General features: G+C 36.2%; 3 protein-coding genes and 1 long non-coding RNA gene across 4 annotated transcripts; 2 read left to right on the top strand and 2 right to left on the bottom strand.

Moving 5' to 3' along the window:
• The first annotated feature begins 25,280 nt into the window (after nt 1-25,280).
• Nucleotides 25,281-32,108, top strand: LOC136802900 (uncharacterized). Its single transcript, XM_067059656.1, has 4 exons — nt 25,281-25,322; nt 28,399-28,577; nt 29,073-29,223; nt 29,484-32,108. Exons 2-4 carry the CDS (start codon nt 28,425-28,427, stop codon nt 31,964-31,966), a joined length of 2,787 nt encoding a protein of 928 aa, XP_066915757.1. The 5' UTR covers nt 25,281-25,322; nt 28,399-28,424; the 3' UTR covers nt 31,967-32,108.
• Nucleotides 32,109-40,323: 8,215 nt separating this feature from the next.
• Nucleotides 40,324-41,382, bottom strand: LOC136802898 (uncharacterized). Its single transcript, XM_067059655.1, has 2 exons — nt 41,289-41,382; nt 40,324-41,103 (listed from the first exon to the last, which is right to left on the bottom strand). Exons 1-2 carry the CDS (start codon nt 41,319-41,321, stop codon nt 40,444-40,446), a joined length of 693 nt encoding a protein of 230 aa, XP_066915756.1. The 5' UTR covers nt 41,322-41,382; the 3' UTR covers nt 40,324-40,443.
• Nucleotides 41,383-42,493: 1,111 nt separating this feature from the next.
• On the top strand, nt 42,494-43,610 carry LOC136802899 (uncharacterized). Its single transcript, XR_010846078.1, has 2 exons — nt 42,494-42,593; nt 42,744-43,610. It is a non-coding gene; the product is annotated as an uncharacterized lncRNA (long non-coding RNA).
• Nucleotides 43,611-44,626: 1,016 nt separating this feature from the next.
• Nucleotides 44,627-66,122, bottom strand: LOC136802897 (eukaryotic translation initiation factor 3 subunit A-like). Its single transcript, XM_067059654.1, has 17 exons — nt 65,882-66,122; nt 63,976-64,129; nt 53,612-53,936; nt 52,726-52,889; nt 52,283-52,482; nt 51,813-52,021; nt 50,285-50,645; nt 49,712-49,921; nt 49,301-49,531; nt 48,971-49,180; nt 48,629-48,847; nt 48,388-48,510; nt 48,111-48,264; nt 47,796-47,984; nt 45,641-45,775; nt 45,058-45,459; nt 44,627-44,804 (listed from the first exon to the last, which is right to left on the bottom strand). The coding sequence occupies exons 2-17, from the start codon at nt 64,022-64,024 to the stop codon at nt 44,695-44,697; spliced, it is 3,291 nt and encodes a 1,096-aa protein (XP_066915755.1). The 5' UTR covers nt 64,025-64,129; nt 65,882-66,122; the 3' UTR covers nt 44,627-44,694.
• Nucleotides 66,123-72,089: the final 5,967 nt, after the last annotated feature.

Here is a 72,089-nt window from a genome sequence, read left to right as displayed (position 1 = left end):
CACCTACGTTTTTGGGGCCCCAAACCTCCGTTTTGACAACCAGGGGTATACTGTAAAAATTTTATCAAATAAATTTATGCCCAAAACCCTCTAGATTATATTTCCAAACTATAGTCAAAATTTTGTATTCATATCTTAAAGATATCTCGAGAAATCGCTAAAATTTCAAACCTCCGTTTTGGGGGTCATTAGAAAAAAAGCTACCTATCTTTAAGCGATTAAAAATATTGTTGAAATTGAAAATTTCAAATAACTTCCAGGAAATAAAGTAGAGATGTTAAAGGTTTTCATGCAGCAAAAATGTTTGTAAAATCTCTTTTCCTCTAGATTTGAGAGAAATTTCAAATTTGATCGACGTTTTGGGGGCCACATACTGTAAAGCTGCTCTGTCAAAATCTTAAGGAAAGAGGTTTATATTTCTTTTAGCATAGTATTTTATGTTTGTGTAGTTAGTAAATGCATCGAATAAAGTGATAGGAATCTTACAATTAAAGAGTTGCTCTTGAACATCACTACACACAACAAAAATAAATACAGACAAGTATGATTTTTACAGGTAGAAATATTTGTTGATACATAGTCCGTATAAAAAACACTGGTCTGGAAGCTTATTGTTTTAACTTTTTGTTAGCTTTTTCCTTTGTTATTATCAAAGGACGAAAATCGATTTGCTCGGTTTTTGATCACGTTACCAAGTACTTCTCTTGGGATTGGTTAAAGATTTAATCACATGATCAAAAAGTGAGCAAAACAAACTAATTTCTCAACGCAAGTTCAAGTAAGAAATAACGGAAATAAACAAAAGGCTTCCAGACCATGGTTTTTTATAAGGAGGTTGATATTTGATATCAAGTTGTGTTGTAAGACAGATTATCTTTATCAAGTGTTTCACAGAGGAATTTATGGCAGGGGGTGTCAATCTATAAGTGCGCGAAGTTATATATCTGTTCTATGGTGATGCGTCATTTTTAGACTCTCCCACTCGGTACAATTGATAACTATATCCAATCGATGAATAATCGGAAAATATCGGAAAGAGTCACTTTTCACCTTGTCCTTGTAAGGGTAACTTATTCTCTGTTAGGACCAGTATTTTTCTCAGGTCCGATCTACTGAAATTCTCCATCTATCAATAATACACTCCTGTTTCACAGCCCCCTGGTGGAACTTTCTTCCTCAGTGGGGATAAACATTTCTATTGAAATTCTAATGGGGATAGAAATTCTATTGTTCTAAGGTCAAAAAATCCAGTGGGGATGGTTTTGGAGTGCCATTTTTAAACATTGAATTTCATTGAATGAAATCAAAGTAAAATTCCCAATGGGGCTGAAATTCCAGGATATTTTCCCACCGGGGACGAAATTTTTGCCAAATTTTCAAGTGAGGCTGGGGTCCCAGCGGGTCTGTGAAAGAGGGGTGTAATAATCGAACACTATGCAAAACTCAAATCGTGTTAGTGTTTTTCTAATAGTGAAAATTTGAGTTTTTCAGCTTTGGAATTTTAGAAAATAATTTCGGTCCTATGTTCCAAATAGATTGAAATAACAAAAGAGTATTAGGATTTTTCTTTGGATTGACTTTAAATCGTTAAATCTTAAATGTTGTGAAAATATTGAGAGAAAATGCGATTTTTTCAGTTATCTGTGAATTGAGGATGAACAACTGGATTAGAAATTAAATTCTGAGGCGCTTCTAAAGTTGGATTTTTTCGGAATCTTACAAAAAAGGGATAACGTCGATAGCTAAATGCAATGGGTAATTTTAGCTCCGTTGAAAATAGTACGAAAGAGACAGCCTATTGATTATAATTCGTTCTTACGACACTGAAATTCAGATGTACTCATTCCAGCCACGGCTTCCTTAAGGCCAGGGCAAACCGATCCAACATTTCATCCAACATGCCTTTTTTCTGATGTTGGATGAAATGTTGGACCAGTTTGCGTCAATTCAAATTTTTGGAAAAAGATGAAAATTCAAAAAAAGAAGAAAAAAATCGTGTTGGACGGTGTTGGATGAAGTTTGATCGCCATCAAACATTTCATCCAACATTTGCGGCGAGATCAAAGAAGCTCTCTCATTGAATTGTGTAATTTTTCGTGTTGGATTGGTTTGGTGGTACTTTTTTCTTTATTTTTTTCGAATTTTCATTTTTTTCAAAGTCATGTCGGATGAAAGTTGGATCGGTTTGCCCCGGCCTTGATTTTTGCTTCATCCAACGCAAGTTTTTCCATCAAACATTTCATCCAACATTGGAAAATCATGTTGGATGAAATGTTGGACTGGTTTGCCCTGGCCCTTATCCTATAGTGAGTCCCCCCCCCAAAAAAAAAAAAAGAAAAAAGCGGACAAATTTTGATATTAAGTAGAATACGTTTTGGAGAAAGATTAAGTATACAAATCATAAAATTTCGCAAAAAAACCATGACGATTTTACTTTATTTAAAAGTGTCCACTTTTTGGGACACACTATATATTGAGACGTATTACTGAAAGAAGAAGTATGGGTTATAGGTTGTGACTCCATTTGCTCATAATCTATCAATCATTCACACATTGTCCCTAAAAAGGATAACACACTTTTTTAATCGACTGCAGGGTTTTTTTCTGATTCTAGGACCCACAATGCGGCTCTGTGCCTAATAGTAGCTGTTTATTATTTACTTCTATTAAAGTTAGCGCCTTTTGAAAGCTATTTATGATTGTAAGAATTTAAAAAAAATTGGCGATTAGTAAAATTCGGAGGAAATACAAAATACTTACAAATTGTCAGTTATTCCTCCAGGGGCTCAGTTATTTTATCAATTGCTGATGAATTTATGAAAAAAACTATATATTATAAGGAACGCCAAAATGAAAAGAAAACTTTCAGCCTATACATAGTTTTTCTCATTAAGAATTTCATAACTCATCCACCCTCAAAATTCAATTCGCAACTATTCATGACGACTACTATGAACTATATATACTACTCTTTAAATCGTTTGAAACTGGTGATTTGGTCATTAGGGAATTGACTTATGATTCATTGGACATGGTGAAGACGATGATGTTTGTTTTATATTCTCATTGTACTCTTAAATTGCATGCCTTTTTGATAGAAAGGAATGGGAGTACCATTCTTTTGTGGAGTACTCCTTTGAAAAGTCTGTAGCGAAGTGAATAAAAAACGAATCAATCGTAACCGGCATAACAGGTTTCGTTCTCCCAAAGGAGAATTAAAAACGGCACATTACATTTAATGCGTGAGTAACTTTTTAAGCTATAAAAGTTTAATACCAGGCGACTGTATTCGAAAAACTTAATGTCAAAATGACTTATGGAATGAATTTGGCATAAATTTGCATCGAATTTAGATGGACTATATTTGGCAGTCAGACAAATCGTTGCATTTGCACGGGGTGTGCATTTGCAACGGGTTTTCCCCCGGGGAGGATACTAGGGTTGCGAGTTGAAATTTGACCCTCGGACCCTTAACGGGACTAAAAAGGATAAAACAAAGGAAAACTTTGTGAAATTTACGACCCTTATTGGGACAAATTTGACCAATTTTGACCAAAGTTCGATCTTTCCAGGGCTTAAAAGTTAAAATTGTCCTATTTCCCTGACCCTTAAATGGGACTGAAATTTGATTTTCTGATTTTCCGACCCTTTGCAGGACTTTATCAAAAAAGGTACCCTTAAGGGCGGCACATACCGTACCCTCTATTTGCCTAAGTACTCCCCGGGGGTTTTCCCGACCCTGTGTAAATGAACTAGAACGCGTCAGGCAAATACGCCAATTTCAACTTTAAAGTGAAAACGGGAGAAAATGAAGATGAACGGGGCTTTCATTTTTTCTTTACAAGATTCTTCATTCTTTAAATACACCCCTGTCTCAGTGACCCGGTGGCTTTTAAAATTTCACCGGGGATAAAAAATTTTCTTTGGAAATCCAGTGGGGATTTTTCAAAGACAGAAAATACCAGTGGGGACACAGAATTAGAATAAAAATTTCAGTGGGGATTTCGAAATTTTCTTTTTTTCCAAGTTTGTTGAAACAGTACAGTAAGTGTGATCAACGACCTAATAAAATAGATAGACCAGTATCCTATTGAAATGATCCGCGTAAGAATGATAAAAAATTTAATGATTTTTTGCATCATTAAAATGCCATTCCACTTGCAAAAGTATTTTTTTAAGATTAGCTATTGGTTGATATTGATCACATGACCTAAATTTTGTGAATATGTTCTTAATTTCATGTCAAACTTTTAGGCTTAAAAATTAGTAAACATTGTTAAAATTATAACATTTGTATTTGGATAGTGTTTGTGTTTTCTATCTTAAGAACGCACCATGAACGCACGTTTATTTTCTAAGAAATGTTTATGTTCTTAAAGAAAATGTGCTGAAAAGCGCAACAGTGTTGTCGAAAAATATTGAAAAATATCTTGTGAGAAAGATGATTAAAAATGCGATCTGACGTAAGCAAAAAAAATCGAAAATTATGTTTATGGTCAGTAGAACTTCGATATAATTGATTTCACACCATTTAGAGATGCTTGTAAAAAGTCTAATTTCTTTGTAATGACTTACGCGGACGGCGGAAAGACGGCAAAATGAAAGAATACAAAATGAATAGAAAACAAAAGATTTCTAAGAGCCATTGCATGAAGTTCTTGGTCCATCTATTTTATTAAGTCATTTGTGTGATAAGCAAGCAATTTTATTTTAATCTTTATGTAATTATATGGATATGCATAATGCATAATAACATTTTTCTTTCCTCCCACCCAGTCTTGATTGGGTCAATGAGGCTCATTAAGTTGAATTACTTATATATCATTTCCTCCCTAAGTTCATTTGGCAAAAATTTCCAAACATAAACCTTTCATCGTGAACGGGCAGAATAGCAACTATTTGCTAACATGACAGCTATAACAAGAAATAGACAAGCTGTATTGGAGTGGCTACTTTCCTAGGACAGTTGCCATATATTTGATGAGATCAACGTCCTCATGATCTCGGACATAAATTTTGTATACCATGATCCTAATGAGCAGCCTAGCTCAATGGTACAAGATCGAGCAATCGACTGTCAATTAAATATTACCCCACTTTTTTCAGATTCGATTGTATTTGATTACGTTTTACAGGGGGGTTTAGGGTTTAAAAAGAGTGGTGTATCTCTGGTATTATGACGTAACGGCTACATAAGTGTCTAAGGAGGCCGTGGTTGGGGCCGACGGGTCAGAAAATCTTTGAAAATAGGACCCTCTAGATCGGCTAAATATGGCCTCAAATTTCAAATTTTTGACATTAAAAAAGCAGTTTTTTGGTCGTAATATAGCAAGATTTCAGGGTCTTTTCAGAGTGGAAAAGGAAAATAATGGGTTTCCTAGTAGTTTAAAAATTTTTCATGCTCAGGCCTAGAGTTCCTAAGCCAAGTTGCTTTTAGGCCATTTTGAGGCCTGAGCCCTTTAGCACTGCGTTGCTTATAAAATTAAAAACCGTATAGCTAAAAAAGTTATGATAGAAAAAGAAAAGATCTCACAATTTCTTTTAAAATCCATTCACTTTTTGAATAAATAGGTATCTCAACAATAATAATGTACACATTTTCTATTAAACAGCATGGAAATATCACAAGCCTCGCAAAGGGAGAGAGCCATAAAAATATACAAAAGAGATGAACAAGAAAATTGTTAGAAATTTTGTGTATAATCTATTATATCAAAACCTCTGTGAGAGAAAAAAAAAGTTATATGTTGAAGCTTTTTTGAGTCAAAGTAGCCTGGATATCCAAGCTCAAAATTTTAGAAAAAACAAAATTTACCTCAACATACAAAGTTCTAAAATTATAGAGCTTGGTCTCCCTAGAGAAAGAAAGTGCAAACCCATGTTTCCTAGTCAACCCAGGGCAGCAAAACAGAAATTAAGAAAAAGCAGTCTTACAAGATCTAAAACTATTTAAAACATCCTAAGATTACACCAAAGTCCATAAAAAAGTTTGCATGCATTATCATGACCAACCATGTTTTCTTGGAAAATGAACTTGCCTCTGTTTTCTTCTTTTTCATGTTTTCATGTAACAGAAAGCCCTATGTTCACTAGCAACTGGAGGACTATCCTATTTTTGCTTTAGAATTGCTCAATACCGTGTAGATTGGCCCTTGCGGTTTTAGCGAAGTGAGCGCAAGCAAGCGGACTGCATTCTCTTAAAGAGAATGCAAATCGCTCTAGGGAGACCAGGCTGTAAACCAGAACATAAAATATCAAAAACTAGACTGTGAAATAGTTTACAGCCTGCATATCCAGGCTAGAGTCAAAGTTGTTCATTTGTTTTGAAAAATAAAAATCTATTATCAAGCTTTAATGAAGCTTATGGACATTTTTCAACAAAATTAAATATGAAATAAAATGTAAAAACTAGAAAAACAGTAATATATAATGCCTCTACATTCATTTCTCCTTATGTCACTTTCATTAAAATTCCAAGAGACACCAGCCAAAACATAAAATAATTCACAATAATCCCCAAAAAAATGAAAAACATTTCTCAGTCAAGCAAATGAATTCTTGGTACTTATTTAAATCATAGCTTGGGTTTCTTTACTTTGTGTATATGCATGTCAGGATGATAGCAGAACAGGAATATAATCCATCAAAAATGAATTTAAAACATATTCCCAAGTTAGTTCAAGAAATGTCGTTCGATGTTTGAGCTCTGAGTTTGGGAAGAAGCACGTCAAATTATCAATATCATTGACCGATTCATAATTTTGATAGTTTCCATTCCTCAATGCTCTTTATTTGTTTGTACTTGGCCTTCACATCCCTATCTCATCAAATGGAAATTTAAGGTAGTTAAAAGGCAAACCGTACCGAAATTCTCACGTCCTTTTTAAGTAAAAATTACATCGAATGGAAAAACATCGAAACATTATAAAGGTATTTTTTGGAGCTTGAACTCAAAGGAAAATCGAACTAAACTCGCTAAAAGGTGGAAAGTTTCACCCCTTGTCCCGGTGGTAATACCACTCTTCCCGTATTCATGAAAGCTCTTTAACAGACATACGGGACATGTGAGACAGGGGTGTGTTTCTTTTTGTAAAATTACCAAAAACCATGTCATCGTATAGGCGAATAAAAGCCATGAATAAAAATCTCACCTGTCGTTCATAATGGACATAATTCTGTAACTTTTTTGTTACANGTGGGATATGACGAAATTGGAGATATCTTAGCAACCAAAATTAAGGAGTTGAAGCTTCACATTCACGTTCGCAACGAACAATACCAAATTTATACCACACTTAAGGAAACGATGCCTGGAAATGCCATTCTCCTTCATGTTGACTACGCTGAATCGTACGAGAATAAACAACAAGATGAATGTCAATCAGCCTACTTTGGGCACACAAATTTCAGTATATTCACTGCAGTTGTTTATTTCAGACGCAACGGTGAACTTTTGCATGAAAACATCGTTATCGTATCAGAAACCACCGACCATTTGCGAATTGCTGCACACAGCTGCATTCTTAAAGTTATCGATATAATGATGGAAAGGCATCCACACTTCAGCCAATTTCATTCGATCGATCTCCATATATGGAGTGATGGTTGCGCCAGCCAATTTCGCTCGAAGTACGTCTTTGCGCTTACACAATTTTTTCCGCAACCGTTCATTGTAACCAGATATTACAATGAACGGCATCATGGCAAAGGGCCGATGGATGGCTTAGGTGGTTGTGTAAAGAATTTGGTGTATCGGGCGGTTATGAGCAAGAAAGAAGTAATCACAACCCCTGAGCAGTTTGCACAATGTGCTCAGAAGTTGTCAAAAAACGTTGTATGTGTATACATGCCGTCCAAGGAAGTCATGCGTGAACCTGGGTCTATTGAGAAGGCACCTTACAATGCCGACATGCAGATACTCCAGGTTCACATGGCAAAAATAGAGAACACACGAGCTGGATTTCATTGTATGAAGCTATACCAGATTGCCTCAGATCCAAAACCGTTCTACACTCAATGGTACAACAAGGCTGATGGAACTGTACCATGTGGACATTTTGACACTGTTGATATGGATGAAATTATCACTACATGTGCCAAATGTCTCTTGGGTGAAACTGGTGACGGGTGGCTTCAATGTCCCAGATGTAGCCAATGGTATCACGATGAATGCTTCTATGAATCTTAAACTTTTGAAAGTTATCATTTTTGAGTTGTTTGAAACTATTTCATTCTCTTGTTGTATAATGATTAGTTTTTATGTCGGACAGACATTTTATAACGTTTTACTTCTTATATCTAGCTATATTTTGAAAAGAAAATTGATTAAAATCAATTCTTATTCATATTCCATGTCCCTGTGTCTTATTTTCAACTTAAAAAAGGTTTTACCCAAAATATTGGTAACTTTTGTAAAGTCGATAATTTTATGTCGGACGGACATCATCTTTTGAACTAAAATTAACAAACATTGGCTATATTTCGAAAGCCTAATTTTGGAAGACTGATTTTGGTACTGAAGTGGTCAATTTAGAACTTGAAAAATGATCTTCACGTAATATAGATTTTTTGTCGCAAAATGTCCGTCCGACATGTCCGTCCGACACAAAAAATCCAAAGGTCTGTCTACCCAAATTTCTGAAACAGAGGTAAAGCTTTGAAATCAAAAATTGTTCAATTTTATTGACAATGTACAAGTCTCGAGAAATCCAAAAAATTGAGACGATACATCTATTTTTGAGATAGCGATGCACTGTTTTCTAAAAAGGTTGAATTTTCGGGTTTCTATCGTGTCCGTCCGACACAAAAAATAGTTGGAGCAAAATAAAAATTTCAGTTCCAGAACTTCCAGTCACTTATCAATTTTCTTAAAATATAGCTTATGGCGAAACTTTTCCCTGCTTTATATGTTTTAGAATCAAGAGAGTCAATTTTCACAGGGGTCCAAAGTATCGATTTGTCCGTCCGACATAAAAACCTATTTTGTAATAGACCCAGCGCTCTGACCATAGTGAATTTTTCATAGTTATCGTGTATAAAATGTATTTTTCTGACTGATGTAATGAACAAAACTATGGCATGTTATACTTTTTCTGTTGGGTCAACTATTCCTGAATCTGAGAATTCAAAAATTGCATTGAAAAAACTTAACGAAGAAGAAAATTAAGACACTTTGCGAAGACAAGTATTTTAACTTTGAGGACCTTATTTTCGGCGAAGAAAAGACATTTTGAAAAAAATCTAGCACTAGATGGTGTATCTTTAACTAAACTAAAAATAGATTTTCGGGGAATTTTTGTAAAACCTTCTTTGTGTCAAAATCTTGAAAATAGTGGCTTTTTCATCTCAATTTTTCTTACAAAAAGAGTTATAACTCTTGATACACCAATTTAGAACATTTTTCTGAAAAATCTTTAGATAGTTCAATCTTTTGCAGATAATTAAAAAAAAATTGAAGGTTAATTACCCATCGAAACTAAGCACTTTTTTAGGGTAATATAACGCTTTATTTATTTTATTTATTTATCTTTTTCAGGTTCATAATATCTTTTTGGTCAGCCTAAGCTGAGCATTCAAATAGGTAAAATTTTCCAGTTCCATCATCATCATAAGACGGCAAAAAAAAAATCCGATTTTCCGATCTCACTTTGATTTCTAAACTTTCTTCCGATCGGGTTAACTTTTTGGGTACTTTTAGCGTACGTTGTTTTTACAGATCATAATGTGCTCACTTTGATTTCTCAACTTTCTTCCGATCGGGTTAACTTTTTGCGTACTTTTAGCGTACGTTGTTTTAACAGATCATAATGTGGTGTTTCAAGATGGCGGCTCAAGCGATAGTCAGATGTGATAAAAGTCAGTGTTTTGTACCAAGTATTTCAGTATAAATCTGTTGCAAGCTTCAATTTCTGTCATTTATTTTTGAACTCGGCAAATCAAACACATGATTTTCATCAAGGGGACTCTTTTTCTATATCTTTTGAAGCTTTAAAGCCGTTTGCTCAAGTTTTTGTTTATGTTGAATTTTCTGATACTTTTTATTGCCGTTTTTGCAATAAAAACATATTTTTCTTGTTTGCCTCTAGGTGGGATTGATGGTGTTATAATGTTATTGGAATTTGATAAAGTTTACAAAAGTACAGCTACTGTCTAAATTTGATAAAGACTGGATGCAATTGTGCTTTTTTGGACTAAAAGGCGAATCGCAAAAAATTGTTTGGTTCCCGTCATTTCTACTTTAAAAAGTGGGGGTCGTTCGGTCATTCGGTTGAAAATATTTTTCTTTTAAGAAGCAGCTACATCTTGTTGAAAGGGAATCCGTCGTGTGGACTGATCCGAATTAAGAAATTGAGAAACCGTGGATAAACTGGTTTCCGGTTTACTCTCCATTAGCATGTGGCTCGCTACTTCGATTTGAAAACTTGTAAACTCTACCTGCTGACCGTAAATCAGGGTTGGTCAGATGACGGGAACCAAATGATGACATCACATCTCCTATTATTGGACTTGCAAAATTATGACAAATGGTCTTTGGAATTTGATCAATTATATTAATATTAATATATACAGTTCTTGTTGAAATTGATCAAACTATTTTTCATGCAGTTCCGGACGCAGATTGTGTTTTTCTAACCTTTCCTAACTTTGGCGCACGTTTTGACCGAATAATGGAATGGAATGAATGGCGATAACAGTTTATACATATCTCTTATCAGACTTGCAGAAAGCGGACTGCAGAAAGTTATGAAAAATGGTTTCTAGAATTTAATGAATTATATCGCCAAGTTACACAACAACAGATCCATCTGGTCTTCATTTAACATTGTTTTAAAGTTTAAAAAACACTGCCAGTGCTTGGCACAGAAGAGAGGACTCCCAGTTGAAATTAATTGCTACTTCGCTGCCTTGTTGAATTTATTTATTATGGTCGTGTGTTTATTCCGCTAAGGCGGTAAGGCGATCGCCCAAATTCATAGACCAATCAAAAGGGAGTTTAAAGCAAAATGGGGGAAAAATGAGCTTCCCCGCATAGTTATGAATTTTAAGTTTTGCTTTCGATTATCATTTGCGACTAAACTACAAAATTTATTTTCGCAGACTGGATGCAAATTATGTTTTTCTGACCTTGCCAAATTTTGGCTTTGACTGAATAGCAGTCAGTATTTACGTACCTCATTGCCCTTGCAGACAACTGATAAACGGTTTCTGTAATTTGACCAAGTCTACCAAAATACAGTTCCTGTTGAAATGTTATAAATATGAACTACGTTTTGTAGAGTTTTTGATGCAAATTGTGTTTTTCTGGAGTTTGCGCTTTGTGACTTAAAGTTTGTAGCTTGTTAGTTTAAAGTGAAATTGGAGTTTTATCAAGTAAAACAAAAAGTACAGTTTCTGACGTTTTGGCAATTTTCTTATTTATTTCTAGTATATAACACTTTGGTCAGATATGGATATTGTCTACATCGAACAGAAAAATGTATCATAACTGACTGGAATGAAATAACAAAAAGTTTAATTACACTATGTTTCTCTTTTATTTTATAGTAATGAACTATAGCTTAATTGTTTTGATGTCATAAAAACAGTGCTACAATGCTAAAAGAGAAGTATACTTTGAGTTTCTCGTGGGGGGGGGGGGAGGTGTGTGAAGGGCTCTCAGGCTTGTTATCAAATGTTTCACATTTTGTACTTACACGCTTTTTTTATAAGAATAGTGTACTTTGGTTGAGGGTAAGCATTATTCTTATTTTTCTATTGTTCTAAACAATAGGCCTATTGTTTTAAACCCGAAATCTCACCCTGATATTCTTATAGAAGTTATTCTTATAAAAGAAAAAGCGTGTATTCAACATTTTTAGTCTACTCTGTTTCAGTACATCTCTTACATCTGTTAACCCACTTATTAAAGCTATCTAGCTAAGCTCTATTGGCTGACCCTCCAGCCTCGGCTGGTTTATTCAATTTTAGAAATGGAGTATTCAGATTGCAAACACTATGGACTGTGAGTTTTTTTTTCATTTCAGCTTTCTTTTTCCTAGGTTTGCAGGTGGTAATCAAAGGGATAACCCAGGTACAGTAGCTAACAATTATTTACTGACATTCAAACACAAAGACGTTTTAATTTTCCAGGACTCACAAGTCAAAGGTTCTTTATCAAAAATATATGGTTGTTGGACTACCAGAGACTACTACACGACACTGACACAATGTCGTGTGTATTGGAAGTGCTACAAACTTTTGTGAATATCTACCTGGTTTTGGTTATCCCTTTGTTTTGAGTTTAATACGTACTGTATCTATCCCTATGATAAAATTACACAGTTTTGAGTAGAAATAAAGTTATGGTAAAGCGGCACTGACAAATTTCTCCAAAAAATATTTTCTTTCAAATTATGAAATATTAAGTCTTCTTACATCTAAAAATGATTAAATTTTTTCGCCATGCTTATGTTTTACTCGATTCTAGTATTTTTTCCAAAACTTATATATACTTTTACGTAGAGGGAAATTTAGCAGAATTTATGGAGAAAATTAAGAATTCTCAGTTTGGCAACAAAAATTTCTCAAACGTACTGTACACATAGTACCTACTATAACTTTAAACATTTACATATTTTTAAATTGCCAGATTAGTGTGGCAAGAAAACTCATTTTTTTCATTCAGCCATAAATCTTCAAGTTTGAAGTTAATTTTATAGTACACATACTTACAATTTACAGAAAAATGGGTAATAAGTATATGTCACATGTTCAACAACCCATTTTTTCCACAGCTTACTTGTTCAACAAATTCTTGTCAAATTGAATGTCGAACAAGTGGGTTGTGGAACAAATGGGTGCCAAAATGATCGACAACCCAGTTGATTGACATCCACTTGTTCGACCATCTATTATAGTTGTTCAACAGACCGTTGTTTGAGAGAAGAGTGTCGAACAAGTGGTCGTTCGAACAACCATGCAGTCGAGCAAATGGGTGTCGAACTAATAACTGTCAAACAACCGGTCTAACAAATGTACCGTCGGACAAGTATACTGTCGAACAAGTGGGATTTCCCCAAAATTATAGTTGTACGTAGATGAAAATTTGTCAGAATTTATATTACGGTGAAAATTCAGAATTCTCAGTTTGACAACAAAAATTTCTTAAATAGGTAACTTTATTTAAAATATATGATATTTAAATTGTTAAATTAGTGTGGCAAGAAAACTCCCAAAAAAATTTAGCCATAAATCTTAAAGTGTAAGGTTAATTTTCAGCATTTTTTGTTGTGTGACAAGAACATTCTCAGCACATAGCCACAGTCTATAGAAAAAGGTCAGAATTTACAATAATTCTCTTCTCATGACAAAAATACTGCATTTTTCTAAAATCATGAATACGTGTACCCAAAAACTTTCTGTCACCATATAAACTCTGGATTTTCTATCAGAGCTATCTTATCACAGCACTAAATTCTGCAAATTTCAATTTTTCACAAATTAAATTTGTACATTACAGATGTTACATTTTTCATTCGACAGACTGAAATACTTAATTATAATAATACACTTATAATAATAATTATGCACCAATGTGTCATTGTTTTGAGGTTGAGTTTTATTTATTCAACATATGACATCTTAACTATTAAAAGTAAGTACTTTTCTGAAGTTTTTCCATTAATTTTGTATGTGTACGTGTTATTTTCCTGTGCTTGGCTGGTACGTTACATGCTGATAGTCAGGACAGGTTGTTTTTTTGTAGCATGAGTCTGTTGAAGAGGGTCGGACTGTCAGACAGCAGCCTGGCAGTAATTACATTGAGAGTGATGAGAGGGATAATCTTTGGAGTTTCTTTAAACTAACCAGGAAACGTGTTTATTTCACGATAACCTAAAAAATAGTTTCAAACCGTACCAAAAAAATTTTTGGTACGGCTTGAAAACCTGTGTTAGGTTATCGTGAGATATTAAAAGTGTCAGAATTATTGATTATTATGATATGTTATTATTCTTAAAATAGTGTCAAAATTTTTTCAAAAAGGTTATTTTGTTGGGTACTTTTGAGCAGAGTTCCTATCCTGCCTGGTTAGTGTTACTGTTGTATTCATAGAAAAGAGTGTTGGAGGGGTTCACTTAGCCACAATGAGACTAGAGTAATCAAGTTCCTCAAGAAGTAGTCTGTAAGTACTAAAATAAAAAGCAAAAAGTATTTAGGTGGAACCAAATTAGACTGTTAGAAAAAATATTTCTTACCTTGAATGAAAGAGGCTAGCAAAAAGCCCCAAAAGCACGTCGTAACATATACCACCAACCTGCATAAGGAAAACTGAATAATCCTTGTACACTTTTGATGAGTTGTAGAAAACTGAAGCTAAATTGCAAATACTTACCTTTCTAAGAATGTATGAATAACAAAAACAACTAAAGATGTAAAAGTTTCAAAACTTGAAAGGTGGCTCCTCCACCACCCAAAATTCAAAACAAAGTGGTCTGTCGGCTTTTCTCCCTCCAAAATTTAGGAAAGCACTCCTCCGTTCTCACAACCTCCAAAATGAAGCCGTGGTAGAATGTTCTAGTCTGTATATCAGCAGCCTCTCACCAACTTTTGCTCGCTCTCCTACGCAGCTCCTATTCTAGCAAACGCCCGCCGCCTTTATGTTCCCGCCCTCTGACATGATTAATTTACAGACTAGTTTGCTAGTCTATGGTTAAAACGGTTGTGACCTTGTTGGGTTAAATAAGGTATATGACCTTTTTATGATTTCTTTAAGCAGTTTGACCTATTCTTATGCCAAAAAATTTTCGCCAATATCATTTCATGTTTATACCATAAGCCAAACAACAAAAACAAGTTTTGCTGACGTCAGCATTTTTTGGTTTTCCCTGATATCTTTTTTTGGGTGAAAAAATTAATTATTGCACAGCTATTCCAGTGATCTACACTCCAATACACTTCTTTCGACGTATGAAGTGATATGATATGACAAGTGGAAACAGTGATAAAAAATTAAGGTGAATTTGGACATGCCTTTTAATTTGCCTGAGTATTTTTTTGGAAAGTTTTCAGCCCTGAAATGTTCTTAAATGCGTTCTTAATTTTTCAGACTACTCTAAATCGGGGGGGGGGGGGGTTTGAAATACCGTTTCCCCGTCAAAAATTTTTGCTGAATCCCGAAATCCCGAAAATTGAAAAAAATAATAACACCGTCACACCGGTTTGTAAAGGTTAAAATACCTAATAACAAAAAATAAGTCTAAATACCGTCACTGTCTGATTTTAAAATACCGTTTTCCCGTCTCTTTTTTCGTCGAATCCCGTAATACCTAGACTGGGCTCGTTTATAATGCGTGTAATACTAAAGTCTGTCCAGATATAATTGGCAGTGGAAACAAGAATGCCTGTCACTTTTGATAGTCAAATATAATTATGGAAATTTTTTTTGCTTGATTCAGAGAATCAAAAGCGCTATATTTGAATGTATTTTTGGTTGAAAAATTCGCGGTTTTTAGCGGTTAAATTTGCGATTACAAAAATTGAGCTTTTTTTCTACTTATGCTATAACGTTCATTTTTACCCGTGGTAGTTCAACCTTAGGTTAAGAGTGTTAAATTTCAGGCAAACAGAAAATTCCTTCATAAGATATGGGACCCAATACCCCTTGGTAGCACTTTCTGTGCATATCAAATCTCCAATTATTACTAAAAACGGGGGTTATGTTATCTTTTTTGACAGTGCAATTAAAAGTTGAAAATTTAAGTGTTGTGAATGGTATATGCTATTGGTATCATTATTATTTCGAACGAAGTGAAAATACAGTATAATTGTTTTTATTGTAAAAGAAGCTGCACTTTCTTGCCTTTGTATTTTTAAGTCTAAAGAACTTTGCTATTCCCAAAACACTAAACAAGTTTGGCTATGCGGTCCTTAAGAGATCGTAAAATGTGTTATGATCGAAAAACTGTTTTATCAATCTCACTGTTTTAAGTAATATTGGAGATTGATATTTCACAGAAAGTGCTACAAAGGGGTTTCGGGTCCCTATCTTCCGAAGGACTTTTCTATTTGCCTTGCATTTAAAAAACTTCTTACCTAAGTTGAACTACCCCTGGTGTAAAAATGCCGTCTATAGCATAAGTAGAAAAAAAGCTCTTTTTGCAATCGAAATTTAACCGCTTAAAAATCGCGAATTTTTCAACCCAACAATCCTTCAAATATAGCGCTTTTGATTCTCTAAAACAAGCAAAAAAAATTTCCATAATTATATTTGACTATGAAAAGTTACAGGCATTCTTGTTTCCACTGCCAATTATATCTGGACAGACTTTAATAATACCAATACTAATACGGGATTTAGTTTGTATAAACTAAAATTGTTCCATTCATTACTTTTTGCTTTATTTCTACTATGTATAAATTAGTTGTCTAGCTTGCTAGACTACGTAATACCGTACTAAAATAGGGCCAATCCCGTCACACCGTAAAAGTACAACCCCCCCTAAATCGACAATATCATGCAAAATAAAAAGCACTTAAAATTGGCAAAATTTGAACAATATTTGACTCTCGATTTTAGAAAATCCATCGGTTAAAACTTCTTGAAAAGAGGAAAAAATTGTAGTTTCTTGTCATTTTTTTCCAAACTGTGGCTGGGCATGTTCTTACGATGTTCTTAATTTTTCGACGAATTTCAGCCTCAATGTTCTTATGAACTGGGTTCTAATAAAAAGTAAAACGTGTAGTTATTAATAAAACAACAGACAAAAACAATACAGTTTGAACAAAAACATCAAATGTACATTTGAAAACTTGAACAAATTTCTTAAAGATTCCGGAAAAAGAATTGAAATCATTGCTGAAATGAATTCTGACTAAATTACAGTATAAGTATTAAGTACCGTGATGTCGGGTTACTTGCATCAGTGGAGGGAAACTTGCATAGCCATCAAATGACAGACCAATCAAAGCAGCAAAATTTCAAAACAAATGTACTACGCAGCTCCGCTCACAGATCTACTCTACCATTTTTGTTTTGATTTAATTTTGTATTTAAGTGACCAGACAGGTCATTCATTTGAGGGCTATGCATGTCAGCCTCCACTGATGCAAGTTACCCCATCTCACGGTGTTTAGTTTCAAAAACAAGAAACAAAATTTGACACACAAAACACTTTTTCCAGTCAATGATTTTTGGGTTGATTCTGTTGCAGGATTCTTCATATTTTTTTCTTCCAACTTCTTTTAAAACTTCAACCTCTTATCTACATATGTAGTGCATAATTTATAATATTCACAATAGTGATGTTTATCGCACGAGTTTACTTTATTGTTTGCTCACAATCTGAACACATACTAATTTCACAAACGAGACATATTCTTTCGAGATACACAGTTAGTTGGAGCAAAATCCGAAAAATCAAAAAATATGATCTCGAGGGTTTTTTAACATTCAGTTTACCCCAATTGACAAAGAAAGCAAATGTTTATTCTATGACATTTTGGGGGCCACATCAGATTTCCAGGTAAAATTCGAGGGCACGTCGAAATTTGAGGGCACGTCGAAATTTGAGGGCACGTCGAAATCTGAAGGCACGTCAAAATTTTGGGCACGCAAGCACGTAAGCACGTAGGCACGTCGGACATGTCAAATTTCGGAAGGCACATAGGCACGTAAGCACGCGAGCACGTCAAGGCACGCGAGCCCGTAAGGCACGTAGGACACGAAGGCACATAAAAAATGACGTATGGCACGTCATTTAGCAGACTCTAAATGAATCTACGTGGCGAAGGATCATACCAAATGTGTAACAGTAAACAAAATAAACTACGCAGAAAAGATTGATTGATTATAAGAATCCATTTGTACCAAGAGTGTGATTCGTAACCTACCACGTGAAAAAAACCGTTCTGGTTTATGTCAGGATAGAAATTCAAAAACAAGGGTACAAACCGTTCATTTCAAAGTCGAAGGAAAATGCAAAGTTTGAACGCACGGACTTTCTGAGTTTTAAATCTAAGAAACATAACCAAACCCTTTTCTTTATTTTTCTAGACATCTAGTGAACAGCCCGGGAAGAGAGACAATACGGTTCTGAAACGAACTCCGAAAACCGATCCGAACGATGCGACCGACGCTCTAGTGAAAGAAATAAAAGATATCAACCTTATGAATTCGCTGGCAAAAAGATGGGTAAAGCACAAAGTAAGAAAGATTTCAAAAAGTTCCTAAATTTCATATAATATCAGTGGTTGATTGAAATTCTATTGACGTTTTTGCTTAGGTTAATTTGCGAACTTGTAATTTCCCTCCTAGCTTTTGTAATTTCCCTCCTAGATTTGTAATTTCCCGCAAAAGTGAACATTTCCATCGTTTGAAAAACTAATCACTTTTTGAAGTTCTTACTAACTTCAAGGCTTAAGTAATGGAATATATCCTATTAAAACCGATTTGCGTTTCTATGACTTTTTTGAGACTCTTTTAAAGTTTCAGATTGATTTCCAGTGTTGACGTCTTTCAGAATTGTTAGAATTTCAATCCAAACAATGAGATTAACCAGGAATCCCATGCTTGTTTTCGTAAAATTCTGGATAAATTACCCTCGGTCAAATTTCGAAATGTTTTAAATTTCAAAAAATTTCAAAATTGACCTCCGGCAATTTATCCCGAATTTCCCTTATAACCATGAGATTACTAGTACATATCAGTGGGCAATATTTTAGAGTTAAGGGATAAATTGCAGTATTCATTTGAAAAGCCTTTACACTATATTACATAAGGTCTTTTTGGTATTATTGCCGTGATTGTGACGGTAAAAAGGCCAGAAGCAGTTTGCATTAAATAGTCCTTTTAATATTTCCTTCCACAAGCCCTCCAAACCAAAACATTCGTTTTAAAACATTCGTTTTCTTTCTACAGAGGGGTGGAGTACATCGTTGGGCGCTGCAGAATCACTTTATGACAAGATTAAGCAAAAGGATAAAATGGGCATCGCAATTTCAACCATCACAATGGCATCGGGGTTGGCTGCAATGACGGGTGGACCTGTCGGTTTCCTTGTTGCCATAGCACTAGATACTGTCAAGACCATTCTCACACTGATCGACAAACACCAAAAAGGTCCCCTGAAAAGCGAATCTTCAAAACTGCAGAAAGCCATCGAAAAATCCTTGAGAAAATTCACAGAGACGGAGTTGAGTGCTGATTGGAACGGTTATAAGAGATTGACGGAGGTTTTTTTGAAGCATTTGGACATGATCGAAAGCTTCGACGAGATCAAACCTTTGACAGGGAAGGATGAGGAGAAATTCAATATCGAAGACATGGGAGGAAAAGAAGAAGTCAAACAGCAACTTTTTGATGAAGTGTCACCTCAAATCTACAAAGTGTTGACGGCCAGTACACACTTACTCGGCAAGATTGAACATCATATCTCCAAGGTTTGTGATTTCGACATCCAAGCAAGGAAGGTGAAAGAGAAGACAAAGCTAGAGAATTGGGGGATTGTCACTTTCGAAAAGGAGCCCATCCCGAAAGAAGATGAAATCGAAGAAAAGGATTCTTTCGCTACCAGCTGTTTAAAGTTGTACGAATTGTACGCCAAGATCACCACATATCACTATCAAACCTATTTGAAAGGTTTAGAAGTCATCCAGAAAATTGTCGGAGAAAAATACTACGACACTCTTTCTGAACTTCAATCAACCGACCCAACGAAAATAAAGAATAAAGAAGCAAAGAAAGAAGCAAAGGAAGAAAAGTCGAGGCGGAAAGCGTACGTTTTTATGCAACTCCTCTTAGATATGATTCAAAACTCCCGCGAATACAACAAGAAAGTTTTCAAACCCTTCCTCAACCCTTACGAGCACTACAAGATGCGATACACAGTCAACTATTATCACAACAACGCCAAAATGTACGAACACTTGAACACTTATTTGAAGGAATTCTACGTGGATGAAGATATTCAAAAGAAAGTCATGTTTTGTAGTCAACAATCACTCCTTGGTTCCTGTTATCTAGAAGATGGCACAAAAGCACAACAACCTGGCCCCTGGCGATCGGCTTATGTTCCCAAAGGCAAGAGATCAATGTACAATACCAGGTTAAAAGGGACAAGATGTGACATTCAAAAGGATGGACTTCCAATCAAAGATCGTCCTTCTTCTATGGCATGCTTTCACCTTGAAAATGAAGTACAGAACTAACGTGCTGGGAGCCGAAGATCACAAAGAACGCATATCACAGTTCCAAAAGTTTGATCAATATGTCAAACAGGATAACAGTTGCTGATGACAAAGAACCTCCAAAAGACGCACAAGGGAAACCCGGTCCATCCAAGAAAATGTTTAAAATGTGCGTCATCAGAGATTATTTGCAAGACAATCCAAGACACCATGCTTCAGTTTGCATCACTGATGAATTTAAAGGAGTTGTCAAAACCATTAAATTGTACGAAGTCAAATCACCCACTGAATGGAGGGGCAAGAATATCAGTCTTTCATGCAGTGAACCTGACCTCGCCTTCGTGGGAACACATCATTGGAACGAGCAAAACAAGCAGTTTAGATGGGGGCCCTTCTTCAGCCCTTTTCCCATGATGCAACTTCCAGGCAGTGTTCGATGGGATACCATCACAGTCTACCCTTACAAAGACGAGGATGACAGCAAAGTGAAGGCCATCGCAAAAGATGACAAAATTTGTGAAGGAAACAACAATCTGCTGTGCCAAGGAGAAACCATTGATAAGAAGATTTTCATCACTATCTGCAAGAAAGCAGAATTAAAAGGGTATTGCGAAGAGATCCCTGTCTTGAAAAGTGAAATCACTGGAAATAATAAAGACAAGCAAGTCCCGTTGACAGTGATTAATGGAAGTGGAAGGTATTTCCAGCTGAAGCAAAAAGAGGAAAACCAACAACAAGTTACAGGCACACAAGATTCACCTGATCCAACATCAAATTATCATATGAAGTCCTTCGATAGTTACTACGACGTCGACAACTCTGTGTGGCAACCATTGATTAAAGATGGTAAAGCCTACAATTTATTGCAAAGCATGAAAGTCCCCGACGATATTTTGGTGGAATTGTACACGAAAGATGCGAGCGGGAAACGAGATCGAAAGTTTGGTGCTTATGAAGGTCCGTTGACGGTCGACCGGATCGATGGGAATGACGTCATGTCGAATCTCATTCATTTCATTGTCATTAAATATTCACCCAAGAAAATTGCAGCAGGAGACACAACAGCGGGGGGCGATCAGGCAGACGTCTCATCGCAAGCTGAAAATCCAGAAATGCCGAATGGAGCGGAACCATTAACTACCCTTCCGGAGAGTTCTGATACCGGAGGCTCCACAACCGTACCAAACAGTGGAGTGGGCTCAACGACTGATGCAAGTCATCTTCATGGAGCTTCTAAACAAAATTGATTTCAGCAAGCAAGAAAATTTGGAGGTTGTATATCAAACTATTGTCATAAAATATTGACAGGATTGGAATTTAAACAAACTCAGCGTTAAATACCAATCCTTATTATAATTCAACAATGAAGGTGAAAACTAAAAATTTAATTTTATTCATTTCTTGACGTTTAGATGTCTTCTTTGCACCATGATCAAAAGTATAGTAAAAAAAATTCAAATCGAATTCCAATTTACAACATTCAAAGAAATCAAGTAGTGCATGATCTTTTCCTTTGTCTCTTATTATCTAACTTTGCACGACTGTGTGATCGTATCTCAAGCAAACTTCAGGCCAAAATCATTAATGATCTTGTTTTAATGGTAAAGCAGTTCTTTTCTCAGTGAAGCCATGAAGTGTGTAGATCAACGTGAATTCGTTTTATTTTGAAAAGTTTGATAATTTAAGTTTATTGTTTAAACATTTCAAATTGCTTCGAACCTACGTCAAAGAAACAAAGACAATTATTATTATCAGCAAGAAGTACTTTAGGCGTACAAACTTTCGCGAGCAGAAACTTTCGCGAGGACGAAAAATCGCGAAATTCACGACATTTACTTTCGCGAATTTAACGGAAAAATATTTTTCAAGACGTAAAATTGAGAATTTTCACATGAAAAAATGGCTTAAAGGGACAAATATTTGTCCTTTGACTTAATATAGTCTTTTAGCAGGCTAAAAAGTGCCATAAGAGTTACATTTTATTCAAAGTTTGAAGTTTTACAGACTTTCTATTTTTCAAGAATTTTTCGTGAGCATAAACTTTCGCGAATTGCCCTTCCTAGAATTTTTAAAGACATTTACTTTCGCAAAAAGGGCCACGTAAAAGAAATTGCAATTTGTGCCGTGCATTCCATACACAATCCAAGCACGAAACCTTAAAGGTATTTTATCTTTAAAATTAAACAAATGTGCAATCCGAAGAGTGGTGCAAAATTTGATCAATTTGTAACCCTAAACAATGCCAAAAGACGTTTCTTTAAAACCTCAGGCGAGTTCCCAAGAATTGGTAAAGTCAAGAAACTCCCTTCTTTTGTATCAGTCATGACAACAGTCTCATCTTGTACAGAGTTCATTTTCTCAAGAAAACTATGTTGTATACTGAAATCCAATTTGAATTTTTTTACTATACTTTTGATCATGGTGCAAAGAAGACACCTAAACATCGATAAGTGAATAAAATTAAAATTTCAGTCTTCACCTTTGTTGGCTTCTTCAAGAAATTTTTTCCAGCTTTATTACAATCCTTTTAAAAGATACGCATCTGTAAAATAATATTTTTATCGAAATATCATCATAGGTGTTAAAGAAATTTTCTGACCATGTTAGTGACCTCTTCTTGGAAACCTCCAACTAACCAAGTAGCTAACGGACACTTTAAAAGTCGGATACCTCTGATTAGAGGACAATTCTATTTTCCACGGCCATTTCCTAGTCAAACCCTCATAAAAAAGTTTCCAAAAGGTGGAATTCAATTCAATTAGTGGTCCCTCCTATTAGCGAACAAAGTTTTTTGCAAGAAATGGCCATAACCCTACTTTTACCTCTCTAATTAGCGGACATCGACGGTCAAACTGGTCACAGACTTCAAAAAATTATCCAAACGCTTCAAAGTTTCATTGGCTAATAGACGTTTGGAGCGATCTCTTTATCCAGCCGGTGAATTTGTATGTTATAGAATGATAAATTTCAGGGGCCTCAAGGCTACTGAGATTCATAAAAACTAAATTGATAATTTAATTCCGCCCTAATGAAATCATCCTTCGCCCTAATGAAATCATCCCCACCCTCTAACCGCACATTTGAAAAAGACCAAAGCTTTACATATTTAACCCCTTAACAGTATGTACCTTATACCAACATTAGAGCACAGAATTGAAAAGTTTCTAAAATGCGGGCACTTCTAATTAGCGGTCACTAACTCTATTTCCGCCAATTGGAGGTTCTACTGTAATATATAAGTAGCTGTAAAGTCATCAAAAGAATTTCATTTCAGGAAAGAGAGGCACCTGAAAGAGCCTTAGAAAGACTACGTCTGCTAAAATGACGCACCCACATATTTCTTACGCATCTTCACGCCCTTCGCGCCCACGCGCCTCGAAAATTTGACGCGCCTTAAGATTTTGACGCACCCTAGAATTTTGACGCGCCTTAAGATTCTGACGCGCCCTAGAATTTTGACGCGCCTTAAGATTTTGAAGTGCCCTAGGATTTTAACGCGCCTTAAGATTTTGACGCGCCTAGGATTTTTGGGTGTTACAATTTTCATCTTTTAATCATAAAATTAGAAGATAATCCAGAGAAAATTTCATATCTGAAAAACGAGGGGGAAAAAACGAACGAATGAATGTAGTTTCTTAAAATAATAAACCCTTACAGTACCTGTTAACAGCGCTCATAGTAGTTTTTCTTGAAATATAAACTATTCGGAGGATCCAAACAAATGACAATAAATACCAAAAGACGGGAGTTTCTAAACATCGACCAGAAATGGCGACCACGACCAGCGACCACGACCGGCGACCAGATAAATTTGGATTATCGAGTTTATCTTTAACTCTCTCCACCGTAGAGAATGTTTAAATCAAGTCCTGAGAATACTAAAAAGTGACCTTTGAAGTAACCAGTCATTTTCTTGACAAAGTGACACTATTTGACAAAAAAATTGACAGGGTCATTAAGTATGATGTTTGTAAGCTTTGTTAAACCAAATTTTTTAATTATGCCGAATGAGATGTCTTTAGTATGAATAGATAGAACTTGTCAGTAGGAAAAAATTGGGAAGGCCAGTTTTAGAGATATGAATCTAATCAATTATGCTATTGTCTTTATGCTGACAAAATGACTAATTTCGACAGAAATAACAATCTGATGATGAAATCATGAAATACAAAGCTTCTCAAACCATTTTCAGAATATTTTGTGCCACTAATTATTGTGATGCTGATAATACAAAAGGATAGAAATTGACACCATAATCAAGCTCCAAAAGCGTCGAAATGGTTGTCTTTTACGTATTTGACACGTGGCTTTAATTAGATGAGACAGGGGCGAGTTTACTCTTCAATATTAAATATATTCAAATGATTAGGAGAGGAGAAAGAGAAAAAAAATCGATAACGATAACCTAAATTTATCTGGTCGCTGGTCGTGGTCGCCGGTCGTGGTCGTCATTTCTGGTCGACTTAGAAACTCCCCCAAAAAGACGTTGAAAAGTAGAACAAAAATACAAAAAATCTAAATTAGTATAGTGCGATTATGGCAAATGAATTTATAATAGCCTCGCGCATAGATTTTCTCTTTTTTTTTTCATTTTTCATCTATTTCTGTATACTTTCCTTTTGTTTCTGTATACTTTCCTTTGAGTTCTCATTTTTGGTCTCCACCTTTTTTCTTTTGTCAATTTATATCTCATAATATCTTCTGCGCCAAGAGCGCGAAGGCGCGTAAGAAATATGAGGGCGTGTAAGGCGCGTCATTTAGCAAACTCGGAAAGGATCAACGAAAATGAACAGTCCATTTCTCGCTTAGGTTCACATAAACTAAGAATTAGCGTGAAATATTCAACACATCTAATCGCTCTCGAGACCCGAGATTCGGGTTTTTATTAACGCAAAAGCTATAAATGACCTTGGTTTTTTCGGACTACAGTATAAGATCAGCGATAAAACAATTGATAAAACAATTGAACAAAGTTATGTACTTATTTGAGCATAATTTTTGGCTAAAATGTTCCTATCAGATTCTGTAGTTGAAGACTAAAACAACAAACAAAATGGTTGGCTGGTTTCAATCAATGGTTCATCAGACTCAAATGAACAAATTTCTCTTCTTCAGACACTGCAGACAAAAAAAACAGAGAAGAGTATTTATTGGATGAGGTGATATTTTCGTAATTTAATTTTTTCAGCTATCTATTATTCATTTTTAATTTCTTTAACACACAATTTCTACTAAAGGATATCAGAAAAGCATCTTTGTACATCTTTGTACAAAAAATCAGAAAAAAGTAATGACAGGATTTTGCACAAAGTCCAAAAAACCCTATTTTTAGGTAGTTTTTGAAATAAATTTTTTCTCAAAAATCGGGCTCCGTCACGTTCTGGGCATTGCCATTTTGCATCATTGTGCAAAAAATCAGAAAAAACTAATGAGCCAATCCTGAGAAAAGCTGGTAACAGACGGACGGACGGACGGACAGGGGTTAATTTATAGGACCTCCACCGGGGTACCCGGAGGTAGGTCCAATAAACAAGTGATACTTTTATGGACCTACCTGATTATGCAATTAACACATATATAATTGATATCTACGTGAGTGTGACCGTTAAACAATCATTCAGAACACAAATAGTGACGATCTATTAAAATTAGTCGTTTGTTTTTTATAAAAAAAACGTTTAGAAACCAAAATTTCATGCCCTTGGAATATTCTTTCATATTCAAGACTTCGTGAGCAAAAAAAACATCTATCTCATCAAAAAATTGAGTAATTTGGCTAAGAACATTGATGTATCCTTATTAATAGTGATTCTTATAGATAAACATGCGATTATTGAGCTTAAAAAATTTTTTATTACAAAAATCTGCGTGAGCCATCTTTTACCTACTTTCATGCAAAAAATCAGAAAAAAACAATGATCCAATATTTCACAAATCCAAAAAACCCTTTTTTTAGCTGTTTTTTGGCCCAAATTTGCCCAAAATTATTTTTTTTCAAAAATCGGGCTCCGTCACATTCGTGGGTTTATAATTATGCATCTTTGTGCAAAAGATCATAAAGAATGAAAGAGCCAATCTCGAGAAAAGCTAAAACCTAAGTAATTGATAATGTGCTTATAAAAAAATATCGAATTTGGCCAGTTTTTCTATAAAAACACGCCAAACAACCAAAATTTCATGTCTAGACACATATTCTTCAAGAGTAAGCCCTCATGAGCAAAAAAAACATCTATCTCATAAAAAAATTGAGTAATTTGACTAAGAACATTGATGTATGCTTATTAATAGTGATTCTTATAGATAAACATGCGTTTTTTGAGCCAACAAATTTTTTCGCAAAAATCTGCTTGAACCATATTTTACCTATGATGGTACCCTACTTTCATGCAAAAAAAATCAGAAAAAATTAATGATCCAATTTTTCGCAAAGTACAAAAAACCTGTTTTTTAGCCGTTTTTTGGCCCAAATTTGCCCAAAAAAGTTTTTTTCGAAAATTGGGCTCCGTCACACATTCGAGGGTTTATAGTTATGCATCTTTGTGTAAAAAATCATAAAGAATGCAAGAGCTAATCTCGAGAAAAGCTAATACCTAAGTAATTGATAATGTGCTTATAAAAAATATCGAATTTGGTCAGTTTTTCTATATAAACGCGCCAAGCAACCAAAACTTCATGTTTAAACACACATATTTTTCAAAAGTAAGCCCTCGTGAGCAAATGAGCAAAAAAAACATCTATCTCATAAAAAATTTAGTAATTTGACTAAGAACATTTATGTATGCTTATTAATAGTGATTCTTATAGATAAACATGCGTTTTTTGAGCCAACAAATTTTTTTTTGCAAAAATCTGCTTGAGCCATCTTTTACCTATGATGGTACCCTACTTTCATGCAAAAAAATCAGAAATTAATTATATCCAATTTTTCACAAAGTCCAAAAAACCTGTTTTTTAGCCGTTTTTTGGCCCAAATTTGCCCCAAAAATTTTTTTTTCGAAAATCGGGCTCCGTCACATTTTGGCCACCACCATTTTGCACCTTTATACCAAAAATCGAAAGATTCCTATGATTCAATCCTGAGAAAAGTTGGTAACAGACGAACGGACGGACGAACAAACATAGGTTAATTTATAGGACCTCCACCGGGGTACCGTGAGTATCACAGAGCGAATAAATATTTTCTCTTTGAAAACTTGACCTCTGATACTCAGGGTTCCACCGGGGTAGGTCCAAAAAAAAAAGAAAAAAAATGATTAAAAAAATTTCAAGATTCTAAAAAAAAAAAAAAAAGGACAAAATCAGACAAAAAAAGTTTGAAAAAAAACTAGAATAAAAGGCCGTGATACACTGGTCAATATCAAATCAATATCAAAAAACTGTTACTATATATGGATCATAAATTTTATTGAGCTAATATTGCTGAATGTAAGGTAAAAAGTTGAATTTAAATGATGTTCAAATTTATGAAAGTGCTCTATTGTTCGATTATTGAGCGAAAGTTGATTTAAATTGAAATTTTTCAATTTAATTCGCCTTCCAGTCAATATTCAACAATAGAAAGTATGGAACGCCGTAGCTGCCTTATGTGATAAAAATATGCGATTATGCGATAAAATATTCGATAAACTCTTTCTATGCGATAAATTTTTCGTTAAATCATTCGATTATGCGATAATTCATTCGATAAACTCTTTCGATGCGATAAATTGTTCGATAAATCATTCGATGCGATAAAATATGCGATAAAAATTTCGATTATGCGATAAATTATTTGATAACAAATTTGATGCGATAAATTATTCGATAAAAAATTCGATGCGATAAATCATTCGATAAAAAATTCGATGCGATAAACCATTCGATAAATTATTCGATGAATTATCCGATCGGCCCTTACCCGATATTTATACTTTTGGTGGAAACGGCGCTCCGGAAGGGTGAAATCATCGATCGAAAAGTAGATTTTCCGGGTGTGCTGCTGATTAGAGCAGATTATGGCAAAAAAAAAACATACCCGTCACCCGTTTTTGCCTAAGTACCCCACCCTGTTACTACTGTTACTATATATGGATATAAATCTAAAATGGATCGTTTCCTTACACTTATCTATAATCTAAATCATATTTTAAAAATTTTCGCGAATTTTCGGAAAAACTTGCAAAATATAATCCTCCGGTAAATAAATTAGTTAAGGAAACGAATCGAGGAGTTCATATCAAAATTTCTTTCTTTTAGGGAGTGTTGATTGACCAGCGTTGAAAATGCAGCTATTGAAGGCCTTCGTTATTTTTTTGATGATGTGCTCAATATGGGTGAGTGGGAAACAAAGGAAGCTTCATCATGGGAAGAAACAAATCAACAATTTGCAACTCATCCGACAAAAACCTGACTTAACAAAAAGACAGAGTCAGAGTGTAAGTTATGTTGATATTATGTTAAATACTCAAACAAATAAAGATCAACAAATAAAAGAAGCAAAAAACCTATTATGCAAGGGTCAAATTTGGCAAAATAATTTCATATAGAACCAGAAGGCTTCGAGACCAAAAGTTTAAGAAGATTCTCAGAACCTGTTACACCTTTTTTTAGAGAATAGATTTTTCTGAGGCTCGACTGTTCTTATTTTTCGGCACTTTTAAGCCTAAAATTGTTTTTATCCTGTTCTTGTTTATACGCGTTATACCCAATTTTTTTATTATTTAGACTTCAAAGCGTGTCATTTTTTAAGATACTGCGGACCAATACTAGCAAAATATTGAAAACATGAACACTTTTAAATTAAAACATCTGAAGTCTTCAAAAGTTTTTGATGTTCTTATGAAAAAAAGCCGAGTCAAAATAGAAACAATGCGTAGGATCTTGAACAATTTATTACTCTGAACTTTATTGCAGCATATTTATTTTTCTAGATGTCTAGTGAACAGCCCGGGAAGAGAGACAATACGGTTCTGAAACGAACTACGAAAAACGACCCCAACGATGCGACCGACGCTCTAGTGAAAGAAATAAAGAATATCAACCTTAATGAATTCGCTGGCAAAAAGATGGGTAAAGCGCAAAGTAAGAAAGATTTCAAAAAGTTCCTAAATTTCATATAATATCAGTGGGCATATTGCAGAGTTAAGGCAGCGAGCTGTAAACATTGGGATACTTTGCGTATTCATTTGAAAAGCCTTTACACTATATTACAGGTCTTTTTGGTATTATTACCGGGATTGTGACGGGAAACAGTTTGCATTAAATAGGTCTTTTAATATTTCTTTCCACAAGCCCCTCCAAACCAAGACATTCGTTTTAAAACATTCATTTTCTTTCTACAGAGGGGTGGAGTACATCGTTGGGCGCTGCAGAATCACTTTACGATAAGATTAAGCAAAAGGATAAAATGGGCATCGCAATTTCAACAATCACAATGGCATCGGGGCTGGCTGCAATGACGGGTGGACCTGTCGGCTTCCTTGTTGCCATAGCATTAGATACTGTCAAGACCATACTCACACTGATCGACAAACACCAAAAAGGTCCCCCTGAAAGCGAATCTTCAAAACTGCAGAAAGCCATCGAAAAATCCTTGAGAAAATTCACAGAGACGGAGTTGAGTGCTGATTGGAACGGTTATAAGAGATTGACGGAGGTTTTTTTGAAGCATTTGGACATGATCGAAAGCTTCGACGAGATCAAACCTTTGACAGGGAAGGATGAGGAGAAATTCAATATCGAAGACATGGGAGGAAAAGAAGAAGTCAAACAGCAACTTTTTGATGAAGTGTCCCCTCAAATCTACAAAGTGTTGACGGCCAGTACACACTTACTCGGCAAGATTGAACATCATATCTCCAAGGTTTGTGATTTCGACATCCAAGCAAGGAAGGTGAAAGAGAAGAAGAAGATAGAGAATTGGAGAATTGTCACCTTCGAAAAGGAGCCCATCCCGAAAGAAGATGAAATAGAAGAAAAGGATTCTTTCGCTACCAGCTGTTTAAAGTTGTACGAATTGTACGCCAAGATCACCACATATCATTATCAAACCTATTTGAAGGGTTTAGAAGTCATCCAGAAAATTGTCGGAGAAAAATACTACGACGCTCTTTCTGAACTTCCACCAACCGACCCAAAGAAAGAAAAGAAGAAAGAAGCAAAGGAAGAAAAGTCGAGGCGGAAAGCGTACGTTTTCATGCAACTCCTCTTAGATATGATTCAAAACTCCCGCGAATACAACAAGAAAGTTTTCAAACCCTTCCTCAACCCTTACGAGCACTACAAGATGCGATACACAGTCAACTATTATCACAACAACGCCAAAATGTACGAACACTTGAACACTTATTTGAAGGAATTCTACGTGGATGAAGATATTCAAAAGAAAGTCATGTTTTGTAGTCAACAATCACTCCTTGGTTCCTGTTATCTAGAAGATGGCACAAAAGCACAACAACCTGGCCCCTGGCGATCGGCTTATGTTCCCAAAGGCAAGAGTATCACTGTACAATACCAGGTTAAGAAGGGACAAGATGTGACATTCAATGAGAAGGGTGGACTTCCAATCCAAATGATCGGTCCTTCTTCTATGGGCATGCTATTCACCTTGAAAATGAAGTACAGAACTAGCGTGCTGAAAGCCGAAGATCACAAAGAACGAATATCACAGTTCCAAAAGTTTGATCAATATGTCAAACAGATAACAGTTGCTGATGACAAAGAACCTCCAAAAGATGCACAAGGGAAACCCGGTCCATCCAAGAAATTGTTTAAAATGTGCGTCACAAGAGATTATTTGCAAGACAATCCAAGACACCATGCTTCAGTTTGCATCACAGATGAATTTAAAGGAGTTGTTAAGATCATTAAATTGAGCGAAGTCAAATCACCCACTGAATGGAAGGGCAAGAATATCAGTCTTTCATGCAGTGAACCTGACCTCGCCTTCGTGGGAACACATCATTGGAACGAGCAAAACAAGCAGTTTAGATGGGGGCCCTTCTTCAGCCCTTTTCCCATGATGCAACTTCCAGGCAGTGTTCGATGGGATACCATCACAGTCTACCCTTACAAAGACGAGGATGACAGCAAAGTGAAGGCCATCGCAAAAGATGACAAAATTTGTGAAGGAAACAACAATCTGCTGTGCCAAGGAGAAACCATTGATAAGAAGATTTTCATCACTATCTGCAAGAAAGCAGAATTAAAAGGGTATTGCGAAGAGATCCCTGTCTTGAAAAGTGAAATCACTGGAAATAATAAAGAGAAGCAAGTTCCGTTGACAGTGATTAATGGAGATGGAAAGTATTTTCAGCTGAACCAAGAAAAGAAGTTAAAAAACCAACAAGTAGCAATAGGCACACAAGATTCACCTGATCCAACATCAATGACACATACTCACCTCTACGATAGTTATTACGATGTCGACAACTCTGTGTGGCAACCATTGATTAAAGATGGTAAAGCCTACAATTTATTGCAAAGCATGAAAGTTCCCGACGATATTTTGGTGGAATTGTACACGAAAGATGCGAGCGGGAAACGAGATCGAAAGTTTGGTGCTTATGAAGGTCCGTTGACGGTCGACCGGATCGATGGGAATGACGTCATGTCGAATCTCATTCATTTCATTGTCATTAAATATTCACCCAAAAAAATTGCGGCGGAAGATACAACAGCGGGAGGCGATCAGGCAGATGTCGATCCGAAAGCTGAAAATCATACCATGCCCAATGACGCGGAGCCGTTAGTTACCCTTCCGGAAGGGCCTGATAACGGAGACTCGACAACCGATCAAAACACATTGAGCAATTCTGAACCCTAACTAAACCGAATTAAGTTCACAAAGAACATTTGAAAACTCAATAATATTTAATTTGAAAAAAACTCTAGAGCACCTATGTAAGAAGCATATTTTATTATTTTGAAATCTATCTATCCATTTTTCACTTGCTGCTCAATTCTTTGAAATAAAGTCTCTCGTTCCTTGTTTACCCTTATACTTTACATTAGAATCATTCTCGAAAATTCAGTCCGGTAAAATTTACGTTTGTCGTGTTTTAGAACGAAACTCTGAACGCACCCCAGCCCATCCCATTTCATGTGCATTGCCCTTGAGGTTGAATACAGTAATCTCAGGAAGCCATTGATTCCATTCCCCACTTCCCCAGCTGTCCCCATTTTTACATGTTTGTAGTCAATGAAGTACATTTATACGTATTCTTACTTTTATAGACTTGACTTTTTTACAAACATGAGAAATGATCAATTTGAGAGTTTTGGACTTTTGAGTGAACATTTGGGTTAAAATTACATATCTTCCTCAATCTTCAATTTATCTCTAACAAAGGAAGCAGTTTTTTCTGTTAATCAAATACAAAATGACTGTATTCTTATCAAATTCTGTGAAATTCGCCCTAAAGGGTATTCTTAGGGTATTCTTACGATTTGGCCAATTTTCACCCTGATATTCTTATAGAAGATATTCTTATAAAAAAAAAGCGTGGACTCTTAGTTGCCAAATAAACGGCCCCCTTGCTTGTTAACTTTTCGAAAAATTTCCAACCCCCCAGACCTTTATTAATTCTTAATAATTTTTTCAGTTGGCAAATAAGCGTATATTTACCTTATTTTTGGGTTTTCAGAAGTACAATTTCCAACCCCCCCGGCAATTAGGTCCCTCCCGTTTATTAAAATTTGGAAAATTTTCCAAACCCCCCCTCCCCCCGTTTATTCGAACCCCCCGTTTATTTGGCACCTAAGAGTAATGCAATTTATTACTACCACATTGACCTTCTTGACTACCTATGAATTCATTATTCAATTACTTTCCTGTTTAAAACTTCCCTGACCTTGCACTTTCTCATTCACTCATTTAAGTACACCCATTTTCATTGTGTAAAGTAACTCATTTATTTTATTTTTAGAAGTAGGATTTTGTATAATATATAAATAGGGTTTAATAGTTATAAACATTAAGTTGGAAAAGTTCGATAAGTCCGATGCCCAAGATGACACCCCTTCTCACAGACCCACTGAAACCCTTTCCCAATGGAAAAATTGGCCAAAATATCGTCTCCGGTGGAAAACTATCCTCCAATTTTTGTCCCCACTGAAAATAATCTAATAAACAAATCCTCACTGCAAAATATTATGCTATTTTTTCCCATCCAAGAGTTTCAGCCCGATATTTTTATCCCCACTAAAAAAATTCTCTTGGGTCTGTGAGAAGGGGGTGTTATAAAGGTTGGAGAGGGTGTAAGATGTAAGTTATATTTTATTTTATGTCTCACTAGGAGTTGGTAATGTGAAAATACATCTTTTAAGGGAACGAACTCAAAGTTCATTCTGCACTCGTCCTCTTTTTAATTCCAAACTCTATCTGGTCATGAAATTTAAGTAAGTTCAGATAGGTAGTGAATTTTAAACCTAGACATGTCGCCCTAACGACAAAATGCTCAACACTGGTTGAACAAGCGTGCAACTCGCACTTTAAAATTTTCAACTCGCAATTTTAATTTGCAACTCGCGATTTTAATCTGTAACTCACGATTTTGATGTCTTAACGTGAAATTTTCAACTCGCACTTTTATTTGGTTAAAATAGCAACCCGTAACTCGCAACCAACTCACAACTCGCATATTTGATAGCAACTCGCAACTCGTACAACCAACTCGCAACTCATATGTTAAAAATCCACTCGGAAATTCATCTTACAACTCTTAGAGCCACTCTTTCGATTCGAGCTATTGCAAGTTTTGATTAATAATTTCAGCTGTTTTCTGACTTATTTCGACAAAATTCTAAAAAACCCCTTTTCAGATTTTGCATACTCTAACTTTGCGTTTGGAGGACAGGAAGGGCAGGGACAGATTTTACCTTGAAAAACAAAATGGACGCTGATTGGACCCACCTGATAATGAAAGTTAGCCAAATAGACACGGTTATTTTTTATCGTGAAATAGCGAGGCTGAGCAATATAAAACTGCAACAACCACAGCCGATGCGGAACATGCATCTAGCACAAGTAAGATTTTGGATAATTATTTCGTAAGCATTAACTATCGTGATTTGATTTCTATTAAGAGTCATTGATTTGATTCTTACAAAATAAATGCTTAGGCGAGACCAATTTAATTTGTTGTTCTACGGGCAGATCGTTAGCAAAATATGGGTCGGTCGGTCGGTAAAATAAGAATAAATTGTTCATTTATCAGGGTTGGCAAAGTACCGAAAATGTTTTCCAAAAAGTATCTAATTCAAAAATTCACTTTTTTTATCTTCGATGAAGATCATAATAAAATCTTAGTGTATGGAATGCTTGATTTTCTAAATTTTTCAATTTCTTGAATTAATTTTCAGCTTTATTCAAATTTGATTCTTACAAATAAGTAGTGTGTAAAATATATTGTAGTGGAAATTCAATTTTATTATTTTTTTGATTTTAGCAAAAATAGGGTCGGTCGGGCCCGTAGAACAACAAATTAAATTGGTCTCGCCTTATAAGAACAATTAATATACTCATATTGGGCGCCATTCTTTGTTTACTTTGTAAGAACTAATCACCGAAAAGTAAACTCTCTCAAGAGTTATTGATAATCTAAAAAAAGGCGCGAAAAGCGTGCATTATACCAACTAGGAAACAAAAATTAAATTTAGTGAGTTCGTCCATCGTATCGAGTACTTTTGTTTTCTAATTTTTTTCCTCGCCGGCACAGAATGTAATACTTTCGCTAAGGCGAAATTAATAATGAGACAATCTTGAGAAAAGCTTGTAACAAACTAGACTAGAGTCTACTTCTGGCTGAACTTTGCTTTTTGATAATTTTTGATGACGCTGAGTCCAGTGAAGTAGACTAGAAGCATTTGACGAGGTTGCCATTTTGAAAAAGAATGTTTAAAATCCAAATAACAAAAAAACGGCCCAAGCTACTTGGAGTTGAAAGATATAATTAAAAATGAGAAACAAACATCAGATTTGCAATGTCTTCTCAAACAAAAACATTGCTTCATACTGTTTTTACATTCCAAAAACAACTAAAATCTGGCGGACTGTTTTACAGTCCGCCTAAGCAAAAGCATATATTACCATATACTACCGGGCCACTTAATCGCGCCATCCAGTCTATCAAAAAGCTTTAAGTGGACCCCGGGCTAGTAACAAAAGAACGGACAACGGTTAATTTATAGGACCTCCAGGTAGTATGTGGCTGATATTTAGCACATAGGTTTCTTATGGGGTCAAGCACCACCAATAAAATAGGAAAATGGAGTTAATTTTAAAATTTAAAATTAAAACTTTTCAATAAGATTTACATTTCCAAACCAGGCTCAAATGTTTAAAGTGTTGCTGACTCAGCTAAAATGTCTTGAAATGTGCTGACTCAACTAAAACTAGCAAGTAGCTGCCGCTATGAATGCCCCGCCAATAGCAGATATTAGCCCAGAGGAACTTAGCCATGAAGAGAGCAAGGGAATCATAATCAGACAATAAATTGGTGAAACGAGTCTTCATAAAAAGTGCTCAATGTTACTAGAGCTGTTTAAAGTTAAGAAACACGAGCCAATGCGGTTAAAATTATCTCAGTAAGATCCCATACATAACGAAAGTATCAATCTAAAAAAAACCTGTTAAATCTACACTTTCTGATACAAAGTGACCTAAATTAAAACCATTACAGGTTTCGCAATATGCTAAGAACTAGAATGATATCAAAGTTAATTTTCTTCAATCACCAGATAAAAATCACTTTTGAAAACCCAATCATAAGAATGTGTACTGTGAAACTGATAGTGCTTCCCTCCCATAAAGAATACATAATGCAGATTGAAGGTGAATTCCAAAATGAAATTGAATACAATTTCAGTCATTTGATTTGAAATTTAAAAAGTAAGTAACTTTGGACTGGTGGCATACTGTAGATATAGTGGGGTCGTTCAGCATAATTTACGGGAAAACAATATGATCTAGCTGAAACTTTCTCCAGACCGTCTCTATAGGATGGTTATACCTCAGGAAAAATTCCCCTAAAATCCCACTGGTGGAACATCCCTTTTTTGGGACATTTCTTTTTTCCCCAGGCAAAACCCTAAGGGCGAAATTTTTTGAAAATTTCAAACTCATTTTCAGACATTTTCAAGTATACCATTCGAAAGCTCTCGAAAAACTATATAGAAGACTTTTAAACGGGTATAGCCGATTTCATTACCTAACTCAAGATAATTCACGCAGAAGATGCTATTTATGGTCAATTTTGATCAAAGTGTGGCGAAAAGTGGAACTTGCGCATGAAATATCTCGAGTTAGGTAGGGAAATCTGCTATAACCGTTTAAAAGTCTTCTATATAGTTTTTCGAGAGCTTTCGAATGGTATACATGATATTGTCTGGAAATAAGTTTGAAATGTTGAAAAAATCTCGCCCTTAGGATTTTGCCTGGGGAAAATAGAAATGTCCCAAAAAAGGGATGTTCCACCAGTGGGATTTTAGGGGAATTTTTCCTGAGGTATAAGCATCCTATAGAGAAGGTCTGGAGAAAGTTTCAGCTAGATCTTATTTTTTTCCTACAAACAGCCTGTATTTTTGTAACACGACCACACTAATATAATTTATTTGTATCAAAGGTTACTGAAAATTATCTGAAAAACTTTAACAATCTTTAAACGTGTTTCTGCAAAAAGTTTTCAGTTAGAATAAAATTTCTTCATGGTTACTAAAGATATGAATTTGATAGTTGTCAAAATTGGCAGTTGAATCAGATACTTTAAATAAAGGTATTAATTTTCAGCGATTAAAAATTTCCCGGATTTCACAGCCTTTGTTCTTATTTACGAAAGACCATAAAATAAAATCCTAATAAAATCTGAAAGGGCCTTCAGCAAAAATTAGTCACCATGAAAGTATTAAAACATCATCTAATCCGCCACTGTACACATTTTTTTCTATTGCTGTAATCCACTTCCACTTCCCTGGCAAGCAAGAAAGCGGAGATTCTTCAACAAAATGACTGTTAATACATAAAAATACCAAAACTTATTTTATCGCTTTTTGAAAATTACTTAACTTGGGAAAACACGAAAATAAGTCCTTATTGCAAAAAGCTTAAATTTTGTGGATAGTGGATGCCCAATTGTGAGTATAAATTAATGGTAGAATAAATTATTATGCGAAATTAATCAATGTGAATGGCTGAAGAATTGCCAAATTTAAATAATGCAAATTGTGTCGGGCCTAATTAATTAAAATCCTGCATTAATTTGTCCTCGCATAGATTCATACTCTTAAGGTAATTCCTGCGAAATATAAATTGATCCAATCAAATTAGTGCCAGACTTTGTATTTCAACAAGTGTGTTTGTTTCACTCCTATAAAAACAGATTCATCTTGTCTTCAATCCATACCACCGTCAACATGGTTAAACTTTTCACTTCACAGGTAGGTACAACATTGTGTTTGTATTTTACTTGACGTCTGGTTCTAAAAAGTCAAAAAGTTTGTTCAGTTTTGATTTGAGCAAAGCACGCTCCTGCGTTCAACATCAACACAGTACAGTGTGCAGTGGTGGTATTAGTAGAGAGAGTGTTTGAATCTGTTCATAATATGAGGCTGAAAATCTTCGGCGTACATACTTATCGAAGTACCCTTCTGGCACAGCAGTGACATAAACAGCATTTTCAAAGTTTGCTAAAGCTTCAATTCAATATTGGTGTAAAGAATTATTTACAAAATAGCATCAAATACTCCATAATCCATTGTTTTTCAGCTTTTGTTCTGATTCTGTTTACATTTTTCTGCTTGCTGCTCCCCATCATGCTCAACCATTTTTTGCTGTAGTACACCACTAAATGTCCACGAGAATGAATCAGTTCATGTTAGATTGGCATGTCTCGCTCGCTTAACCTTCTGTAAGCTACTCAATTTTGATACCAGTTTTTGGCACGTTTTGGCGCAAGGCTTACTCTTTGAAAAATTACTTTGGCGCATGCAATATCATTCATATAGGGTACTCTGTGGGTTTTGTCTTGCCACCAAAAATTTCAATTTAATTTCCTTCAAAATGAAGTCACTATATAGGTAAACAATATGAATTAACGGTCAATTTCCCTTTTGTCTATGCCTTTATAATATCAGTAGGGTTTCGGTAGAGCAGCGCATAACACTGTGTGTAAGATAAGACACTTGTACTCTACTGTCACTGTCATTACATTGAAGATGTCCATCGTCCATTCTGACAATCGTATAAGGTTTGATCCAATATCAGTAGTTTGATAGTGATTCATTCAGTAGCAAACAATGTCCCTCAAGTAACTCCAGTTGAGCAACTACGTTAAAAAGATATTAACCAAGCAAAAATGTTGTGTGCTGTTTGGTTTGTTGTTTGTGAAAGCTTGGCTGCGTGAGCGTGGGCTGGCATAGTCTACACAATAGACAGATCCAGGCTTTTAGGCTTTTAGACAACATTCACAAAAGATGTTTATCAATAGAGATTTTAAATAAAAGAATGTTTAAACACAGCTGATTGGCTTAGGTTTCGAAACTTTCTATTGTTTCATTAAAACCTCAGTGCGCATGCGATTTATCTGGAGAATTTCAATATTCAAAACAAGAGCAGTGCTCATAGCCCGAAGAGTAGGAGTTTTACGCTCGAAACGAAGGAAGATATGACGTAGCCTAGGGCTGGCAGTGCAGACGGAACTTTCGATTTCTCGCTTTCACAAATGCTCTGTGTAAAATGCACGAAAGTTAAAAAAAATATCACGAAAAAAATCTGACGAAACATGAATCTGAATATTTTTCTGGCGAGCAGGTCCGCTACGTGAAGCAACAAAAGCCCCTGCGGGGCAACTAATCTGAAAACCCAAGTATCTCGATTTATAAACCATACTATTTTCAATTAGTGCGGCGTTTCTATGGGCTTGGGCTTTTTGAGCTTGGCTATAAATGTAAATCTAAATGAGCAGCTCATGACGACACCAAGAAATATGGCAGATTTCCGGCTATTGGGAACATTGACTTAAAAGCCCCAAAGGAGCTAGACTCGAAACTCCTGGACGGGAAATGAAGCCACTTATTTCCCATCTAAAACGCGTGATCCACGTGATTTTCACATAAAATCCATATGTCGCGCGAAAACAAAGAAAGTGTTAGATTCAATCCGACGATTGGGTTTAATTTGGTTTTTCGCTTTATCTACCAGGTGTAAACATTTTAATATTTTTTGTAAATAGTCAAATATATTTATTTATGTAACTTGGCCACACTGGGACAGTTCACTTTTAGCTGTTTTCTAGCCCCGTTCTATTCATTGCATTTTATTAATGTTGAGGGAGGTACTTAGGCATAAATAGGTGCCAGGTATGTGCTATGATTATTTTATCTATGAACAATCGAACAATATGCGAAATTCTCGACTTTGAGTCGTCTTGTTTGATTTTAGGAGGGGCGTTTATTTAAGGAGATGTTTATTAAAAAATTTTGAGCAGAGGTAACTGTCGTAATGTGAAATAGAAACTAATTTTGCATTTTCGTTATTGTTGAGAACAAATATGTCAATTTAGGAATGTAGAAACGGACCGTAATCAGTTCGAATACTAAAAGAATACAATTATTACGTATACCTTATCGGCCAAAACCAAATTTTGGCTTGGTGACTAAAATTAGGGCCGACTAAAAATTTGGACCGACTAAAATTTGGGCCGACTAAAAATTTGGGCCGTTGGGCCGTTTGATCGTTATTGAGAAATAATTATGCTTCCAATACAGTAGATTGTACAAACGTTTGATATGTTGTTATTATTGATTATATACTGATTATATACTTGTTTTTGAAATGAGGGGGGGGGGGCGTTTATTCGAAGGGGCCGTTTATTCAAAGTAATACGGTATAACAATCAAAATTTATTCTTCAAAACTTTTTGAAAATCTTGTTTGCACTGGAAAATGACGTCATCATATATATAATGAACTAAAAATGGTCGAAAACTTTTCGAATCGAATGCGGTTGTTTTTTGGTGGTTCTTGAACCCAAAAGGAACCTCTGTGCCAAATTTCAGCCACATATGATTTATTTAAAAGGTTAGGGGCTTTTGTGAGCTAATTCTCCCTAACTCGGTTACGGTTACAGTATTTATCGGGGAAACTTCGGGTATGTATGTGTTCTGTGAAATAAACACATAAGACGTATAAGCTGGAAACAACTTGAATATTAATTTCTTGCAAGCCTTTTATAGAACCCATCTTTAATTAATTCTGAGGTGCCTTAAAAAATAAATTGTTGTGCGACAGATTGCACAAAGTTTTCTTTTAATTATCAGCAGGTACAAAATCATTGACAACACTTGCGATCTTGGGAACGATCAACTCCATCAAATCACGGATGTCTTGACCGGTCAGTCCTCGCCTCGGCAGATACCGGATCACATCTTTAGAGGAAGAGCTGAAAAAGTTGCTCTTGGTGCTCCGAACGATGACCATGTCAGCAGCCAATCGGAAGCGGCCGTTGAATAAGACATGTTTGTAGTCGAATTTCCCGTCCTCACGTTGATTAAAGTGAATGAAAATGGCGTGAACTTTTCCGTCAGCTTTTTGCGAAATGATGCTGAAAAGTTGATGAGTGTCTGATTCCACGCCCCAATCCAAGAATTCCTCGAACTCTTTTACAATCTGTCTAATTTCTGGCTTCTCACTTTTCGCAGCGAAAGGTTTTAAATATCTCTTGATGATTCTTTTTAGAATGTCTTTGCGCGGAATGCCACGAGCGCGACGTGTGTAAGAAGTCATGTCTAAGAACTCGAAGCCGGACGTTTTCTCGCGTTTCTGTACGTGACTTGAAGAGGAGGAGTGGATGAGATCTTTCAGTTTCTTGGCTGCTTCGACAGCTGCAGCAAGTTTGGGGTTGGTGAAGTAATCGAGCGGTGATTTGACGTCTTTTGCATCGTCCTCGCCGCAACAAACACTGATGACCTTCGCCAATAAACATTAAGAAAGTTATGAATATCTATCCATCAATCAGAAATATCAAGAAGGACTAAATGAAGATGGAGCAAGGAGAATGCTTTTGGAGAGGGGAAGAGTTGGTTCAATAGAAATGTCAACTACACAACAATTATCAGAGTTATAACCATGACAAAGGAATTAAGTCAACTTACCATCAGCAGTAATAAAAATACAAAATTCTTCATCGTAAGTTGTTTGATGTCCAAAATGTTCAGAACTTATCTGTTTTGTTTTATGATCGATTTTCATCCGCTAATTTATAGTCTTTCATAACCACTAATCTGTCATCATATGACGTCAAAAGGTCACTGTTACGGATTAAGCTGTGTCTGCAAATAAACTCAACAAGTGATGATGATGGACTGAATAAAATATTTCAAAGAAATCACCCGGAAGGAAAAAAATAGTGAGAGGTCACAAAACTGTTTTCAGCTCTGAAAGTGACACAGTTGCCTATACCAGACGACCACGGATTTTGCCGTCTGTAACTCTTTACCCCATCGTAGACGTGAAAGTGGTAACAAGTGATAGTCCAACATAGTGGTCAAATCGCGCGTTGGGATAGAGATACCGGGGAGAAATTGATATTTTGGGTCCAAGAAATTTTTGTGAATGCTTGATTAAAATTACGCGAATCAACGTTTTAAATTTCTGAAAGCTTTAAAGCTACCAATATATCATAGGTGAATTCTCTTTCTTGAGAAGGGATGAGCCTGTCGAAAAATAGAAGAAAGAGGGGTACGGAGATTTTCCACAAAAGGGATAACATGAAAAGAGATGTGATCGACAAGAAGCCCCTTTTCTGGTCAGGATGTGTCTCTGTTCTTTCAAAGGGCAAATTATCCAAAGCAGCAGTGTATTTCTTTTTTTTTCAGGAGATTTAAGTTTTTGTAATAGGGTATTTTTGGTGTTTTCCAAACTTGAAAATAATGAAAACCTTGGTAACCAGCACCCTAACAGAGGTATGGAATGTCAGAAAAAGCGGGGCCAGATTTTCATGGAGCTCCTCCAAAGGAAACTCTAGGTGAAACAAATATAAAAATTGGATTGCACGAATGTGCGATTTGTTTGCTGTGCAGGCGCGAAGGTCCGACGATCTCCTTAAATTTAGTTTTGTCTGGTTTTGATTGTCCTCAAAACGTATCCTTCTTAGGGTGCTTTGCGCCTTTCGGATTAACGAGATCCTAATTCAATATGTTAGCGTACGTGTGTAAACACGAGAAGTTCTTTCTGTCTGAAAGTTATTGAAAGATTCATTTCACACTTGCCTTACGTCAATTGGTTAAAATTACTTCTCTCTTTTGTGACATTATAAAGACCACAATCAAGTTAGATGTCTATTTAAAGACAGATAAGCCTGCGAAAGCGTCAGAAGAAAACTTCCACTTGGTCAGTTCAGACAAAACATGAAGGCTGTCGGATTTTCAGCATGCATTGCACTTCTTCAACTTCTGATGGTAGGCTTGTTTTGAAGCTCTTTTCCTAAACAACACAAATCGAGTCATTTTAGCAACTTACGATCTTGTAATTTCCTAAACAACACAAATCGAGTCATTAGCAACTTACGATCTTGTAATAACCTCGTAACAATCTTCATTATCTTTCAGCCCCAGTCAACAGATGCGGGATGCAATGGTGCACACGACCTTCCTATTCAAATCAGCAACCCTCATACACAATCGTTTGTTGGAAAAGTATCTTACGTAGCGCCTGACGTTCACTCACTAGCTAACCAGCTAATGAGGGATATTCCGGTCATTACTTTCGCATATGCAAACGTCATAGCAGAAGACGCTTTCTACATCGAAGAAAATGTGGAAATCACATACGAGTTCGTTATAGCGAAAGGAAACGCAGAAATCAGTCGGTTCAAAATTAAATCCACAACATTGGGCGACAACAAGGTTAATATGGAGTGGTACATCTTCAAAGCAAGAGCAACTTATTCTGCTTATCGCAACGTTAAAATACACCGGAATAGAAGGCGTCGAAGGTGGATAGGGGGTGGCAGGCGGAGGTGTAGTTGGAAGAAAGTTCCGAGGGGCGTCACAAAAAGTGACATAAAAAAGATCGAAGGGAAACTGACTGCTACACTTCGGTCAGTCGGAGCCAAATCGCCATACTTTGTTCGCCAGAGAGTACTTACATTGACGAAAGCGAAAACTTCGCAAGGAGTTTGCACCGCATGGAATCGCACCATCAAACTCTCCCTTGCAAGGAGTTGTTCAAAGAGAAGTGGAAAGACACCTAAAACTTTCTCTCGCGTTGTCAACACCAGAAAAACCGAAGTGAAAAGAACTCTTCCTAGAACATTGACCATTCGGAGGCGAACTACGTACAGGAAACCCTTTTCAAGAAGAGGCGATGGAACAAAATTTGAGCGCGAAATCGAACCTTACTAAATATTTCTTATTTGTGATCTATAATGTAAAAAATTCCTTTTCGTGTAGCCGAATAAAATATTAAACTACAAATCTTCTTTATCTGTGAGCCGGGTTTCCATATATGGTAACTTGATATGGTGCTTGAGACTACTATCTTTTACGACATAACTTTTCATTTTCTAACATAATCGAAAATTCGGTCTCGACTTTAGAAAAATTTATAAAGGTATAATTCTGATTATAAATGCTGATCTTCTTTATACGCCCAACCATTGGGTCGATAAAGAATCGTCGTGGAGTAGTGGGCCGTCCACGTAAAATTCAGCCCTTTTTTTGCGTGTGAAATCGTGTAAAAGAGAATAAAGAGTGAATTGTTGTCCTATTCATGATGTAATCTTTTCTACAGAAATATCCCGGTTTTAGCCAGTAGTGGAAAATTTTAACTAGACAAAAGTCGTATAAAATTACTACAAATTACTACTGGCAAAAACCGGGGTCTTTCCATATAAAGCATTACGTCATGAATATCATGAATTCTCGTGAAATAATAAACGACAATAATAAGCAAAGAGAACAGACAGACTCGGGACAATGTGTACATATCTGCATAATGCTTAATGGAACACTCATATTTTACCAGCACATTTGAACTTTATTTTTGTAGGTGGGGGGGGGGGGGGTAATGAAGAAAGTACGTACTAAACAGGGGGTATTGGCAATTGCGTACGCTTGCATACACGGTGGGAGGGGGTGCTCGATTTTTGACATTTTAGTGCGAACGTACTATGTGGACGGCCCTTAGCGACAAAGTCATGGGTAAATTTTCATTTCGAGGAGGAGGGGGTTTGTTTGATGACTGGCCAATGATATAGGTGGTGCAATAAAAAAATACATATCCTCCCCTCCATCGCCGGGAAGAAATTATTAACGAAGATCCCTGTTGTGGGAATCACTTCATCCTTCCTTACGCGATAAGAATGAGAAAAAGAAAGAAAAGACATACCTCTTCTCGTTGAAACGCACACACGGTTTTCTGAATTAGTCAATCATTAGCTAAGTGAGCTGTTATTAATTCATCTTAGTCAATAAAAGGGACACGTATCATGTAAAATAATTCATAAGAAAAATTGTATTTCGATCTGGTAAGAGGTTACATTCTGATTTCTGATTGGATTTATTTCCCTACGGTGGTCCATCCTTCATCACCTCCACCACGCTCATCACGAGACCGCTCTTCCCCACGATCGCGGTCCGATCGAACGCGTGATGCTTGATACGAACGACCTGAAGAAATAAAATATTAGGGAAAGAAACATGAAGAACACATGAATGGAATATCTAACATAAGGGAGCACAATTTGAGGCTAAGAAATAGAGACTTTTTGTCAAAAAGATTCATTTGAGTTTCAAAAATAATGTTGAGGTGGTTATGATATTCGCGGCTTTCTCACTTTTAACAGATTCCTCCGTATCTTCAGCCTCCAAAGTTCACCAAGCTTCGAAAAGGTTGATAAAAGAAAAAATAATTTAAAATTACCTTCGGAACGAGCACCTCCACCTGAACGCCAGCTATCACCACCGCCATCACGCCATCCACTTTGAGGACGGTTGTAACTTCCACCGCGAGAATCGTCTCTTCGATCATCTCGCCTGTCGTAGCCTCCTCCTCCCCTTCGGTCGGGAGTTCCTCGATCACGATCTCCATATCCTCGATCGCGGTCACCGCCATATCCACGATCACGGTCTCCACCATAGCCTCGATCACGGTCACCGCCATAGCCTCGATCACGGTCACCGCCATAGCCTCGATCGCGGTCACCGCCATAGCCTCGATCGCGGTCACCGCCATAGCCTCGATTATCCCGATTGTCTCGATCATCGCCTCGCCATGAATCACCTCCACCACGGTCTCCGAACCCACGATCTCCTTCGCGGCGGTCTAAATAGGAAAAACATGCTCATTTTCTTTATCAGGGGGAATTTTCAAACGTACTTTCATACTGTGTTGGATCGGTCTTTTTTTTCTTTCTTAAGCTAGTTACAATACTGTTTCTCCTCATACAAACAATCCTTTTTTACGAGATATCATCAGTTTTAGTCAACAAGAAGACAGTTCTTACCATCAGAAGGTGGTGGGGCGGAGGATTCTTGTTTTCTACGTTGACTTGGAGGGACGTACTTTCCACCGCCACCTCCGCCACTGGGAGGCGCGGGCGATTGGGCGCTTTCTCCTGCACGTCGCCATCCACCTTCGTCTGAAAAATGCAATGTTAAACAAATTTGGTCATGTATGTAATTAAGGCTTAATGCTGCGAGCCTTTAAGTTCTTTAAGTCGAAATGCAGAAGGTTACTTAGAGGAAAAGAAGGCCTATAGTGTGTATTCCCTTATTTTTTAAATCTCACAAACCCCTCACTATTTATAGTGGCGGTTACCAATTTTCAAAAACAACAAGCAATATGCTGAATGGACCTACCTGATGATGAAACTTAGATAGCAATAAGGAGAAAAACAATCATTTAGAAAATATAGCAGTTAGCAAAAATGCATTAAATTTTATCATTGATATTTGATGGGGGGGGGGGGGGGGGTTTAGGGAAAAAAGAAAAAGAAAGTTCCGGTTGCAAATTTGCAAAGGTTTTGTTGACAATTGAATCATGCTTGATGGTGTCATTGTTATCAATAATTTTTTTAAGTGAAAAACAAAGAAATATATGGAAAAAGCCCAATTCAAATCTGCAAAAAACGGCGATTTCCGGCACACTTCCGGCATGACAAGATTCTCAAAAATCCGAATCGGCCACACTTAGGGCATTGCTGATACACATCTTCATGCAAAAATCGGGGAAAAACGATTAATGAAATCTCGAGAGAAAATGGCAACAAACGGTTTTGACGGCATATTATCGGCATTTTTGGCCGAAATTGTTTTACTTCAAAAAATCAGGCTCCGACACATTTTAGGTATTGCCATTTTTCATCAGTCTGCAAAATTTCATGAAAAAATATAAAGTACAGCTCGAGAAATTCAAGAAAAATCGTTTTTCCGGCGATATTCGGCTGTTCCGGCGATTTTTTTTAGAAAGTCCGGCATCAAAAAATCAGTTTTATGACAATTGAACCATGCTTGATGGTTGGCATTGTTATCAATAATAATTTTGCGTGAAAAAAAACAAAGAAATAATAGGAAAAAGTCCAATGAAAAATCTGCAAAAAAACGGCGATTTCCGGTTATATTTCTGGCATTTCGGCAAGAATAGAACTTTTCTCAAAAATCGAACTCAGCCATGTTTTGGGCATTGCTATTACGCATCTATGTGCAAAAAATCAGAAAAAACTAATGATGAAATCTCGAGAAATTGCCAAAAAAACGGTTTTTCCGGCATATTTCCGGCATTTTCGGCCGGAAAAAAATGTTTTTCGAAAATCAGGCTCCGTCATATTTTAGGTATTGTCATTTTGCATCAATGTGCAAAATTTCATAAAAAAATATAAAGTACAGCTCGAGAAATTCAAGAAATACTGTATTTCCGGCGAAAATAGGTTGTTCCGGCGATTTTTAAATAGTTCCGGCTTCAAAAATCAATTTTATTGAAAATTAAAACATGCTTGATGGTGGGCATTGCTATTAATAATGTTTTTGAATGAAAAAACAATCAATTATAAGGAAAAAGGCCAATGAAAATCTGCAAAAACAGCGATTTCCGGCATATTTCCGGCATTTTAAGCCGGAAAAAATTTTTTCTCAAAAATCGGACTCGGCCATGTTTTGGGCATTGTTAATACGTATCTTTGAGCAAAAAATCAGAAAAAACTAATGATAAAATCTCGAGAAAATGCCAAAAAACCAGTTTTTCCGGCATATTTCCGGCATTTTTGGCCGGAGAAAATTTTTTTCCCAAAATCGGGCTCCGTCACATTTTGGGCATTGCCATTTTGCATCATTGTGCCAAAAATCAGAAAAAACTAATGAGCCAATCCTGAGAAAAGCTGGCAACAGACGAACGAACGGACGAACGAACGGACAAGGGTTAATTTAAAGGACTACCTTAGGTAGGTCCAAAAAAGTTTTTAATTTTTATAGTAAATGGGTGTAAATTTTCTTATTCAATGACATTTGGTTATCAAATAGATTCTTTAAACAGAATAAGAAATTATACATATTTTGACCAAAACATTGCTAACCCATCATTTTTTGAACCCCCCCCCCCAAATAAAAATAACAACTCTAATCACCATTTTATTCGGAAGAAGAGTTTCAAATTAAACGCTTTACCTCTAGATGGCGGAGGATCTTGTGGGCGACTTTGGGAATCGGTTTCTCGACGCCTCATCTTGTCTTCGATCTCAGCTTCTTTTTCGCGTTTTTTGCGTTCGATTTCGTCCAAACGTTTTCTTCTTTCTTCCTCCTCCTTGCGTCGCTCTTCCGCTTCTTTCTGTTTGCGGATCTCCTCCAATTCTTTCTCTACAAAGCAAAGGAAAATTGGTTGCTTTCATTCATGGTTATCAAAGGTACACTAAAATTTTGTTGATCAAAGGTCTCTAAAACAACTAGCTGTTAACTTTATTTTGATACGACTGCTTTAAGTACCTCTCTGAAGTTGTTTCTCTCGTTCCTTTCGTTTTTCTTCACGTCGAATTTTAATGAATTCTTCACGGCGTTTAGCCATACGCTGTCTCTTGCGCTCTTCGAGGCGTTCTTCGCGTACTTTCCCAAGGTGTTTGTCAAAGTCTGCGAGGCGTGCCTGTCGAAAGATAAGTTGATATAAGTCTATTCTGAGCAGAAAGACAATCCATAAGTCAAAGCCCACGGAGCACGACGTTGAGACTTCAGCACCCTAAGTAGCTGTGAGCAAATAAATTAATACCTCATAATCCGAACGACGGTTTCCAAGAAGACTATTGAGGAAAGTCTCTTTATCCGAAGCCATTCGTTCCAATCGAGATTGTGTCTTCAACGCGACCTTGTGTTCTTTTTCTGCGTTTGCAATCTGAAATGAAATGAAAGTTTCCTTAATGGATGACGAGAAACAGTTGACATTGCAGAACTACCTGACCTAACTACCTCGTCACGTGCCTCTTGACAAAATAAAAAAATGTTCATCTTACCCTCTCTTCTTCTGATTTCTCCCAGTCCTCTCGATCTTTCACTTTCTTCTCGGAGATGTGTTTCTCCAGAAGAGGGACTTCTTCTTGGCGGATGGCACGAACCAAATGGTCCATTCGCTTCTCTTGCGTTCGTAGCTTAACTGCCAACTCTCTCTTTTCCATTTCCAATTGTTCGTACTGGCGACGCAAAATATCGTCAGGGTCCATCTCGTCAATTTCCTAGATAAGTAAAAAAAGTCGAAGTGAGAATTTATTATGGTTGACTATCGAGACAGACTTAACTATATCAGACGTGCCCGGTAGTGCCAGTGGTAACGTGACCAGTAATACAATGGACGTTACCTTAGTTGAGAGGTTTTTGAAGGCTCTTTTTCCGACATCTGTTCCTCGTAGAGAGTCGACACGGTCCCAGACTTGTTGTTTTTGAATTTCTTTCATCTCTTGCCTTCGTCTCTCCAGTTCTCTCTTCTCTCTTTCAGCCTCCAGACGTTGTTCTTCAGCCATCCTTAACTTCTCGCGTTGACGGTTGGCTTTCTCTTTGTCACGACGTTCCTGAAGAAAAATAATGCCAAGTAACTTCAAAACCAAGAAGACAAACATTTCTTAACCAGGCGAACAATATCAATAGAATGTTAAAAATTAAAGGAATAGAAATAAGGATAAGCAACATACTTGAGCATTTTTTATGTGTTCAATTCGTTCTTTACGAGCTTCAATGATGAGCTTCCTATTGAGGAGTAGACCATGTTCTTTACGCTCTTGTTTCTGGTACTGATTCACCAGCGTTTGGCGCACTTCTGATTCTGCCTTGACAATTTCTTCTGATCTGATCATCTGGTTTGTCGATTGAATTCCCTCAGATAGTGAAGAGAGTTGACTTCTCAAGATTTCAGATGGCATCGCCTGGAAGCAGGGAAGAAATTATAGTCAACATAAGAACATTGGACATTACTATTGAACCATGGCTGGATTTAAAACGCCATGTCTTGGACCGACTGATGAAAAATACGGTCCATTAAATATCCATAAATTACGCATGATTATGAAAAATTATCTTCCCTTGAGTTTTAATAAGGCATGTACCTGAATGAAAGGTCCTTCGGCGACTTCTTCTTTCAGAGCAACCATGAGTACGGAACCGAAAGAAATGGCTTTGGTTTGATGGTTGATGTTGATCTGCATGTCACATTGTTTGACACAATTTACGATGATTCTCTCCAATTGATAGTTGTTCATGAAAGGAATCCATTTCAACAGTTTGGTAAAAGATAACGTTTCGTAAACTTGTGAAGCCTGCGAAAGATATAGCAAGATAATTAAATATGACCAAAAAAAATTTCATAACAAGGAGAGTATGACAGTAACCTGGTGGGTTGGACCCCTCGAGAATTGAAAAAAAAATCCTTTGTCCCCACTTAAGATTTCAAAAAAAAAAATTACCCCCCCCCCCCCCCGAAATTTTTCCCATGTTTGTACTCATTGCTGCTCCTAATCACGTTATCTTCGAAAATGCAGTGAAAACATTGTCCAATCTTCTTGAGAAAAAAAAACCTCCCTTTTATTAAGGACGGATGACACTCACTATGCATGATTAAGAGTAAAATATATATCTATTTTAATTGGCTCTGATTTCATTGAGCACTCTGCAATGCTCACCTGTTTCAACATTCGAATGACGGTAATATCTTGAATGTGTTGCACGTACTGCACCAGTTGCTCATCCTCTGCAAAGTTCTTCAGAACGGAGTGTACATCTTTGCAAATCTTCAACGGGTGAAACCTCTTCTCCATAACGAAAAACAACTCTTTCAACTCAGGAGACATGTGAGGAAGGATGAGAAGTTCAACATCAGCCATCAGGGATTTTCGTGTTGGAATGTTTATCAAACGTAAGAGAGTTGTCAACCGTCTGCTCTTATCGAAAGCATTGGAATCATATGACAGATGTTCTTCCATTGAACTTTTCTCAGGTGGAATTGGGATTGATAAAGTTGCCAAAAGCACCTTCTTACCAATCCTATTATAAGAAAGAAAAAGTTCATACGCTTTCATATGGAACAAAAATATATTCAAACGGATTTAAAAGCAGTCTCATAAATACAAGTCCTTTGAATGGTTCCATCCTGTACTACTAGGACAAGACTTAATTATATATCGCGGGTGGCAGGGGACGCTTACTCTATGTACCGCACCTGATCTCAGACTTCGCTCTTCATCTTTTCATACTTTTTCCATTTTATTTCGGTTTTCATTTTAAATATTGGGTTCCTATTCGCTAAATTTGTTTTAATTGTTCTAGTAATGTGTCTCTAGCGAAATTTGGTTTGTTTTGTTTTTTAGGATTTTGGGTTGTTAAAATTCATTGGTCATTTGATTGTTGTCATATGTGGGAAAAGTTTTCGTGTTTTCTGAAACTTGATTAGCTTCTTCAGATATAACTGAAATACAGGGCTCGAAATAACGGTCGGACATCGGACATTGTCCGACCCAAAAATCATAATTTTAAAGCTAAATCAAACCTGATTGGACATTATGTCCGACATAGTGGGCAGAGGGGTATCAAGCCCCCCTTAAAAATGGCACCCCCTCTTTTAGCTCAACTCCCCTCTTAAAAATGAAAATTCCTCAACCCCCCTCTTTTTATTCAACCCCCCTCTTTTTCCCAGGTTTAAGTTAAACCCCCTCTTTTTTTCAACCTTTTACGCGCAAACTCTTGCTATCTCTAACTATATTCCAAGGTTATTAAAATGAAGAATACAATAATATGAATCTGATGGCAGAAATTACTTTTTAACAGATACAGTAAGATATTTAAGATACCAATAATGTTAGCTAGTGTAGAAACAGAGTTTTTGCTTCATTCAAATGAATGGAAATATAATAATTGTTGAGAAATTTAAAAATGAATGGAAAACACTCTTTTGCAAATTGCCAAAGCTTCCAAGCCCCCCCCTTAAAAAATTAACCCCCTCTTTTTGTCCAAGCCACCCCTTTTATTTGAAATTTTCACAAGCCCCCCCCCCTCTTTTTAATTCAGTAAAATTCTCAAACCCCCCCCCCTTTTTGCCCACTATGGTCCGACCCACTTGAAATTGTAATTTCGAGCCTTGGAAATATCTGAAAAATTATAAAACAGAACCTTCGCCTTGAACTAATTGAAAAAGTGTAGAAAGAAGGGACATACTTTTCCAATTCTTCAGCAGTAACTGTTTTCTTCTGCTCTTTGGTCAAAACAAACAATTTGAGGAGAGAGGCGGCGTGAAAGAGAAGGTTTTGAGCCTTTAAGAAGACAAGTGCAACTTTTTCAAAATAATTAGCCATCATGTGTGGCTTGGCTGGTTTTTTAGACATCAACATCAGGGAGTGGATGCCTTCAACAGCTTTGAATGCTTCCTAAAGGAAAATGGAATAGTATTGAGTACGAAGAGAAAACAAAGCAACTGCGAGAAAAACCAAATGATTCGGACATAAGGTAAAATATTTGAAAGATTTTCCTCAGTGGAATCTTGCAGACATTTAGGATACTATTCATTGTCATAAAATATAGACTTCTACCACTATTAAAATTTTTATCACATCAATGAAAAGTATTATTTAGTGTTTAAATTTAGATGAATAATAAAAACAATAAGTTTATAAAAATTCTAATAATACCTGCCAAAGTTCCATTGTGATAGCACTTTCTAACTGGAACAGTCTTGTCTCAAGGTGCATCTGAAGACTGTCAGGATTATTCATGTTGATGGCAGTTGGCTGTCCTTGGTATTTTAGCACTTGGTCAAGATGGTTTTTCACCAGTGAGCATAACTTTCGAAACTCAGCACGTCGAGTGAATTTTAAACAAAATTTGAATGCTAAAAGGTAATAGATTTTCTAAATGTAAAATTTCGCGTTGAAATCTTTTGGTTGCGTTGACCTAAAATTCTATAAAGCTTAATAACATCCTTAAAATATTTTTTCTACGATGTATTACTTTTAATGATATATTTTCTCATCCAGAGCAATGTTCAAAAGTGTAAGAACTTCCAACTTTTACATAACAGACTTCAATGAGGCAGAGTGGGGGAACACTTTTGTCTGTCGTAGATCCAACTTACCGCTTTGGGCTGTTTCATGGTATAACCGTTCAACTCTATTATTGTTTCGGAGTAGCTCCAAGATATTTCTGTAGGCTTCCCACAAGAATTTAACCCATGGGGTCAAAAGCACTCGGTCTGATCGATCCTGAGCATCTTCAGAACTCACTGATGAGAGCATTAGCCTGAAACAAAAAAAATCATTTTCAATTTCTTTCTACATTAGCATGTTGTGAAAGATAATGCTCTCTCATCTTGCAACCCATCCAAACCCAGTATCTCTGAACTGCTTAAAAGTAACATTCCATACCACACTATTACACACTAAAACAAAGCTGCAAATAACGACTGGTGATTGGTGATCACCAGACACTTTTTGGTTTCAAACTGCCATTTTGAAGGTTTAAAAAAGATTTTCTAAATGTTACTTTTGTTCGATGAAGACTTTTGTCCCTGTTTTATTTGTTAATTGTTTTATCTTCTCATAATCATTAGCATTCAATGACAAGAGAAACATTTGATCGTGTTAAAAACCTAGAGCTATTTTGTCACTCTGATATTTTTTCAAAAATCACTGGCCAAGTCACAATTCCTTATTTGCAACACTGCTAAAAATAGGCTTGGGTTGGTATAAACACTTTTCCCTGGAAATTTGAAGGCTACAAAAAGATTGCATAGAGATGGGGAATGGTTTGTAAATTGAGCATATTTCCCCTTTGAATCCATTCTTAACCAGAAAAAATAGGATTATTATTTCCAACCATTTCTCTTTGGTTACCCCTTTTGGGAAAACTGTTAATAAAATGGATATTAACTAATAATAGCAGTGAATTCTTACTGTACCTAAATTTTAACAATGTGTTGAGGCTTACTGTGTGATGTCAAACGATGCACCTTGCAAACTTACCCTTCAGGAGTTTGAACTTGATCTAAATCTTCAACAGTGACTTTGTCAATAGACTGGCTTTTTGCATCATCAGCATGTTTTTCTGCAAGCTTCAAGAAATAAGAGATAATTTCTTCCAATGAAGCAATATTGACTTGCTGACAGATGAGTTTGTACTGATAGAGTCCTTCTTTAGCATTGACAGATCGTTTCAATTCAACGCACAATCTGAGATACGATTGAAGGATTGGCTCGTGAATTTTCTGCCAATTACGATGCTTCTTGCTCTTGATGACATCGTACAAAACATCAAGGGCTTGTTCTTTCTTGCCGATTTCAATAAATTCTAAAACAAAAGGGTATAAAGTTTGAATGGATAATTTACTGTTTTTTTAATCAAACTTTAATCGTTCGATGGAGCGAGTTCGATTAGTTCGATTGTTCGATTGGTTCGACAAGTTCAATTGATCGGGTCTGGAAAAATGGCATGTTAGTTCTAATTAGGAATATTAAAGCCCACGTGCTACATTATAAATGTTTATCTGCTACGGTGTAGATAGGGCAATACGCTCGCGTTTTAAGAGGCGGGTTCATCTAAAGAATCCTGCATTACTAAAAATAGACAAAAAGAACGACAAATTTCATAAAAAATGACATATTTCGCCGTCCACAACCCCGACCGAAAGTGACTGTACCACCCCTAACAATTCATTCCCTTTTGTTTATCACGGGAATTAACTACATGTGGTCTAAGAACGACAAATTACGCATGCGTGTTACAATGCAGGATCCTTTAGAGGAACAGACTGTATACGCGTTTTTGTTGCGAGTAATAGAACATTTTTCTAAATGTCATAACTCAAGACTCCATCCATATTACTGTATCAAACTTTCAAAATCTGCTCTACACACTAAATTCTTTCATTGGAGGCTGATAAGAATCTGCGGAAATTTGTATTTTTGGAAAAAGATAAGATATATATTCTTAATTAGGATTGAAAAACAAAGGGATAATCCTAATTAAGAAAGTCTGTGCGATCGAAAAAAATATGCTTAATTAGGATAGAACTCCTGACTTCTTGTTCAGTGAGGCTGGAACTTTGATTATTGAGGATAACGATTTTACCAGTTTTTTAGCAATTTTTGCCTCGCTAACCCAAATCTCGCAACCTCTTTACCTTAAGGAAGATCAAAATTAGAGTTTTTCCACGTTCCGAAAATATTTTTTTCTGCATTGGGCAAATACTTTTTTATTTATTGGTTTACGGATCCGCCGACATTATTTTTGCCAAAATAAAAATAAAATAAAATAGAGATTTCAAAAACTTTTATTTACTTTTTCTCCTCTGACCTTCAAAAAAGAAGAAATAAATAAAAAAACCTTTACTTAAACAGGAAAACAAATAAAAAGAAGAGAAAGGGAGAGGGGGTTAAATGATCTATAACAGCTGTGCCCTATTCTGCCAATGTAAAGATACTTTGATCCTCCCCTTATTAATGCCAGGGAACTTCCCCATGGAATTTCCCTATCCACAAAAAAAAAACTAAAATATTATATAACTTTGTGTACACAGTCGATTTTCTTCATTTTTTTTCCTTTTTTGTACTCGCTTTTATTTAAAGTCCTTTATGTGATTGTTAAAATTCAAGAGTAAATATAAAAATAGGCATACCAGAAAAGTGGGATGGGGAAACCTAAATAGGAACCCTAAGGGTGAACCCTAAATGGGAACCTCATAGAATGCAGCCACCCTGGCTCTTGGGGGGGGGGCTAGAACCTAAAGTTCCGGTTGGGGGCTCTTTTTTCCTAAGATCAGGGGGGGGGGCTATTTGTTTAGGTCTGTTGACTGGGGGCTAACCTAACAACTTTTTCCAAGAACTAAGAAATTTTTCTTTGTACATTTTGGTATTTTGTTTGTGTAATAATGAAGTCGTACTATTGACGTTTTTTTATTAGAATTTCAAAAGAAGAAATATACATTTGGTATCTCTTTCTCTTGTGTGGACATGCAAAATGAAGACCTTGCATTGTTTGAAATTTTTTCCTTTCTAACATTTTTTTTTTTTGTATTGTGGTGTGTGCGTGCGGGTGTGTGATATGTGATAAAGTTTATTTATTGAAATCCCATTGAAATGAATGACAAATAAAGAACGCAGCTATTTTCATGCGGTGTTTACAATTTTCTTAAGTTAGAATTGTCTTCTACTCACTTTTTTCAAAATAATAATCTACTTTTCTTATAAAGTTTTATTTTTTATAGAAGGAAAATTTTCCTCTAGCTATACAAGGCCAATAAATTTATTGTGAACTTCATATTCTAAGGAAAATTTTTCGGTATTATACTTCTCTTCTGTGTTATAGATGAACAATAAAGAAACTCAGAAAAGTAATAAGCCAAAGCGTGGATCCCTGAAGGGTTTCGATGGCATTGGCGGAGATTTGACAGTTCAGATTTTTAAGCATAAATTAATTTTTTTTTTTGTATTTTGGTAGGGGGGCTGTCTATTTCGAATTTTGGTGGGGGCTAAATCTCAGGGGGGGCTGAACCTTCAGGGGGGGGGGGCTTCAACCCCTCTGCACTCTATGAACCTATCTCAGTCTTACATATACACATATCAGTCTTTATGTGTACATTTTTTATGTTTCAGTTTATTTTTAGTGTTTTTATTCATAGACTCTATCTATAACAACATCTTGCATTTTATCCTTTTGTCTTTAAATCTAAAAAATTAATACTTTAGGAAATTTCATAAAATTTTATTTTATTAACTCCTCCGATTTCAGATTTTTAAAAAGAAAATAAAAAAAAAATTAAAACATCAATTTTATTTTTATTTTTTTCCATCCTCCTGTCCAAAACTTTTCCTCATAATGTCCGTAAACCAGAAAATAAAAAAGTAATTGCCTAGCAGAAATTTTTTCATCTTCACAGGATCGATTCTCAACAACAAAATACATCTTTTGGTCTTTGGGTTTGTTTCTGACGTTTTTCCTTCAAAGAATATCGAGCACTTTCCTTTTCCCCTTGAGCGCGCGAGAAAAAAAATGATTCGCTAGCGTATTCTTTCGGGTGAATAAAGATGAGGCGGCAATCTTGCACAGAGGGTGCTACTTAGTTTCCGCCCTATTTTGCACCCAAAATAAAATGGTCTAAACACGGGGGTACTCCAAATGATAAACTATGTCGTTCTGTAAGTGTTTATTTTCTGAGAGATACAAATAGTATATTGAATATTATTAGCTTATTTATATAGAAGTATTTTTGAGCACAAATTTAAATATGGTTAAATAAAAAACAAGTGATAACAGTTCTGTTTATTCCTCAAACCCCCGGGAAAAGTTTTTTTGCCGACTTAGCTATTTTACAAATCTCGGAAAAGAACTCCCAAAGGAATTCCGTTACCTAAACCGATTGGTTAATTTCGGAACGGCTTCAAGCAGCCCTGTGAATTCAGGCAAAATTTTGCCGACCTAGAGGTCATTTTAGGTCGGCAAAGCCGTCCTAAGTAGCTTGTTTAGGTCGGCAAAGACAAAATAGGAAGAAAATTAATGAACTAAGAGATTCAGCTGCTCTATAATTGTGTTATTAAGTTTTATGTTTTATAAAGAGAATGGAATGGGGCTCGATTATCATGTGTTATCAAATGATAACACAATTAGATTAACCTAACAAATAATATTTTTCCTCTTTAGGTCGGCTTTGCCGACCCAAAACATTTCTTTTGTCGGCACACCGACCTCAAGTGTAAATTACGTCGGCAAACAAAAGCCAACTTCAGCTCAAGTTACGTCGGCTTTCAAGTCGGCATTGCCGAATGCCGACCTGGATTCACAGGGCTGTTCAAGAAAGTCATAATGGCAGATAATTTTAAAAGTTTCTGAGGAAATGTGTGTAATTTATCGATGTTGGGCCAAAAAAAAAAGTAGTTTTGTTTTTGGAAATGCGGGTGACGAAAAAAAATCTCACCCGGGCGGCCGGAAAATATATTTTTTTTTCAATTTTCCTAGAAAAACTCTAATTGACGTGTACGAAAAAATAATCCAGGTTCGATGTCTCTTTACTTGAAAAAACGAAATTTTAAGAAGAAGCTGTACTCTAAGGTAATTCTATTCACAACAACATAAAACAGGAAAGTAGAAAACATTTGTGACAGAAGATTTTCTTTTTCAAAACACAAGTGACATACGTAAATCTTTGAATACAATCGTTAAATGGATCGTAAAATCGTAAAATGGAAAATAAACTCTTTATAAATCTTTGAATACAATTGTTAAATGGATCTTCGATTGCACCAAAAAAAAAGTTTTTTTCTATTTGCGGCCGGGTGAGATATATTTTTTTTGATAAAATTAAACAAATAAAATGCAGTTTAATTAAGATAATAATTTACCTCTGATCCAGTATTCAAGTGAGATTCGGCTTCCGTGAAATTCCTCCTTCAAAGACTAGTTTAAGAGCAAAGTTTATGTAGTAAATGTTGAGGTGAAAAGGGGTATACAGGGGTTTGGTGGGCACTTGAATACTGGATCAGAGGTAAATTATTATCTTAATTAAACTGCATTTTATTTGTTTAATTTTATCAATAATAATTTAGCCTCTGATCCAAAGTATTCAAATGAGACTTCAAAGCAAACTTTGGTCTTAAATGCAACTCAAAGTATATTTTCATAAAGGAAATATATAAAATATATAGTAACACAACTACTATGATCAATATCTCGTACAAGAAATAATTTTCAATCATGTTACATCTCATGTGGGTATCTACCTTTGTGATAATAATTTATTTCCAAAGTTCTCGTTTCTTATAGGTAATTTGTAATGCTGGGCAAAGGTGGAGCCTGATCTCCATCCAGCAGCTTTAGCTATATCTTTTATTGACAAACCCATGTTGTTGGTTTTGCTTGTGGAAGCATGGCGCGTTGAGTGTGCTGTGAAAACAGTAATGTCAACACCGGCCATGCCTAAGAATGATTTTATATATCGTGCAATAGTAGCTACTTTAACTGGTTTGTGAGGATATGTGTAAGAGAGTATCAATTCCTGGGGATTACCCTCTAAATTTTCCCTGATGTTATCTGTTCTTCTACGATATTCTTCAAAACAATTAATGATACATATGTTCTTGTCCATGTATTTTGTAAACTCCAGAGGTTTTTGGTGTTTTCCAGGTTTGGACGTTTTCATTAAGGATCTGATATAAAACACCAGTTCTTCGTCTGATTTACCACATGCGTCAAGCCGTAATGCACCAATAGTTTGGCCTCTCTGACCACTTAGAAAGCATAACAATGTGGCAAGTTTCTTAGTTAACAGTTCCAGTTCAAGCTGTTTATTCCCTGGTAAGCTAGCAGTATAGTCGAGGACTATATCTGGATCATAGATCATTGTGTATCTAGGTGTTGAGGGTCTGGTTTTAAACATGCCTCTCAACAACCTAGATACCTGTTCATTTGCCCCAAATGTTTTCCCTTCAATTTTGGGAAAAACTGCTGATAAAGCCGATCTTGCCACAGCTACTACTCCATAATTTGAATTTTTCTTTATAAACAACTCCACCAGAAAATTGATACCGTCCTTGTATGTTGGTTTCCTTTGGTCAATCTTGTTTCTTTCACAATATGAAGACCACTTTTTGAGATAGGAGTTGTAGCTTGATCTTGTCTTCTGTGCCCAAGATGATTCGATTAGTCGTGTTGCCTCTTCTCCTAGGTCTTCCTTCATAATTGCTTCCCGGAGACAACTGCTGCCACTATGCTCAGGTTCTTGTGTAGCGGGTGGGTGATGTCTTTCTGCGGCAGCACCAGTAGGTCCTTCCTAGGAGAGAAATCAACTCTTTCAATTATCATGTCCAGGAATGTTGAGTACCATGGTTGGTTGGGCCAGTCAGGTACCACTAGTATGCCTGTTGCCTCATCATGGAATATTTTCTGTATTACCATTGGGATGCATGAAAATGGGGGGAATGCATAAAAGTTTAGGTCGCCCCAATCTACTGTAAAGGCGTCTACACCGATACAGTTTGGGTCTGGCCGAAAGGAGAAAAATCTTGTTATCTGGCAATTAATTCTACTAGCAAAAAGATCAACGTTTGGCACAAAATCAAGGACTGATACCATATTATTAAAGGCATCTCTATTGAGCATCCACTCTGTCCTAGTTTCAGTCTTCCTAGACTCTTCATCAGCCTCTACATTTAGAATACCCGGAATATGTGTAGCGGTGAGCCATGATTCCCTTTCTATGGCCCAGTTCCATACGGAGTGAACAATCTCATCCATCAAAGTGGATCTAATGCTACCCATTTTATTTATCGCAGATACTGCATTTCAGTCTTCCTAGACTCTTCATCAGCCTCTACATTTAGAATACCCGGAATATGTGTAGCGGTGAGCCATGATTCCCTTTCTATGGCCCAGTTCCATACGGAGTGAACAATCTCATCCATCAAAGTGGATCTAATGCTACCCATTTTATTTATCGCAGATACTGCAGAGGTGTTATCAATTTTCAGTAAAATGTGTGTGTCTCGAATGTTGAGACACAATGCCTGTAAACCAAAGTTTACTGCTTTAAGCTCAAGGATATTGATATGTAAATCTTTTTCAAACTCAGTAAAATGGCCTCCCGTAGAAGTCTCAAATACTGCACCCCAGCCAGTTTTTGAGGCATCTGAGGTCATTTCCAGCTTGGGGTTATCTCTTAGAATGGGAGCCCAGCTACCAACTATGTTATCTTTCCACCACATAATGTCTTGTTGTGCCTCATGTGATAGGGAGATCTTCTTGTCAAAATTGCCTTTGTTGATTTTTAGGGCTTCAGTTTTAAGCCGCTCTAGGGCACGGTAATGTAACCTCCCAAATGGAACTGCCATAAAACTACTGGAAAATTTTCCTAAAATTTTAAACAAGGTTCTAATTGGCACACTTTGCATTGCCAAAACTTCAGAGCATAGTTTTTTGATAGCTACCTCTTTTTCCTGGGTTAGCCTCAAGCTCATATCTCTAGAATCAATAATAAACCCTAAAAATTCCATAACTTGGCTTGGTTCAAAAAGGGATTTTTCTGGGTGTATTATGAACCCCAAAGAATCTAATAACTCTATGATTCTATCAATGTTACCACTACAAGCTTGATAAGTTCTTGCAGTGGTAAACAAATCGTCAATATAATCCGCCACAACCACCCCTTCCTTCCTCAATTTTGAAAGTGGGGGCTTCATTATTTTTGTAAATTTTCTAGGCCCTTCAGTATACCCATTCGGCAAGGCCTTAAATTGGAAAAGCTGATTCTTAAAACGAAACTTGAGTAGCTTCCTACTCTCAGGATGAATGGGAACGCTATAGTAGGCGTCCTTAATGTCAAGTTTAGCCATGTAGGCATTAGGTCTCACCAAACAGAGGATTGATTTTAAGGTTTGCATCTTAAACTTTTTCTTATCAATCTCTTTATTGAGTTGCTTGAGGTTAAGAATAAATCTATAACCCCCATCCGATTTTTCAGTGACAAAGGTAGGTGAGATAAACTCTCCTTTTTCATGAGAGGTTCTTTCAATCACTTTCTTATTCAGAAGCTTTTCTACTTCCTCTTTAACGAATTCTTCTGTTTTTAAATTTTGTGGGACTCTGCCACTACTTTGTTTCGGTAAGTCCTGGATCTCTATCCACAGTCCTGCTATGGATTGTAAGACTTCCTTATCAGAAGTTAGATCCTCCCAATTTTTGCGGTAGTGGCGCAGTGCACCACCTTCGAATTCATGTACTCTTTTGGTAAGGTATTGTTTATGATCGCTTATTTTGGTTCTCACCTGTTTTGTTAATGTTTCTTCTTCTTGTGGGAGTTGAACCTGCCTTTCGATGACCTGTAGTTTTCTTGTTTTCGGTCTTTTTGCTGTTTTTGCCCATCCTGATCTTTGGTCCCCTTTTGGGGCTTGTAAGAGGACCACTTGTTTGACGATATGCTCGGCTTATCATCATACTTCCTCTTTTGTCCTTTATCTTTTTCCAGCATCTGTGCCAACTTGTTCTCTTTCTTGAGGGTTTCCAGACGATCACATACTGACTCCCCGAATAGCATTTCTGACGATTCGTCATTATCAGTGGCAAGTTTCTTGTAGCTGCTTGGCAGATTAGGTTTTATTTGGTCCCTCCTCAGCTGGTTGAGAAGCTGTGAGGTTTTTCCTGCCAAGGACATCGCTTCCTTCAAGTAAGTCATAATGTCCATGACCGCCGAGCTTAGATCAGCCTTTTGCTTTGAAGCCTCTGTAATGTCTGATGCTGCTCTAAGGATCATTGTGGTTGCAGCAGCATGTGTCTTCTGGATCTCCTGTAGCTTAACATCAGCTGATCTGGTAAAGGATGGGAGGTTTGACCAAATCTCTGCGTTGGTTCTCTTTGGCACCAGGAAACTGCAGTTTGCTGGCAGTGCCGCATTCTCAATCTTCTCTTTGAGTGTCTCAGTTACCATAGGCTTTTGCCAAAACACCTTGGCAGCACAAGCCAGTGATGAGGAAATCTCCTGACCACATGCTTTGGATTTATCCTCATAACCCTTTGTTGCAGCCTGTTGCCAAAACTCTTGACTTTCTTCAACGACCGGGACATCTTCCTTCTCTGAGCTGGCTCCATTGCGAGGAGTTGATGTTCCCTCTTGAGAAAATGATCCTCCCTCAGAGCTCGAAGGGCGTCGCCCATCAATAGATCCAAACCATCTGTTTGATCCTGAAATCGACACAGTGTCGTCGTTTGGGAGGGCCAGCTGTGAAGCCTCCTCTGAGGCATTTAAGTTCACAATCTCTGGCGGAGCACGAACTGGGACAACCCCTTCTGGGATATTATTTCCCCGCTTTGTGCTTGCAGCTCTTTCAATCTCGTCCACCTTCTTTTGTTGTTCTACTAGTGCTTGATTTATTTGATTCATTCTGTTATCATTTTCTTGTCTGACACCTTGAACGACCTGATTGATTATGGAGGTGAAATCGAATGTTACAGGTTCTTCTTGTCCTGGAATATTTGCTGTCAATATCATTCGCTGCTGTTGGTCATCTGGTTCTGAAATATTTTAATGTCATGCCTTAAAACTTAGCTGTAAAAGGCAATGTTTTGTATAATTAGCTTGTAGTAGCTACAAACAAGTAAATAAACTAGGTTTAAATATAGTTTCACCTCAACATTACATAAATTATACCTGTCATCTTTGACGTTGTATTACGATGTGTCTTGATGTCACAACAATTGAAATGTATAAGAAAACAATGCTGTTAAAACAATTGATGAGAAAATATAAAAGGAATTCTCTCAAGCTCTTAATTATGTCCGTTCCGCAGGAATCATGGAAAACGAAAGAGGAATTTCACGGAAGCCGAATCTCATTTGAATACTTTGGATCAGAGGCTAAATTATTATCCAAAAAAAAGTTCACCCGGCCGATTTCCGGAAACAAGACTACTTTTTTTTGTGGCCTTGATGGCTTGTTGATTCTTTAAAAAAAAAAGATAACAGGTATAGCTTTTTCTTATCCTGGAATATTGAGGTTTCAGCTACACTGCTTGTTGTCCAGACGGGGTCAATCGAACAACTTCGAATAAGAATCGCAATCGAACCAATCGAACGTAATCGAACGTGATCGAATAATTGCGATTCGATTGTCGAACGTAATCGAATCTCAATCGAACGGCCGCTTCCTGGGTAATATTCGATTGCGTTTGAGTAAGGTTAGATTGGTTCGATTGATTGTTGACTATGTTCGATTGGTTCAATTCATTGTCAATTACATTGGATTAATCTTCGATATCGTTCGATTACGATTATGTACGATGAGTTTGATTGCGATTAAATTAAATTGGATCACTCTGTTAGAGCTTCTTAGCGCGGACGGCCGAGCGCTTAAGTACCATACTAAAGTGAATAAAATCTAATACAATTGAATCAATCGAACGTAATCGAATACAATCGAACGTAATCGAAGCAATCGAACAGCAAATCCTGGGTAATATTCGATTGCCATTCAATTGCGTTTGACAATCGAATTGCAATTATTCGATTGCGTTCAATTGCGTTCGATTGATCCGGCGTTCGATTCGTTCGATTGACACCGTCTGGTTGATTGTGCGCCGGAAAGTTAAAAACTGATACGGTGCCCTATTCATAAACACAATCACGTAATCACAATCACAATTTCGAGATTGCATCTTCGTCAGATTGTTTGTTTTCACACGTCCCTTTAGAGCTTCAGCGTGGTGTGCAGAAAACATTCACAATCTGATCTCAGGTTAGCACCGCGCCATTTGCCTCTATCAATTTCCCTCCCCAAATAAAAACAGTCCAGATTACTTCATGGTTCAGTAAAAAAACTTAAAATGAAGATACAAGGTTAGGATCTTACCTTGAGCCCTTTTGAGGGCATTTTCTGGCTTTTGGAAGTATTGAGGCATTTTTTGTTAAGAAAGTCAAGACTCGACTTCCTAATCCCAAAATGTCCGACACTCAACTTGTAAATTTCGCCTTGTACTTTGCGTAATTTATTCGAACCAAATCGTCTATAAATCAAGAACACAAAAGATTACCTCTAGTTTAATTGCTAGCTCGGAATTTTGGTGCACGAGATGGAATGACACGGCGAGGATCTAGCCCTTGAACTAACTTGTACTTGCTATAATTTACTTGAAATATTTTTTCTTTTGCTATGTTATTGCAACGGTATCAATGTTGAAATAGCTATAAAATGAAATAAAAGTGATTTTTTGTCCCATTTCCAGCTTATTTCAAATAAAAAGGACGGGAAAAAGGATCATCAGAAAACAACTCTCTGTTCTTTTCAAACCGCAGGCTAGATCGCCGAAAAGCACGTGAATCGAATTTAAAGTAAAGAAGCCTACTTTAATTTTTTAACAGAATATCACTGCCCGTAGTGATAAAACTACATGAACTTTTTGCATGACCTGAGGAGAACAATTTTGGAAAGTTACTGGGTTATAAAAACAAACTTGCAGAAATCTTCAACTTCAAAACTGAATACTGAGCAGGACAGTACGTACACAAACCTGCAAGAAGAAGAAGAAAGATCAAATTAGCAATCAACCTGTCAGATATAATATCTGCACTTATTATGGTAGGTATTGGGCTATTCTGAAAAAAAATTTTGTGTATGGGACTGGGCCTGGTAACAATTGGTAACCTGAAAAAAAGTTTTCATATTCAGTCGAGGATTATGCCCTAAATAAGAGAATACCCAAGTTAGAGGATTACCTTATTTAGGAGATTTTCAGTCTCTTATTTAAGAGAACGTTACCTAAACTAGGAGAATTCTGCACGTTTCACAAATTTACTTCAGAGCAGACTATTTGCGCAATGTGAAAATAAGATCACGTGAAAGATCACGTTTCCGTGATTCCGATGACCCAAAAACCAAAATAAAATACCTTTTCATTATTTTTCAAACTTCGAAAAACCATAAATAGCCTCATTTGCATGTGTTGATGTAAATTTTTAATAATGAAGAAACACCCTCGACCTTCAAAACGCGTTTTTTCTCAAACTCCCTTATTTAGGAGAGACAAGAGCGACTCACTTTCTGTTTGACCCGCGTTTTGACCGCGCTTAAACGCGTTTCTTAAATATGGCCCGATCTATATTATTACTTTTCACGAAATTCTCATGATGTAGATCGGCCTTTAGATTGATAGACCCTAACCATCCTAGGTCCACGAAACAAAAGCAGAACTCAACCAAATTTTGCTAGAAGGGAGAAAAAAACGTACTGAGTCGATCTATGAAGTTCAAAACTTGCGCAAAATGATGAGAAGGCCAAAAATTAGCGAAGAAAGAAAAGTCTCCTAGTTAAGAGAAAGAAATCTCCTATATAATAAGAGACCTTCTCTTAAATAGAGTATATCTCTTATTTAGGGCATAATCCTTGACTGATATTGTTTTGTTTATAAGAATAAATGAACTCTTTTCAGCCAGCTCACTGTGCAATTTTGAGCTCAATATTTTGTAAAAAAAAAAATGGATGTATTGAAAAAAAGAAGATAGTCGAAGATCAAAGAAATTTACTGTTGACTTCAATTGCAATACTCCATCCAGGCGTAGTTAATGGATATAATCAGTGTGTCACAATACAAACAGCGATATTTCGATCGCACGGAAGCGCTTCAAAACACCAGCTTTTTTGGAGTTTTGTCTCATTTACCCAAACGCTTCAATCTTGCGTAGGCTTAGGGACCAAGACTAGAACCCCCAATACGAGACATTTGCCTGACGGAAAAAAAATCATCATGATCAATACACACCTTACTTATTGGAAATTCCACCTCCTCGCGTTGTTGCTACTTTGGGAGGTAAACAAAGCTCGATATTGCGGTTTTCAGGCAAAAAGCCTTACAAAACACCCAAAATGTTGATGCCAAAAGAGCCACCAAATCAACTGAAGAACCACCGAAGTTGTTGTTTTTCTCTTTTTAATAGCTGCTGCTAGCATCTTGAAAGCTTTGTTTTGTTTGTTTTTTTCAAATTCAATGTATTTTTAGGAACATAAACAAGCCCAGTTATAAGCAAATGAGTTCTTGTTTTACGCGGGAACTTTTATACAGGTCTAGAATCAGTAGAATTCATGTGGTGTATTTACGTTAGTGGTATTCATCCAATGAAAAGGAGGTTGACAAAATATGCACGGCGTTGATTATGACATCATTAAATTATCCATGTCGATTCAACGCCCGTTAATAATAATTATTCGTAGATAGTTCTTTTTATCTTGAAATTTAGAAATATGAGAAAAAAAAGATCAAATTTAATATTTGTTTCCTATCTAGATTATATTAGCGTTAGAATACGGTAAATTTTCACGAAAAATATTTCGTGATGGCAGTACGCCCAATCGCGCCCACGGGAAAGTTCCAATTTTTAATTATCGGGAAATCAGGGAAACCGGTTCACAACGTGGATAAAAAACATACGAAATGAAACCTGACAAAAGGTTTTCAACCAGATTTATTCAGATAAAGCTATAAGAGGTTCATTACTTGTGGATTTTAAAACCTACACAAGCAAAAACGAAAGTTGTTGGGAAGGAAAGAGTAAACGCAAGACAGAAGGTATGGTTGTGTTGATCAGGTATGTTTTTATTCTATCCGAACTAATGTTAAAAAAGACCAAAGAGGTCCTGACTGCTACTATTTATGTTTACCTCCCAATATCAACGGATCCATTTTAGAGCAATTGTTTTTGTGGAATTTCCGATAAGGTGTATTTTGTTAATTGTCAGAATCGTTTACTCACTGGAAATACGCAACTTTCTGAAGTTTTGTTTTTTTTCGGTTGTGCTTCATTTTAAAAATAACGAAAATGAAAAGTAACCATCAATCATGCGAGCAAAAAAAGGTATTCCGACTAGTCTACGAAAAGTGCGCTCGCGCGACGATAGAATATCTCGCAAATTGATATATGCATAAAACTGACGAAATCCTTTCTTTTTTATGCTTAGGTGACGTCACCATCGATCCTGACTTGACAATGGAGAACCAAATTTGGCAATGCGTATTATTACGAGCGACCGAGGAAGTTTGTGTGACGCAAAAATTGCGCAATAAATGAAGCCCTAGAAAAACGCCCACTGAAAATTGAAACTAGGAATTTATTGAATTTCACTGATGAAGTTTCAAACTTTTTGTTTTTTGTAATTTATTATAAATTCGTAATTTTTAAATACTATTTTTTGAAAGTCAAAGGACAATTAAAGTGAATTTAAGCTGATTGGGTGGATATTGGGCGGACGGGCATTTTGCACGTTCCGAGATTGGAAATTAAACGAGAGGAAAAAACGGGGGCGTCTTAGTATGTAATATTAATTCATTATTTTTTTACTTATTATTTTTCGCGAATGAAAAACGAATTTTTGATTTTTAAATTAAGGAAATATATTATTATTTGATTGTCAATACCAAAAGATATTTCTTTACTTTACGAATAATCTGCTGTGTTGCTTTGCCACTTACCCCCGGATTGTTTTAGTAGACACTTCGGTCACGTAAATAAAAACATGTATTATGTTGAAGCCGACTGTGGACTGACCGAAATTGCAATTTACATAAATTATTGTGGAAGTGAACGCTTTAGATGAATGTTTGGGAAATCAAAAAGACAACTTTTGTGAGAATGTTGAGTTTTGTTTGTATGGCGGTTTGTGACGCAAACATTGGGATGTACTTTTGAATTGAATCCAATCCCCTGGTAGCATAGGGCCTAGAAAAGCTACTACACTTATTTTTTTATAAGCATACGGTAAATTTTGTGTGAAGCATATTTCTCAAACCCTCTGAAAGCGTGAACAAGAAAAAGTTTTAATAAAAAACAAAGTTACCGTTTTATTTAGAGAAGGGGCGTTATTGAATGGTTTGCCTTTTTGGAGGAGCATTATTAATTCGAAAGTGGGCGTTTATTCAAAGTAATACGATCGGTATGAGATTTGGCGAATTCCGGAAATTTTCTTTACTTCATTAAATACCTTATCTTTGCCCTTTTTACGCCGGACCTTATTAGCGTTAGATTTGGGCTCGTTGGTGGAATAAGGGCGGGCGTAAAAAAGGCCGGTGATGTATATAGTCAATAGTCCGTCACAATGCAATATATAATCGATAACGATACGTGATCGAAGATAAGTAAATAATTGATAAGTAATCAATGCATGAACGATAAGTAATCGATGATTGTTAACAAGCGATACATGATTGATAAGTAATTGATAGGTTGTATGTAGTCGATGTGTGATCGATAAGTAATCGATAGCTTGGAAATAATCGATCAAAGATTTTTTGAAGGTCTGATTACCTATCGATTCTATAGAATCGTCCGGGTGGAAAGAATAAATAGATTGTCAAAAACGCCCGGAAACCACTCGGACTCCGCCCGGACGCATATGGGCGATCTCCAGGCGGTAAAAATTTAAACGTTGAAAATGCCCCTTTTCTGCCTTTATGCGCCCACACTGCTCTGGGTGGAAACCGAACGCTCAACATTGAATAAAATTAAAGACCTGTATGCTAACTTTGTATTTAAAGACAATTATAGTTATGATTTTGATTAAAGTTGTAAATTAAAGTCTGTCCAGATATAATTGGCAGTGGAAACAAGAATGCCTGTAACTTTTGACAGTCAAATATAATTATGAAAATTTTTTTTGCTTGTTTTAGAGAATCAAAAGCGCTATATTTGAATGTATTTTTGGTTGAAATATTCGCGATTTTTAGCGGTTTAATTTGCGATTGTAAAAATTGAGCTTTTTTTCTACTTATGCTACAACATTCATTTTTACACCAGTGGTAGTTCAACCTTAGGTTAAGAAGTTTGTTAAATTTCAATGCAAACAGAAAAGTCCTTCGGGAGATATGGGACCCGAAATACCACTTGGTAGCACTTTTCTGTGAAATATCAAATCTCCAACTTATTACTAAAAACGGGGGTAGTGATATGATTGATGAAACAGTTTTTCGATCATGACACATTTTACAATCTCTTCAATGACCTCATAGCCAAACTGTGTTTAGTGTTTTGGGAATTAGCAAAGTTCTTTAATGACTTAAAAATAACAAAGGCAATATAAGTTCATGCTTATCCTTTCAACAAAAACAATTATACTGTATGATTTCACTTCGTTTCGAAATAATCAATGATACCAATAATACCAATGCACCAACACTTAACATTTTTCAACTTTTAATTGCACTGTTCAAAAAAAAGATAACATAACCCCCGTTTTAAGTAATAGGTTGGAGATTTGATATTTCACAGAAAAGTGCTACCAAGGGGTATTTCGGGTCCCATATCTCCCGAAGGACTTTTCTGTTTGCATTGAAATTTAACAAACTTCTTAACCTAAGGTTGAACTACCACTGGTGTAAAAATGAATGTTGTAGCATAAGTAGAAAAAAAGCTCAATTTTTACAATCGCAAATTAAACCGCTAAAAATCGCGAATATTTCAACCAAAAATACATTCAAATATAGCGCTTTTGATTCTCTAAAACAAGCAAAAAAAATTTTCATAATTATATTTGAGTATCAAAAGTTACAGGCATTCTTGTTTCCACTGCCAATTATATTTGGACAGACTTTAATTGTATTTATTGTCAATGTTTTAAATTTTTTGATGTTTTTGAGCTTTATTTAATAAGATAAAGCCAGATTCTTTCGAAGATATTTTGGTCCTGACATTATGCAGCACGTGCGTTTGCGTAGGGCAAAATGACGAAATGCGAAAATCGATTTTGGCAAAATTTTTTCGAAAAGTGACCCTACAAGATTGACTATATCTTTTTATTCCATGAAGAGATTACTTTCAAATAAAAAATATATTGACAATGAATTGGTAAGCTTTCTAGAAATCCAAACATAAATTGCATAGCTTTTACCAAAAAACAGCACTTTAGGGTCAGAAACAGTCAAAAACCAGCTTTTTCCAATTTATTTCGAGTTACAGGAATTAATTCCTTGTTTGTTTTGCTCTGAAATTTTCAGTAGGGGTGGCCAACATGGTTCCCTTGCTCATATCAGGGGGGGCCGAGAAGGAGGTAAGAGAATTAAAGTTTCAAAGTAAAATCTTAATTATCACCCAAAAAATGCCTTTTTTTGTCCATATCCTTTAAATAGATAGTCCCAGCCTCATCCCTCCTTCAGTAAAGCTTCTTATACCTTTTGTCTATCAGAAAAACCAAAAATATTGACCTTAATTGCTTTCATTCAGTTTCTGTAGCCAGTAGTGTGACCCCCTGTATTTCTATTATATTCCGCGCCGGTTTTTCAATAGAGAAAAAAGACCGTGGGAACTGGAACCGAAACCGAAAATAATTCTCATTCTAAAACAAGATGGCGGCGAGAAAAGCACATCTTTTGCTTTGGATGAAAGGTTGTAAATTCTGGTTGATTTTAAGGTTTTATCTTATCTTATCTCATTTACTTTAATTAGTAGAGGCTTCTTCAATGTTTGGGGAAGGTAAGTCTATAAAAGTTATTTGTTTTTCGGTGGAAAAAAATCTGGGCGCCATCCGGGCGTCACCGGGGGTCCTGACATTACACACAAGCAGGTGTTTATCCAGCGCGTGATTTCTAACATTTATGATGCGTGCGTGGAGGTGAAAGGTTGTTAAATTTTTCTAGCACACAACAGCCATCATCCTTCCTTGACAGACCTTTTAAACTCAAACTCATTTTCTCACCAAAGTCAACACTGAAAAAAGAAAGAAAGTAAATAAAATGATTTAAGTTATTTTAGATGACTTTTTACTTGAATTAGAGGACCGAGATCGCAAAAAAGGCTTCAATGAACAATGCCGCCCGGACGACGCCAAGACGACGCCCAGGCGCACATCCGGGCGGTTTGAATAAATAGATTTGGGCGGCCCGGATGAGGCCCAGAAAAATCCCGTCACCATCCAGGTGTCACCGGGGGTCCTACTGCTCTAACATGGGACGGTTGATCGAAACATAGGACATAATATATCTGGCCTGTATTTTCACTTACTGTTAAATCTTTTTGACAACAAATTTGTTTTGATAACTTCCAATCATACTTTCTATCATAGCATGTCACAATAACTTTCACTGATAGCTTGCCCTTTTTAACTTTTTTGTTTTTATTCAAAATGACCGGATGCCAATTGGAGAATTAGAGATTGCCTGCTGCCTAACCGCCTATCGCCCAATTTACAAATAACGAGTGTGTAACTTGCCACTTGAGTGACGTCAAATGCTCCATCGTTTTGCCACTAATTTGTTCTTCTTCGTTCCAGACACTCGCATAATATGTTCCACTACAGATTTTTTCAAATTTCGATTTAAAAGCCTACTTGGTGCAAAAGATAAATCGTGTTTTTTTTAATATTGCATTCCCAAACCAAACGGAAGTGATGTTGACCCCCGATTTTTTTTGAGCAGTAATCTGGAAAGGCCTTCAGTGCGGTATAAACAGATGATTTCATTGGTTTAAAAAAGTCAAAACACCAAGCTATATCACAAGATCAGAATCATGATCAGAGTGAACAGGAGCTATGGTCATACGTCATATGATATTTTCCGGCGTTTTAAAAATTTGGCAAAGTGTAGTAAATTTGACAATATATCAATGTTTTATTTTTTTAGCAGAATTTATGTAGAATGATAAAAAATGTTTTGGCTGGAATGGACACCATAACAGCAGTGCTATATACCTCTGAGAAAACATACTAAAATTTCTTTTCAAAAGTCCTACCAGAGACTTTGTCAAAACAATTCAAAACAAAAAATCTGCTTGCCTCCAGCTACAGAAAAAAATAGATTACTCTAATACAATGGGGAACCTAGAATAAACTGAAAAATTGTTACAGAACTAAAGAGAAAAAAAATGAATAAACGATTATCATAATATTAATAATAACAATAATAATGAAGCTGTCTTTTGATAGCAAGAAAGTTGTTGTGGTGCTTTCAAAGTTTGTAAATATGAATGCGGGCTTTCATGAGCTAAATC

This window comes from Clytia hemisphaerica, unplaced genomic scaffold, assembly GCF_902728285.1.
Source record: "Clytia hemisphaerica strain Z4C2 unplaced genomic scaffold, Clytia hemisphaerica genome assembly, whole genome shotgun sequence".
NCBI lineage: Eukaryota > Metazoa > Cnidaria > Hydrozoa > Leptothecata > Clytiidae > Clytia > Clytia hemisphaerica.
The sequence above is the reverse complement of the archived record's forward strand: the minus strand, read 5'-3'. Positions and strand labels throughout refer to the sequence as shown.

Excerpts from the sequence above, each read along its gene's own strand:
- LOC136802898 (XM_067059655.1), bottom strand. The coding sequence starts at position 41,321 with ATGAAGAATTTTGTATTTTTATTACTGCTGATG. Across the intron at positions 41,104-41,288 it reads TATTTTTATTACTGCTGATG|GTCATCAGTGTTTGTTGCGG; the intron begins GTAAGTTGACTT and ends TTATTGGCGAAG.
- LOC136802900 (XM_067059656.1), top strand. The coding sequence starts at position 28,425 with ATGCAGCTATTGAAGGCCTTCGTTATTTTTTTGATGATGTGCTCAATA. Across the intron at positions 28,578-29,072 it reads CAAAAAGACAGAGTCAGAGT|ATGTCTAGTGAACAGCCCGG; the intron begins GTAAGTTATGTT and ends TTATTTTTCTAG. Across the intron at positions 29,224-29,483 it reads AAAGATGGGTAAAGCGCAAA|AGGGGTGGAGTACATCGTTG; the intron begins GTAAGAAAGATT and ends TTCTTTCTACAG.
- LOC136802897 (XM_067059654.1), bottom strand. The coding sequence starts at position 64,024 with ATGCCTCAATACTTCCAAAAGCCAGAAAATGCCCTCAAAAGGGCTCAA. Across the intron at positions 47,985-48,110 it reads AGAGAAACAACTTCAGAGAG|AGAAAGAATTGGAGGAGATC; the intron begins GTACTTAAAGCA and ends TTTGCTTTGTAG. Across the intron at positions 45,460-45,640 it reads CGCCCCACCACCTTCTGATG|ACCGCCGCGAAGGAGATCGT; the intron begins GTAAGAACTGTC and ends TTTCCTATTTAG.